This window comes from Pecten maximus, chromosome 15 (genome assembly GCF_902652985.1).
Source record: "Pecten maximus chromosome 15, xPecMax1.1, whole genome shotgun sequence".
Taxonomy (NCBI): Eukaryota; Metazoa; Mollusca; class Bivalvia; order Pectinida; family Pectinidae; genus Pecten; species Pecten maximus.
This window is the reverse complement of record NC_047029.1, coordinates 5,234,995-5,298,374: the sequence shown is the minus strand read 5'-3', so window position 1 is coordinate 5,298,374 and position 63,380 is coordinate 5,234,995. Positions and strand designations below refer to the sequence as shown.

Sequence of the window (63,380 nt, the reverse complement as noted above, 5' to 3'; positions counted from 1 at the left end):
GGCTGATATCTCGTAGAAGACAGTTTTAGATTATTCAAGAACTAAAACGAAACATCATTCAGGGTACATTTAAATGCTATACGTCATTCAGAGAACAATAAGTGTCAATATTGCTTTCTCTCTCTTGATCTGCGTACATTACCAATTCTTGGCTTAAGTGACACTAACAAAGTGGTCAAAATCAGACAGAGATCGAACAGGAATCATATATGGAACGAACCGGTAGGATGGAGAAAGATGGAGGATGATTCTGTGTAGCTCAGTAGAATGATTCCTCTTGATTCTCCGCAGATGCTGTCGGACGAGGCTATAAATACAAATGTGTCACACCGGTCACTCAAGAAATGACTATCTAACCAACCGATACGTGTGATTGTAAAACCCAACTTATCAAAATCAAATGTGCAATCGTTTTCCCCAATTACAAATACAAATTAAGGAAGAACAAACGGTATACTCTTACACGCGTGCCTTTGCTTACACTCCATTTCTATTTTGACATACCCAGGTCGGCTTTCTATCACCATGATATCTACGCTTATGTTTGTTTTAATAATCCGTGACGATATCTAATCACAGTATTATGTATATGTACCAATACTAGTGTAATGACATCGAGAGCAATTAAAGAACATTTATATGATGACAAAGAAAGAATCTACACAATAAACTCTCTTAAGAATAACAAGGACAATTGTGTGAGGTCCTGGTTGGTTTCTACGCTACCTAAGGCATTAGAGGAAAAAAGTATATTTGCCTCTGTATCTCACCTAAACCGAACTTAGTGTCTGTCTTACAGTGGGTGGTGTGTGTCTGTGCGTGTGCGTAGTGGGGGAGGTGGGGCTAGACCCTGTGAACTCAACTTAGTGTCTTACAGGGGTGTGTGTGAGGGGGAAGGGGTGCCCTAGACCCTGTGTACCCAACTTACTTATTTGGGTGGTGGTGTGTGTGTGGTGAGGGGAGAGAGTGAGGGTGAAGTACCCTCTGTATCTAACTGGAGGATGGTGGTGGAAGTGTGTTAATTAACTAGTACTGTATACAACAGGATGATTTATGGAGAGGTCTTAACTAAAATGACAAGAAGACTCTCAAACCTTGTTCTCCTTTATTGCATCAGAAATACTTTAACACTAGACTTGTCCAATGTGGAGTGATAGCCACGCCTTATCACACGTATTCATATACTTTCCCTCATTTACCTCATGCTTTTAGTGCATCATTTAAATAAACAGCCTATATGAATTCAAAGTTAATAAAGGGGTTTTAAGATGAGATTAACATATCGATTATCAATAGGTATACAACTTGATAAGGTACTGACCTATCCTACTTCATTGCCCGCTTATTGATTATAAATGTACTTCTAATGTGAATCTTAGTCTTTATCAATTCTATTCAACAAACCTAACAGTCCGGACACACATGGTACGACAAGATGTTTTTTGTGGATTTCATTATAATTGATTTACCGAGATATATAATATATTTACCTGTTCTGAATGTCACTATTATACATGTAGGATTTAATCGAATGACGTCAGATACAAATCCTGAATTCCTGTAGATAATGTAAAAGCGATATAGACGTAACATCTCACGAATATTCTATACTCATATCTATATCATGAAAAATAGTTACTTAATAGTTACTCTAAGCCGATTATTTTCTGGACGCTAGTTCTGTCTATTTCAATAATACCTTTTACCTGTACCCAATGACATGCTATCGGCATGCTTTTGCATGTGATATGGTAATACGTGCATTCTCCATCAGAAATAATAGCACTGTTGTTCTTTAAATATTTAAACGCGACAGTTGTATTGTACAGCACTTGCTTCTACGTCTGTTCAGGGGCGAATGCGCAATTAAAGGCAGATTTTTGGTATCAATTACACGTCTATAGTAAACCTATGTTGGCCCTGCGCCATTTTCGTATCGCTTTCTTTCCTGTGTGGGATATAAAGGGACAAAATGTCCAGCTGTCCTAGTGCAATATATCAGTATAGCTGCATAACAGCTGCTTTATCATGCTTCCCTGCGTATTCCTTCTTCAATAGATTACATCCGTATTTATTTAACTTGGTATCTGAAGATGATATATTCATTTTGCCAAACTATTAGATAAGCAGTAACCTCTCCTCTATTCTTCCAAACATTTTCTTTCTCTTCGGGTTTCTTTTGGTCCTTCAGTTAACTCAAAGTGCCAATAGGAGGATGTTTATGTTCCAAGAACACTTTAAAACCTTGAATAAATAGGCAAAAGTGGAAGTAGACTTAATAAAGTGGAGGTGATATGGTACCCGTAAATACATGTATGAGCATATCATACATGTATGTTTGAATAAATAAAACCACAATATAGTTATTTTCTTATGTGTAACTCAAACATATAAGCTTCTAAATAAAAAATGTACAGGGTCCCCATTTTAGTTTAGTATTGTTTATCGTCCTCCTAACAAGTATGGCCGTTTAACGACGTCCTCCTTGTGTGATAGATACATGCGTTTTGACGCTAAGAAGGAGTAGCAACTCCATTTTTATAGACTCTGGTACATGTATGTCTCAGACTGGAGACGGAACCCAAGTCTTCCTCACAGTGGCAAACTCACAGCTTATTGCTAATCTAGGGCAGTGTTAATGGAGACCTTAGACAGAATCAAGTTTCTAGAATCAAGAGAAAACAATATCCCAAATTTAGTCGTATCTAGCGATCATGCAGTCGGAGACAGCAGGTACAAGTATTACGCGTTACCTGCAGAGCAGTTCATGCGAAGGGAGTATCTTATCTTATTATTAAGACATTTATTGCATTTACACCGTGATCTGGAACAGACATTGTGAGTCAATTATTGACAATAGCATAGTCATCGGTCCAACCGTAAACCCAGAGTATATTTTTTTCATTAACCGAGTATTGCGATACAACACATCTTTTGGCCGGGTTCAGAAGGCGATGCGATAAGGCCGTAATGTCTCAAAAAGTTGTAAAGTAGAAAAGAACGTATGTTTGGTGTTCTTGATAATGGGGGTAGTTATATATGTGTTTGAAGAGAGAACCCTTTCGAGAGACAGAACCGCTGTTAAAAAAACAACAAACAAAAACAAAAACAAAAAATATTAGCGTTTGCTGGGAGAAGACACTCCTCAATTAGTCTAAGGTCCAACCGATCTCTAGAATGGAACCGACCGATAAACTGTTTGAAAATAAAATTGATAAAAATTGAAATACGACGCAATTATTGTGTAGTAAGATCAATACGGATTTGTAAACATACATAGCATACATTATTGCAAGGTATATAAAATTGATTTTGCGTATATTTAATCAAAATATTATATATTTATCTTCATATGAGGTGATTTGTAAGATGTTTTGCCAATAAGATTGCAGATACCTCATGAAATGAAAATGTAATATCTCAGCAAAAACTAAACGGTCCCTGTTAATTTGTTACATTGTAGCACCGCGATGATTGAGAGGACAAACGTCTTGAAAATCAAAATCATGTAACGTAAAAACAGTTTACAGAATATGTAAAAATGACACATTAAAAACCTAAAACAAGAGCTAAAGGATGTGACTGATAAAATGTGTACTGTCTTGGAACAAACTAAATTTACGGTTTAGGCTGGAGATGAATAAGACATGTACTCCTAATTCTCCTTAGGAATGTTCCCTTCCCCCAGGCTTGGTGCCTTCGTGATCTTGTACTCAAAAGACTATTTGTAGTTCGGTGCCTGATCTCCCATCTGATGACGGCACAAATCTTCTTTGCGAAAACACCAAATGACTATCAAATTCTTGTTACCGAAAAAAAAAAATGAAAAAAAAAAAAACAGTTTTCACAAGAATGTTTTTCGTTCATAATTTCGCATCCTTTGTACCCAGCTAATGAGATCTACTCAGAATAAAAATAAAATGTACTACAATGTAGCTGCTGTTGCTTTTATGTGACCGTTATCGCCAAAGATATTCTATATTTACAAAATTGCTATTGATGTCCCTCCCTAACGTTGGGACGAAACATGTATTATGTTGTAGATGACGCTGATAAGATAATATCATTTCAATATCAGTACCACTAACCCTGCGAAATACCCCAACATTATAGATGCATTAATTGTATTCTGATTGGGTCTGTACAATCTGGCTTTTTGAACAACACGGAATTATGTTAATATAACATATTGTGGTGTGTTATATAGTTATACCATAACACTTTCACTGTGATAAAACTGCATCGAGGTGCCATTTAATCAGTAACATGGGTCTAAATTTCATTTTGTATCTACATCATTCACCAGACTTTGCTTTAATTAATATATTTTGTCGGGAAACATATTCAACTTTGAATTTTCAACCGAAGGATATATCAGACTGACAAATTTAGGATTTTTGTATCAAATGTTTAAAACATAAGAACCACTTAATTATTTTTAATCATCAAATGTCTTTTAAGATAATTGAGATGAATTTATTGTGTTGCTGAAATCTTCATTATTTTGAGGAAATAAAGAGAATACTAATTCTATTTGAATATTGATAAGATATAAGCAAAAACAAAAACAAAACAAAAACAAAAACAAAATATAAAAATTAATTAGGTATGGCTTATTATCAATGAACTGAATACAAAGACGTAAGAGATGCAGAATTATAAACAAAAATGTTTCGCCTAATTACACACACTATACACTCCCTGGATTGCCCATACATACATATCGTATCTACAAATATGTTGTAAGATTGGCCCAGACCAGGTTTATTCCTATTAAAATTCTGCTTCCGCTGCACTGAATCATTTACAAACCCTACCTATGGCTATTTGTGTTGATAGGGTAATCAGTAGATCTGCGCCATGAATCATTGGCTGTTCATTGGACACGTCTTTATCGATACCTTTTACGACACCATACTGTAAACTACGTGTATAAGTATGCTATATATATGTATAAAGGTATTTTGTTTGTTACACGAACCTCATCTGCTCAAAACAAGTCGTACACCACTCGCGCTACAGTACATAGGGAACGCTAAACTCGCTTTAGTTCTGGTTGTGTGTGAGGAATAGTACGGATATGTTTAACACCTAGGGAATCCGTTAAAGGTAAGTTAACAATTTGTATAAACCTCTGTTGTTGAAGGAAACATCACTTAACAAGGAACTTAGGTAACATAGGTTCGATGTCTGATCGTACATTTTTGTTTTATTACAAATCAATTTAGAATGTTATTGGTGTGACATCAATAGCATTGCCATAACTTTTCTGATTATATTTTATCCAATACGAATGTAGTATGTCCATAAATACTGATTAGATAGTGTTAAGCTTTTTTAAACATTGCCTTTAGAACACGTATAAGGGTACAGTTATATTACCTACATATACAATGTATTATGTATACACATGCACATGTACACTCTGTAAATACTGTCCAGTGCCTAGCACTGAATCGAGAGGCCACTACCTATAGAAGTGCAGGGTTTCAGACATATATCAAATTACTGTCTTTTGAACAATAATAATTTGAACGCTAGTTCACGGAAGCATGTAACTTTGTATTGAGTAACATAACGTATCTGAATTATATTATGCTAGACGACATTGACTACATCGTAAAATGCATAAATTTAAAAAGTATAAAGTTTGCGTTATGAAGTAGCATGTACTGCCATTTTGATTTCAGCCTTGGTATAGAACGTTTTATATTGAACTATAACTTAATTAACAATAGTCATTACCACTACAGGCTAATGTTCTATGTCAACAATAACAAAACAGATTAATCAATGGCAGACAGGGTAAAAAATAAGTATCGTCTGCCCAAATCGCGTGATCGAATGGACAATTTGATTATAAGGACCAACAAATTGCTGTATTTTTGCGTTGAACGATTTCCTTCGCAAAGGTGGGTAAGAATGTAATCAAATAAGTATTTATATAATGATCCGATTTTTTTTTATCTCAATGAATGTAGTGACTTTTGATTACATAATGACAAAATTAGATAATCTGACCACACGTTGACATTGTACAAGACTTAATTGCCGAGATATATGCAAATTTAATTCCGATCCAAGCAGCCTGGCAGCTTCCAGACGCCATAAATGTTTACAACACCATAATTAGAGCAAATGCGTGCTTCTCTAAGGAAGATGTAATTGATCAATTCAATATCAGTTTCTTTTCCGTACCACTTTAATTTATAAAAAGTAAATCGAATTTTCCCCTGCAAACAATTTTCTTTGTAAAAAATGAAAACATTTGATATGGGGAATACATATTTTTACATATCATTCAATCTTAAATCAAATTCACAAATGCACGACATTGCTTCCCAGATACATGCAAACGAGGTGTTTTATTGCTTTATATTTGTATTTGTAAAATAAAACAACACTTTAAATATATTTCCATTTGAATATTCCTGATGGCACTATTTATGCTTGCTTCTTTTTTTATATTTTTTTATTTTCAATTTTTGTTTTCTAAGGAAACGTCAACATTGCAAAATTATAATTTTCACAATTATTGATCTGAAATCCATTTACTTTCAAAAGCTCCAAAAATAAAATTCAGTATTATTAGGGAGGGATGCTTGAACCATCCAAGGCTAGTCTATATTTTCACATGTATATGCTTCCACTAATGGTGAAAGTAGTCGAGCACAATCGCAATGTGACATTAATCATAAGAAAATTGTTTTGATATGTATTTGTTTATTGATTTTGTTATACAAATGTATTTGAAGTAGTGAGTAGTGGCTTGTTTGCTGGCATTGATGACGTTAAAAAGAAAGTCTTTAACTGAATGGTTAATTAATCAGCTGGATAAAACTAGGGTTTTATTATACGTAGTTACCCCTAATTCGTAAAGTATAACCCCCTAATTCGTAAAGTGTAACCCGTAATTCGTAAAGTTTAATCTATAATTCGTAAAAGTGTAACACCTAATTCGTAAAGTTTAACCCCTAATTCGTAAAAGTGTAACCCCTAAAATGAAAATTTTAACCCCTAATTCGTAAAAGTTTAACCCCTAATTCGTAAATTTTAATCTCTTATTCGTAAAGTGTTAATAATCAGTGCTGTCTGTTGCACTAGAACTAGAAATAGTATAAACACCAAGTTCTAGCTACATGTAGACCTAATAAATGAATATTTGCTCATTCTTTATGAACACGGGGCTAAGAAAAAACCATTTTATACACAGCTACATATAGATATGTATTACTGGTAAGTTTGTAGTAATGATACTAATGTGTTTACGTCCATCAGTGGATGTGATATATAGAGGATATCTAACAGTGTCTTCAGTAATACCAAATATATTTCACGAGTGGGGCTAATATTTTGATATTTTTCACTCGTGCTGCGCACTCGTGAAAAATATCAAAATATTAGCCACACGTGTGAAATATATTTGGTTTTACTGAAGACACTGTTAGATATTCTGTTTATTACATTTTTTATCAACGAAAACCCTACCCCGTATGCTAACTAGGACTACAGCGATAATTTGTAAACAAAAAAAGTAGTTTCCCCTGTCCAGGTGCTGACATATATGTCGGGCTTTCTGATTGGTCAATTATTTTGGTATTTTCTAATCATTAATTTGATTGGTCAAATCAGCAAAAGTGATATTTTTCACTAGTGAAAAATATGATATTCTTCACTAGTGAAAAATATCACTTTTATAGAATGAATAATTTTTGATATTTCACTGGTAAAAATGTAATAAACCGAGGTACGTATCCCACAACCACCATCACCACTACACAACACAAAGGGATATTGTGTGTGATGACACTGTCCTTATTGTGATTGACTGTATTGTGTTGTTGGAAAGTAAACTATTGATATACCAAACGAAATGAGTTTTATATGGCTCGGTCTCTCGCTAGACATGTTTGGTCGGTCCCAGTGATCTAGTTCAATATTTACACATTATCGTATTGGCCTCACCTTACGTAAAGGATATGTTCATAAATCTGTTTTCAGTTTTGAAAAGTAGACTTTTATTTAGTTAATGACGTCCTGCTCTTCACCACAAAAGTGGGTTTTATATCATCATTGACGGGCCATACCATTTAATTTTGTTCATTACACGGTTTATAATGAATATATATTACTTTATTTTGATGTTAGTGCTTCCTCTGTGTATAATATATGGGTGAAGATTTTTAACTGTACCATTAAACTTCATAGACTGTATCAGTTACCGGAAAATTAAAAAAAAAAACATGATTGAAAGAACACGAATGATCAGCTTATAGTTTCCTTTATATCAAATCAGACGTCATCGTGTGGGGTATTGTAAATAATACACATAGCGATATACATATCATATTGTAAGAAAAAAGTAGGATGTAAGCCCGAAATTTCAAAATTGATTGTGTTTCAGTGATGGGGTAAATTACTAGTTTGTATACACTTGTCGGTATGATACGAGACGATAATGGAGTTTAATATTTTATTGCAATTTATCCTGTGAAATATAGAAATTTATCAAACTAATGAAACTGCTCATAGATGCAGTGAAAATATAAGATTTTGCAGATACTAAAACATAGCCATGATACTAAACCATAGCCATGATACTAAACCATAGCCATGATACTAAACCATAATCCAGATACGAAACCATAGTCCAGATACTAAACCATAGCCATGATACTAAACCATAGCCATGATACTAAACTATAGCCATGCTACTAAACTATAGCCATGATACTAAACTATAGCCATGATACTAAACTATAGCCATGATACTAAACCATAGCCATGATACTAAACTATAGCCATGATACTAAACTATAGCCATGATACTAAACTATAGCCATGATACTAAACCATAGCCATGATACTAAACCATAGCCATGATACTAAACCATAGCCATGATACTAAACCATAGCCCAGATACTAAACCATATCCCATATACTTAACCATAACCCAGATACTAAACCATAGCCCATATACTTAACCATAATCCAGATACGAAACCATAGTCGAGATACAAAACCATAGCCCAGATACTAAAACCATATTCCAGATACTAAACCATAGCCCAGATACTAAAACCATAGTCCAGATACTAAACCATAACACAGATACTAAACCATAGTCCAGATACTAAACCATAACACAGATACTAAACCATAGAAATGATTCTAAAACATAGCCCAGATACTAAACCATAGCCAAGATACGAAACCGTAGCCCAGATACTAAACCATAGCCTAGATACTGAACCATAGCCCAGATACTAAACCATAACCCAGATACGAAACCATAGCCCAGATACTAAACTAGAGGCCAAATACTAAACCATAGAAATGATACTAAAACATAGCCCAGATACTAAACCATAGCCAAGATAAGAAACCATAGCCTAGATACTAAACCATAGCCCAGATACTAAACCATAGAAATGATACTAAAACATAGCCCAGATACTAAACCATAGGCCAAATACTAAACAATAGAAATGATACTAAAACATAGCCCAGATACTAAACCATAGCCAAGATAAGAAACCGTAGCCCAGATACTAAACCATAGCCTAGATACTAAACCATAGCCCAGATACTAAACCATAGAAATGATACTAAAACATAGCCCAGATACTAAAACCATAGCCCAGATACTAAACCATAGGCCATATACTAAACCATAGCCCAGATACTAAAACCATAGTCCAGATACTAAACCATAGCCCAGATACTAAACCATAGCCCAGATACTAAACCATAACCCAGATACGAAACTATAGCCCAGATACTAAACCATAACACAGATACTAAACCATAGCCCAGATACTAAACCATAACACAGATACTAAACCATAGTCCAGATACTAAACCATAGTCCAGATACGAAACCATAGGCCAGATACGAAACCATAGTCCCAGATACGAAACTATAGCCCAGATACTAAACCATAGCCCTGATTATAACCCAAAGTCCTGATTATAAACCAAAGACCAATGAATTATAGACTGTTAGTGAAATAATACAATGTAACTCAAAACTCCCACAATAGAAATAGACTGTCGGTTAAATATTGGATCCATTGCTATTTCACAAGATTTAAAATGTTTGTTTCTGTTCAACCGTGCAAATGACATGCAGTTACAAGTTAAGTATATGATAGATTGAATTTGTCATATAAATTCAAGTCTCTCGTTAAAAAACAATATCCCGTGTATATTTCCTTTGATTACACAGTGTGGGGTACACTGAGATCTCTCCAATGGCCTGTTACACCCCGACTTGAAACTTAATATTTCCCGTGGTGTTCAGTTACACCAACAATATTAAATCATTTAAATAAGAATGATACAGAAATAATAATCACGTCAGGATCTGACTCGCGCTAACACAGCTGTTTGGTTACACCAATTCCGTCACTTCGTAAAAAGAAATTATAAATCAAAGTTTTATGACAACAATTTATTTGTATCACCACCTAAAACTTACAATGCACATACGTTTACCCGAGAACTGGATCCAGCAATGATGTTTATATACCAGACCGTCAGCTGAATTAAGGTATTATACTACTCTCTAAAGGTAACAACAGGAACCAGTCACACAAACAAAGAGATGACGTCAGCAATTGTAGAAAACATCCGTCGTTGATGTAATCGATATCTAATATATTTTTAAGATAATAAACAATAGGTTCAAAGTCGCAATACTACATGTATGTATATATATATACATTTAATCGTAGGTAAAGGTGTTTTTGTAAGGCGTTTATTGTATATCCCGGGTCCTTATCGGTTAATGATGTTGTTTTTTTCCACCCGTCTTTAGCTTTAGAATGTACATGTACATGTATGCTGCTATCAAAACTGTTTAATGCACATTGTCACATTATTTGTTTAACTTACGTATTATTTTGCTATACGGCAACACACACACATACATATTTATCAATAGTTCTGTGTAATGTAAAACTGACGACTGGTTCGCCCGTTGTCAGTATAATGTGACCGGGTGGGGTTTCCTGCTGGATGTCTTCGGCAGTATGCTTCAGTGAAGTAGCACTATAAATCGGCAAAAGTTCCGGCCTTAACACGAACATACTGCAGCCTCCCAAAACACACATTCGCACTCACCACACGCATGCATGTCGCACACACGGGAGGCCGTCCTTAAATGACCTTAGCTGTTAATAGGACGTTAAACAAAGTAAACCAAACCAAACCGTAACTCTCTATCAAATCTACTGCCCGCTTCCTAGTAAACACTTGCATTCTCACTGGAGGATACAAGTAATCATTATTGAAAGATTTTTTTTGGAAGAGACACTCAGATATCGTGACCTAAATGAACACCATTTAATTGCTTTTAATGTTCAAACGACGCTTTTCTATAAAAAAAAACCTGTGAATTACTTTGATATTTATTCAATTTATGTTGAAACATGCTATATTAGCCTGGAATATTGGGTTTTTTATCACACAAATTGCCACCCGAAATTGTCATTGCTGGTCGCAGTTTTCGCCATTTTTTTGGGAACAAAAACATTTGCTACGTACCACGCGCTAATTAATAACAATACGCATTGACGAATTAATTATCAACTGAAGGGATCATTTACACAAACATAACGATATTGTCTATTTATCTACTGAATTTGTGTAAGTGTTGCTTATTCTATGTCAAAACATTGTATGTGGTCGTTCGTAATTTATTTGTGCCTTGATAAATGGGCATATTGCCTCGAAAATTCGATTATTAATTTGTCTGTACAGTCGTTATTGCTACATGACCAACTTTTTATTTGCTAGTAATACACATCTACAAACATTTGTAATTGTAAAAAGATTAAACTGGGTGTAGGTGTGTGTGTGGGGGGGGGGGGGGGGGGGGGGGGGGGGTGCGAACGGACGGAACACAAATCTGCAAACTAAAACTAAATAGCCCTATGGATGAAAGGATGATTATAGAATGATGCTCTCCACATATCTGTCTCGATAGAACGTAGGAATGGTCTTTTCAACAGATATTTCGATCGAACGTCAGCATTTTACCTTTGCATCTGGAAAGTATGAAGTCAATTTGTTATCATGACGTCATTACAAAACGAAATTACATGTCATATGTTTTAACTATTATCATCAATATTAAGCTAAATCAGACCCCATTAATACTTCATTTCCGTTAATACTCCGATAGTATTTTTATTAAATATGTGTGAACAATAATATCTTATAATTCAATACTTGATATATTCTTAACCACCTATTCTCAAAAGAATTTCTTTACTGTTTACAAATTCATTTGAAACGCTTTCAAATATTCAAAAGTAAGATCTATTCAACTGGGTATACACAAATATATCTAATAGATCACTTAAAATTCATATTATCAATAATCATTTTACAAACGTGTTATATAAACAACACTTTGTGTGAAACCTTTTGGCATAGGTATTTACATCTATATAACAAACCAAACAAGTGTCAGGACTTGGATTGGCTAATTAAAACGGAGAAGTGGTTCTCTAAGATTGAAGTGGAACCCTATCAAGCGGAAAGCTTTGCACAGTGTCACGTACTACTAACACACACTGTAGAGGGAAGCATGAAACGCCATCATGCAAACACTCATCTCTGATCTTAATACACTATGTGTCTACGTTATATTTCCATCTTCATTTAATATTACATTCTTGTTGAGATCTTACTTATATAGGAAAGTGAAGGTTTCCACTCCATATTGGTCTTGTATATGTACTGCACAGGTAGGAAGGTCTGATGATTCATATGTATATATAGAGCTTACGAAAATAGTATTCTTTCATATCAGCGACGCAGTTGATAGGACATAAGTCTTATCTAATGTTATTTTATGCCTAGCCCAGTAATTCAGATTCGAATTATTGATAGTCTGTCTGTAACAATAATGTACATTGCTCTTCATAATAATGAAAGGGTGGTATATTAATTCTAGATTACATAGGATCTACAGACTATAATGTACATGTGTATTACCTTAATATCAGGTAGGTACAAATTTATATAGCAAGGCTTGAAACATATTTCTTCTTATCCTTAGAATAGTGTATTTATTTTTCGCATTTAATAATATGATTTCAATATATGTCACTCAAACATTAAACCTATGTCAAAGGGGAAATGGAAGTTACATTATAGTGTTATTAATACCAAATATGTTTCAAGAGTTTGGGCTAATATTTTGATATTTTCACGAGTGTGCAGCCAAGTGAAAAATATCAAAATATTAGCCGCAGGAGTGAAATATTTTTGGTATTAATGAAGACACGGTTAGATATTCTGTTTATTTCATTTTTATAGCAAAATATTTCGGGTCTGTTTTTAACTTTCACCATTGTTGTTTGTAAGCAGTGGTCGGATTGGTCAAATCAGAAAAAAAATTGTTTTTCTTTTTTTTTCACAAGTGAAAAATATCACTTTTATAGAACTAATATGTTTCGATATATCACTGGTAAAAACAGTAAAGTCTGTTACCTCGTGTAATTTGTATTCGTTTGGCAACGTAAATATTTTGCATTTCAAATCAAATCATGTTTTTTTTGTTATTAAGTACTTTCCAATCTTCATTTTAAATTTCTTTTAAACAGATGTTTTTTTTTATCTAATTGGTGTACGGATCATATTTGTTTTTTTGTTGTGCTAACGTTCTGACACTATCTACTGTCTGTTCTCAAAGCTTGTTCACAGAGGAACATGTTTCCGCTGTTTCTTCGGGTGTTTTGCTTTTTGTGGAAATATAAGATGTATCTTTAGAAAATTTAAGATATTTAGGTCTGTGCTTTGTGTATAATTCAATCTCATAAAACCTAGATGTACAATGTATATTATCGGATACTGTGAAATAGGTAAGTACCAGGGAGTGTACCTTAGTTTATGCTAATGCTGGTGTTGTTTACGTCAGTATCTCAAGTAACACTCCGTGAAACTAGCAAATTTAATCGGTTTCATTTGCCCATGAATATGATTAACATCTTTCTACGCACACGAAAAGAAATTATAGTGCGCAGGCCGCCCGCCCGCTTCTGCATGATCTGTAGGTAACCCATACTGTGCAGCACATTCACCGGGCCAATGTGGGGAAAACATGTCATAGCTTTAATTTGCAGGACCAGTTCTGATTCAGAAATAACATATAGTACATGTGATATCATCAGGGTTTTGAAGGAAGTGAATGGAACTGTTCTCCTAGATCTACAAAACCTAGACATCATGGAGGCCCCTGTGACTTAGGTCTACATAAAGATAATAAAAATATCAATGAAATGTTAAAAAAAAAACAAAAAAAACACACGGGTAAACTTGTCTAATTCCCGCTCAAGAATGATGTCTGATTTTGTATATATCTAGGATTAGCTCGTGAAACTACAACATAACATTCTGATCATAGTCTGTTCCTTAAAATGGTGTCTTAAACATATCACTCCATCCGCAAAATGGCGTTTGTAGTATATTCCTCAACTCCTATGAATGATGGTATCTTTAAAATATTGCCGAATTCCGAAGAATAGTGACTTTAAAAATATTCCTCATTCCGTATAATGATATATATATATATACAGTGTATTTAAAATATTCCCAAATTTCGTAGAATGGTATCTTTCAGATATTCCTCATTCCGTAGAATGGCATATTTAGAATATTCCCCAATTTCGTAGAATGGTATCTTTCAGATATTCCTCATTCCATAGAATGGCATATTTAGAATATTACCCATTTTCGTAGAATTGTATATTTTAAATATTCCCCAATTTCGTAGAATGGTATCTTTCAGATATTCCTCATTCCATAGAATGGCATATTTAGAATATTCCCCAATTTCGTAGAATGGTATATTTTAAATATTCCCCAATTTCGTAAAATGGTATCTTTCAGATATTCCTCATTCCATAGAATGGCATATTTAGAATATTACCCAATTTCGTAGAATGGTATATTTTAAATATTCCCCAATTTCGTAGAATGGTATCTTTTAAATATTCCCCAATTACGTAGAATGGTATCTTTTAAATCTTCCCCAATTTCGTAGAATGGTATCTTTTAAATCTTTCCTCCTTGGTCATATCCCTTATTTTAACACTCGTAAATATTATCGAAATATTAGCCCCACTCTATTTGGTATTACTGAAGACATAATTAGATATTTTGTTCATTACATTTTTATAGCGAAATATACCCGGTGAGCTTTCATTTGTTTTTTATTCATTGTCGTTTGTTACCACTGTTTTGATTTGTAAAGGTTTTTTCCACCAGTAAAAAATATCACTATTTCAGAATGAATAATTCTCGATATTTGACTGGTAAAAATGTAAAATATTCGAGTTTATACGTAAGTTATATTAAGCATTGCTGTCATTTTTTTTTAGTTTCATTGGGGTATGGAAAAAATTGTTTGCAAACTGTATGAATCCGCGTAGCATATTCTTACATTTTTGATAACAAAATTGTTTCATACCCCTATGGAACTAAATAATGATTGCCATCAATGCTTTAAATTAATTTTTGAAATTGATTTTCAAGATTAAAACATGTTTTATGCTCAATTTAACTGATCTTACAAGGGATTCTTTTTTCATAAATCAATACGCAACGCCAATAGCCGCTTTTCGCGCCATTTTCCGCCATTTTCTCAGACATATGAACAAAAAACTCAACCAATAAGAAAGCGGCATTCAGCTTAAAAACAATAGAAAATTAATCATTTATTTATGGTACTTCAAGCAAAAGCTTTGCTTAAAATATGTATGTTCGATTGAATGAATGTTAACGAATATCAATATACAAGTCGAGTCTCTATCGGTTTAGTTATGTATACTTTTGACAAGATATATGCATCGTTACCAATTTCCTTCTCCATTCTTTCTCTTAACGGTATTATGTGTTACGTGTGTAATCAGTAAGGGGTAGTTAATTGTTCTATACTATGTTTGATTTTCTATACCCCTCATTATAGAATGTTTGCTTATTAAAGCCACTACGTAAACAATAATATTTAAAATTAGGACCCTGCATGGAAATACGAGTGTCCTTAAGTAACCACGGTGTCCGTCTTTGCCGGGTTTATCGCCGGGTAAACAGACACGGTCATTTTGAGGCGTAGTAGTTGGTGACTAGGGATCTACGTTGCCGGCGCAATAACCGACTGCGCTACCGCAGACACCCGTATTTGAGAAATATAATAAAGAGTTAATTTATTAAAGTGTCACACATTTCAAATACATAAAGGATATCAATAGCAAACATGTTTTTGATATGAAGTTTAGGTTAAGTGAGAACTGAGGAAATATTAGATTTTAGTAATCATAAAAAATATGGTTCAATCTACATGTATATTGCATGGGATACGACTAAGTATTCCATACTGTTAGCTGTATACTTAAATACATAAAAGGCAACCTGTTCATGTTTAGGTGTAATATTTGTAACACAAATTTCTCTTCAGTACTACATGTACATAATCCTAAGAACAGACATATATGTCCCCTGATCTATAGAGAACCACACACGTGTATATATGCACACTTAGTATTCAAAAAGACAGGAAAACCTATACATAATCTCAAGACTCACACGTTCTCTGACACCATGTAGATAACCAAACAGCTATATACCTATTTATAATATATAAACTGAGTAGACCAGTGTCAAACAGGTCCGTAATTGACTACTTCCAAGACTCATGTTATATCATAAATGTGTGTGTGCGTATTCACATCGTGTATAAATGCTCACCTAGTACTCAAAATGACTCGTGTCTAGATTGGAAGGTTTTTTAAAGACGCAGTTCTCAACTTAATACAGCATTTAAACACTATTTTGTAATCGTGCATACCAACCACTCGAAAAACGAATGCCCTAATGGTCTTCTTTTCCTTCATATAAACTACAAATTCCGAATTTCGCCCTATTTTGACCGATTAATCAACACAACCGAATTATCCAGCAACATACCTAATTATAGAATGCAAGCATTAATTTTAAAGGAAAAAATATAACTTTATAAAATTTGCCTAAAATCTATTATGCAATGCCAATGCTAATATTATCTAGAATATGTAAATGTAGTGAAAAGTACATGTTTTCCACGTCCAGTAATAATTAATAACTGAAGTTCTATTATGGATCATCTCTAAAAAAAAATGACGTGCAGCCCATTGAAGGACTATAGGTCTCTGTCACCTTGTCGTCAAGAGAAAATGATGAAGTGCATCTGTAAGTGCAGTTCTTGTCCATGCCATAACTTCTATGCCTTTGAAGATATCTTGTCTTATATTTGTATAACCTGATATTCAATGCACTACAGTATGGTGAAAGTTCAAAGGTCAAGGTACCCATTTTTCGAATAATTTCTTATCCGGCAATAATATTTAAACCGTTAAAGATATTATATTCTAATGAAAGCTGATGTATACCGTCAACTGAATAGGTGCAATTCGACCTTGACCTTGAGGTGATTTTATCTTACAAAAGAAATGTCCTACGTCTAACGTGTGATCAATGCGTAACTGGCATAATTGTATGAATGAATTCTTTCATTCGAACCTTGACTTTCAACGGTGTATGATGCGAGTACGTTAAATCGTATTTAACATTCAACTTTGATCTCAAGTGTCATCTACATAGGAGAATCATGTTGAATTTCAAACACGAATAAATATCTAAATATCCCGAGATGTTTGTTTCGACATGTAGTTTCTTAAAATCATCAATCATTTTCTGTAGATGCTAACAGTGTTTCATATAAAGTTTCGTTGTGGAAAGATGAGGCATGGAATAATTCGAAGTCACAGAAATAACCTATCTGAAAAATAGCTGTTGTGCTCATTATTGTTTATAGCACAGGGTAGGAGCATTTGTTTGACCGGATTTGACTTGATGTACGTATAAACACTTATTTTGTTTTGACATTGAAATGCAATGTGAATGATATTACACAAATGTTGCAAAAAGGGATACATTTCAATCAATAAAAATACTCTTTTATCATACTTTTAAGACATCTGATCAAAGTAAGAAGGACATTTTTAAAATAAATTGTTAAACTTGTCAGTATTGGATCTTTTTTGAAATATGCATCTTTTTCCTCAAACTTAACGGTTGAACTTTTCCCTCAAAAAGCAGTCTTTTAGCATGTCTAGAGTTCTTTCTAACGTCTAATGAGAGCATCTTTGATGTTTGAAATACAGTCAAACCTGTCTATAAAGGCCATCCAAGGGAAGCAACAAAAGTGCCCTTTATAGACAGGTGCCCTTTATATAGAGGTTCCATTCATACTGTGAAATTTGATCACCAGTAGCCCTTTATAAAGTATAACAAGCTATAAAATAAGGTTCACATTTTATTACAGTATTAAATAAATACATATATACAGCACCATTTTATACTATTGCTCAACATAAAAATTACATTTAATTAAAAAACAGTAACAATTCTGTAAAACATTTACCAAGCTTAAGATAATGCTAATGTAAAATGTTACATAAAACACTACTCATTGATCACAGTTAATTCCACAGCACTATTTGTTTACCCAATCAATGTATCAATATTGCACCAATTCTAATCAATAAATACACTACATACTGCATCATATTATAAAACATAAAAATTACATCCGTCGAAGAGTGAGTTCATCCAAGCCTTCCGGTTGTTGCGATGTACCTCATTATATGCCACAATTGTGTTGTATTATTGGCAACCACCATTTGCATTTCAAGGTCAAAATAAAATCGGTGTTTATACATATTATAAAGTCAAATCTGGTTAAACTAATGCTTCTATTGTGTGCTTTAGACATCTTTGAGCAAAACGACATGGCCATTTTGTGCAATATATGCGATACAAATGATCTAATTATGTCACCTTGAAATATGCATTTTGGCATGTGTTGTTGAAATAAACAAACAGTGCGACAATATTACGTATTAACAACAAGTCCTACGGTTTTCAACGATGTATACTAAAGCTGATCAAAATTACTTATGTTAAATTGCACCATTGTACGATTTTATAGTCTTGTAAACTTTTACTGTTTTGACTGGATTTGCTATTTAGATGCTCCTTAAACAGGTAGTTATGTAGCAATGGAACATATTTTTAATGATAAACATTTCTTTTATACCATTGCTCGATATTATTTACTTACATTTGCTTCAGTAAGAGATATGTCCGAACTTCTTCTATATATGCCTAGTGGTTCCGTTATCACCCCCAGCAATACCAGTTACTTCTCATTTGAGACAATCGCGTAATTCGGATATGACCTATATTTGTATGGCGAGTGTCGTCGGTGAAATTACGTAGAAGATTTTCCAACAACCATCATATTTTCAAAAAATGCTGCATGTCAAGTGATTAACTGTAACGTCTGTTTCTGTAGTTCATATACATATATGTATCTACATGTCTGATGGTGTCATTGTTACAAGACCTGAAGTGTTGACTTTGCCTAGATTTGCATGGTGGGTTTTATCCAATAATACGAAGATGCGCATAATCTTTTCTCTTCAATAACCAAGTTGTCTAGGACCTGTAGTATGCTGGGCTGAATGACTACGAAGTTCGCTCAAATGAACGACCTTGACTTACATTCATGGTCACAAGAATCCAATGTGTTAAACTATTTGAATGAGTTCTCAATAACCAAAAGGCCAAAGTTCCTGACATGTGGAATGCTGGGCTAAAAGGTTACCAGGTTTGTTCAAATTTTGGACCTTTACCTTGATTCAAAGTCACAGGGGTGAAAAGGGCTAAAAGCTTTGAATGAAATATCAAAAACAAAAAGGCCCAGAGAACCATGGCGCCTATAGAATGCTGTGCTGAAGGACTATGAATGTAGGCTAAAATCGTTAAACGAGTTTCCAATAACCAAGAGGTCAAGGAACCTGACGGTAGGCCTGTAGAATGTTGGGGTTAAGGGCTACCAGATACGTTCAAATTAATGACCTTGACCTACATCTTAGGCCAAATATGCTAACATATTTAAACGAATTCTCAATAATCAGAAATATATTTGGATAAATAGCTGCCAATCTAGGGCAATGTATCGAAAAAAATGTATATTTCTCAAGGTCATTGAAATAAAAGATGTTTGACCTTAAACTCACTTCTCGGATTAATGCTAAATGAGCGACACAGACCTATTGGGCCTCTCGAAATAGCTTGCGTTAAATCGTGTAATACTATGTCGTTTACGTTCTTCCTTGATAGGAATAGCCTGCAGCCCAATTTCCTTGAAATAATTTGTTTTTATAAAATATTTTGAAATAAAACGTTTGTTTGTTTGTGACACCCTGTTATATGTTTGTGACACTCTGTTGGATGTTTGTGACACTCTGTAAGATGTTTGTGATATTCTGTAAGATGTTTGTGACACTCTGTAAGAAGTTTGTGACACTCTGTAAGTTATTTGTGACACTCTGTAAGATGTTTGTGATATTCTGTAAGATGTTTGTGACACTCTGTAAGATGTTTGTGACACTCTGTAAGATGTTTGTGACACTCTGTAAGATGTTTGTGACACTCTGTAAGATATTTGTGACACTCTGTTAGATGTTTGTGAAACCCTGTTAGATGTCTGTGACACTCTGTTAGATGTTTGTGACACTCTGTTGGATGTTTGTGATATTCTGTTAGATATTTGTGACACTCTGTAAGATGTTTATGACTCTCTGTAAGATATTTGTGACACTCTTTTAGATGTTTATGACACTCTGTAAGATATTTGTGACACTCTGTAAGATATTTGTGACACTCTGTAAGATGTTTGTAACACTCTGTAAGATGTTTGTAACACTCTGTTAGATGTTTGTGATATTTTGTTAGATATTTGTGACACTCTGTAAGATGTTTATGACTCTCTGTAAGATATTTGTGACACTCTTTTAGATGTTTATGACTCTCTGTAAGATATTTGTGACACTCTGTAAGATATTTGTGACACTCTGTAAGATGTTTGTAACACTCTGTTAGATGTTTGTGATATTTTGTTAGATATTTGTGACACTCTGTAAGATGTTTGTGACACTCTGTTAGATATTTTTGACACTCTGTAAGATGTTTATGACTCCCTGTAAGATATTTGTGACACTCAGTTAGATGTTTATGACTCTCTGTATGATATCTGTGACACTCTGTAAGATGTTTGTGACACTCTATAAGATGTTTATGACACTGTGTATGATATTTGTGATATTCTGTTATATGTTTGAGACACTCTGTAAGATATTTGTGACACTCTGTAAGATGTTTATGACTCTCTGTATGATATCTGTGACACTCTGTAAGATGTTTGTGACACTCTATAAGATGTTTATGACACTCTGTATGATATTTGTGATATTCTGTTATATGTTTGAGACACTCTGTAAGATGTTTGTGACACTCTGTTAGATGTTTGTGACATTCTGTTAGATGTTTGTGACACTCTGTTAGATGTTTATGACTCTCTGTAAGATATTTGTGACACTCTGTAAGATATTTGTGACACTCTGTAAGATGTTTGTGACACTCTGTAAGATATCTGTGACACTCTGTAAGATGTTTGTGACACTCTGTAAGATGTTTGTGACACTCTGTAAGATATTTGTGACACTCTGTAAGATATTTGTGACACTCTGTAAGATGTTTGTGACACTCTGTTAGATGTTTGTGACACCCTGTTAGATGTTTGTGACACTATGTAAGATGTCTGTGACACTCTGTAAGATGTTTGTGATATTCTGTAATATGTTTGAGACACTCTGTAAGATATTTGTGACACTCTGTAAGATGTTTGTGACACTCTGTAAGATATTTGTGATATTCTGTAATATGTTTGAGACACTCTGTAAGATATTTGTGACACTCTGTAAGATGTTTGTGACACTCTGTTAGATGTTTGTGACATTCTGTTAGATGTTTGTGACACTCTGTAAGATGTTTATGACTCTCTGTAAGATATTTGTGACACTCTTTTAGATGTTTATGACTCTCTGTAAGATATTTGTGACACTCTGTAAGATATTTGTGACACTCTGTAAGATGTTTGTAACACTCTGTTAGATGTTTGTGATATTTTGTTAGATATTTGTGACACTCTGTAAGATGTTTGTGACACTCTGTTAGATATTTTCGACACTCTGTAAGATGTTTATGACTCCCTGTAAGATATTTGTGACACTCAGTTAGATGTTTATGACTCTCTGTATGATATCTGTGACACTCTGTAAGATGTTTGTGACACTCTATAAGATGTTTATGACACTGTGTATGATATTTGTGATATTCTGTTATATGTTTGAGACACTCTGTAAGATATTTGTGACACTCTGTAAGATGTTTATGACTCTCTGTATGATATCTGTGACACTCTGTAAGATGTTTGTGACACTCTATAAGATGTTTATGACACTCTGTATGATATTTGTGATATTCTGTTATATGTTTGAGACACTCTGTAAGATGTTTGTGACACTCTGTTAGATGTTTGTGACATTCTGTTAGATGTTTGTGACACTCTGTTAGATGTTTATGACTCTCTGTAAGATATTTGTGACACTCTGTAAGATATTTGTGACACTCTGTAAGATGTTTGTGACACTCTGTAAGATATCTGTGACACTCTGTAAGATGTTTGTGACACTCTGTAAGATGTTTGTGACACTCTGTAAGATATTTGTGACACTCTGTAAGATATTTGTGACACTCTGTAAGATGTTTGTGACACTCTGTTAGATGTTTGTGACACCCTGTTAGATGTTTGTGACACTATGTAAGATGTTTGTGACACTCTGTAAGATGTTTGTGATATTCTGTAATATGTTTGAGACACTCTGTAAGATATTTGTGACACTCTGTAAGATGTTTGTGACACTCTGTAAGATATTTGTGATATTCTGTAATATGTTTGAGACACTCTGTAAGATATTTGTGACACTCTGTAAGATGTTTGTGACACTCTGTAAGATGTTTGTGACACTCTGTTAGATGTTTGTGACATTCTGTTAGATGTTTGTGACACTCTGTAAGATGTTTATGACTCTCTGTAAGATATTTGTGACACTCTGTAAGATATTTGTGACACTCTGTAAAATGTTTGTAACACTCTGTAAGATGTTTGTAACACTCTGTGAGATGTTTGTGACACTCTTTTAGATGTTTGTGACACTCTGTAAGATGTTTGTGACACACTGTAAGAAATTTGTGATATTCTGTAATATGTTTGTGACACTCTGTAAGATGTTTGTGACACTCTGTAAGATATTTGTGACACTCTGTAAGATATTTGTGACACTCTGTAAGATGTTTGTAACACTCTGTAAGATGTTTGTGACACTCTGTAAGATGTTTATGACTCTCTGTATGATATCTGTGACACTCTGTTAGATGTTTGTGACATTCTGTTAGATGTTTGTGACACTCTTATTTGAATCATTTCAGTACTAACAAGAGGATTCCATTACTGTCACCATCATGGGATACACGGAACGGCTGATAGCCTGTTTCATCATTCTCGCGTGTGCTTCTAAAGGTATGTCCTTTTGTCAGTTAAATATTTCAAATCTCTCCACTAAGTAGATACTAAATCGTGTTGATGGCAAATAGTATAAATAGCACGGGATTTAAAATGTTCTCCCTTATTTGAATCACATGTCTGCAGTAGTTCCCTATATCAACATTAATATTTGTTTTATTTACACGTCATTATTCACATGCAATTCTAACTCAGGATCAATAAACCGAGGATAAGATACATGTATATGGATCTGCAGAGAGACCATATGGTCCGAGGAGTAAGCTTCTTCAGCCTTATTGACGCCACCCACAACAAAAATACAGGTCAAATTCGGGTTAAGTCACAATTTTAAAATTAGAAATTGGTTGGAGATCTGAAAAAAAAAAATGACTGTCAAAGCTTAACAGCAAAGTATACAATTTACTACTACGTTTATCAGCGGCTACCATAAGAGGAGACCGTGTTCCCCAGGCCCTACACATTCCATACGTCTTTTATACTTGAATTCATACATCTGCATGAGTTAAACATACATTCGTTTTGGCATACATAACTAATCGACCACGCATGTGCAGCTTATGGGCATAAATAAAAGAAAACCAAAAGGAAAAGCTTACTTTATTGTATCTATGTATTCAGATTCTTGATATTCATTTAAAGGCCGTGTTCGCAACCATTGGACAAACACCCGTTATATTACACTTAGGTTTTAGCATGCTTTCCATTTAATTCCGCTGGAGTCCTCCCCTTTTGGAATTACAGTGCAGTAATATTTGGTTTTCTTTGATTTGATTAATGCTTTTAATGAATTGTTGAGTTTTATATAACTGTTAGCAATACATCGTGTTGTTTGAATTTTCATTTTTGTTTAATGTATATACAATTTTCATTACGTTTAGTTCGAGCACAGTGTTCCGGGTCACCCACGGATATCACTATATCAACCTATGAAATAGGTTCATTTACGTATCCAAGCAGCGGGTTGTACACACAGTAAGTAGAGGGCGTCTCAGAAAGTTTCTTAATAAATCTCTGTGCTTATAAATGCTTCATTCTTACCTTAATAGCCATAGAAATCTGTTGTATAAATCATACTAACGACACATTTATTAACCCATCTCATTACTGTAAAAGAGTATGTAAGCGAAGGGTTCTTTTTTGTTAAAATTTATATAGTAAAACATCTCAAAACCAGAAGTATGAAGTGTATTGTCATGATATGACACTTAGGTATGTTTAAAATTCCCTACAGATTATCTATAATTATTGTTATACTCATTTTTGTTTTTTTTACCAGTGAAATATCGAAAAATATTCAATCTAAAACAGTGCTATTTTTCACTAGCGAAAAACATATTTTTTATTGAATTGACCAATCGGATCACTGCTTACAAGCGATAAAAGGGAATGTTAAGATTTGCATATAACTCTCCATCATGTAACTAAGAGAACAACAAGATGGCGGATCTTCTAACGCTTCTCGGTAAATTTGTCTTACGTTTTACACTTAGCTCGCGACTTCCTATTGATCGATATGGCCGAAAGTACATTTAATGCATCGAAGATTCCTTGTCTGGAAACAGATTATTCACAGAATATGTGGTTGTTTCAAATATTCAAACACCCATCGTCGCTCGCCAAGGCTTCTGATTACGTTACACTCCACGAACCCTTCGCAGATATAGTCGTGTTCAAATCGTGCCTTAGGAGTCCCAGGGCATCCCGTCAAATCGCGTTTTACATTCAGGCTTGGTTTCGTCGTAAACAAAAATTGGGGCGCCAAGTACAGAGATACTTTGTCGACTATGTCATGGCATTTTATCTAAATACAGATACGTACAATATTTGGGGAATCAGTCGGAGTGCCACATCAGTTGATAAAAGTTATTGAACACATATCTCATCAAAATGACACAAGCCACCATGTGTGTGTTGTAAACATCACCGATGAGGTACATCGGTAGCACTCGTTTTGATTGGTCGAACATTTCATGCATAAAGGATGGTAATTTCGAATCTCCTCTAGAGGGCCAGAACTGACGACTATATCTGCCAAGGGTTCGTTGAGTGTAACGTAACCAGAAGCCTTGACTAGGGAATATGTCAAAAACCATCCTCGTTTACTCGTAACATTGACGGTGTTTTTTTCATGACGTTTTTCATCCAACCATTTTAATTCCTAGGCAAGACTGCAATTTGAATCAGCTCAGAGTTTGAAAATTCGCATACTTAACAAGAAATAATCATAACAAACTCATCGGTCTCAAAACTGATTGGTACAACTAGCACTGGGGACCAAGGGGATCCTACTCATCAAGTCAAAGAGATATTCTTTTAGTACTTAAAATTGAACTGGATCAACTAGGGACTTTAAGGGGAACCTACACATGATAACAAACTTTAAATATCAAAATCCAAGATAGCCACTTGTCAGGCATTTTGTTTGCCAGATTAAACACGAATGGACGTCGCCTACTTGCTTTTACTTCGGTCCCAGGTCTCTCCGAATCGTGAAAAATCCATTCCTTTCTCTTGTCTATTGGGAATTTATGGGATGAAAGTCTTGTGGTCATGTCTTGCACTATAGATGCACATCGGCACACTTGTACACGGAGCTCTCTGTACTTGAGTGTGTGTTTTGCGGTGCTCGACAACTTACTTGCATTCCTAGCCTCGTTTTGCATATTGTGGGTCTCATAGCCGCGAAAAAAGGGCTTTGAAACACTTCACTAGGCACGGGTTTTCATAGCAAAAACAAAAAGAAAGGCCACGTAATGCTTTCCGTCATTGAACCTGCCCTTGGTGTTGATATTAAAACTTATATGAAACTACATCTTACAAAACGTTCAAGGGGAGTTACTTTGGTTGAAGGGTAGTTTACCATAGGAGTGCTGCTTCCGGTTTCTGGACCATACTATTATATTTTGTATGACGTATGGAAAGGGAGGTAACTCTGTCTGAGGATGTCATTTCCAAGTATAAAGAGAGTTTCGCTCTATTTCAATGTGGATTATTGCTACAAATTTACGTTTTGGAGATTATAATATGTAATTTGGTTTGAACTCGAGGCCGATAGGTTTAAAGAGTTTAAACAAATGTTCAACAAATAATCAAGACGGCTGCTTGCTGTGGGGAATTGGCACTCCCATTTGAAACAACTGACCAATCAGATGATCACAACTCCCTAGGAAGGGGGGAAAACTCCCACTTACATCATGACAAATAAATTATCAAAGGGGGATATAACTCCTACGTAATACTTACATGTATAGGTGTTTCCAATGCGTAAATTAAGCTAAATGCTCAGCTGCACCTTATAATTCATCGTTTGTAATATCGCTTAATATTCTGCCTTTAACCCCTTAACTCCCAGGATTTTTTAATGGAACTGAAAAAAATCCGACATTTTGGTTCATCATGATTTTTCACCCTTTTGCGTCAACATTCTTGGTAAACAACCCAGATATATTTAGAAACTTGAGAATATAACCTTTTCAAATTTAATAACAAAAGTGGTGTTTTTGCATTATTGACGTTACCATGGTAACCAAAACTTATGATTTTATGAACAAAGTTACTTATTTCATATGTTTATACATTTTAAGCCACTGAGAGTGAATTTAGTGCTAGTTTATCAAATTAATAATATATCAGACTCTTCAGGAAGGAGGATGAACACAAATAAAAGTAGTATTTTCTTTTTATTTGCAGTTGTTGTCATAGTTACTGACTGAAATTAAAAGCAGTGATTATTGTTAAAAAGTTTTTATTTCCGTTTTATCTGCCTAGACTTCATTGTAAGAAATTTGATTTTGTATTACAGGTATAATGGTTTAGTCAGCAGTCTATCTATATAGTGAATCTTGTAAAGAGGACCTATCAAGGTTTTATGGCAAAACTTCTATTTTTTTTTATTTAAAACGTTACCATGGCAACCAGAAGTGAAAATACGTAAAAATGCGATATTTTACTTGGAAAAACATGCGCATGTGCTCCCATCTGAATAAAAATGTAAAATGTAAAACAGTTTGCAGCTTAGAGTGCTGTATATGATTATAAATGTTAATTATAAATCATATTCATAAGTAGGTTGTTGTTTTCATGGTTTTAACATTAATAATCAATCTTTCGAAAGTTATATTCAGTTATATTTATTCCTTTCCTATTTTATGGTTTTAGTCAACAGCTTACATGTGCCTCCAAATCATGATATTGAAGCTGTTTTTATCAATGTGAATTTTACCATTATGTACATTGCAGAAAATGTAAAATTGCAATTCCTCTCTTCAACATGTAGAATCTATGTACATTCTGTATCCATTTTTGGTTACCATGGCTACCAATTTAGCAGGTGACCATTTTGATGTTTCAGGTCTTCTTCACTTGTTGTATTTGTTCTAGTTTCTCAACACTTATCATAATTAGCCACTTGTTCACAGAGATAGGACGATTAACAAAAAGGTCATAATAACTAGCATCTGGTACTACTATTATACTAAAAACAGATTTACTGATAAAAATTAAAATTATTGAAGGCATGCAAATCAAATGGTTATAACCATCTTTGCTCATCATTCTGTGTGTGTATGTCTTCCTGGTTGAGAAATCCTAGACTTAATTCATAGACAATAGACATGAAGAAATATAGACAAGTGAAGAAAGTCCAAGTTCCCCAAAGGAACATAGGTATTGATGAAAATTTCAGTTTGAATAATCCAGTTTGGCAGACAAACAAGTTGATTGATATAAACACTTGAACTTTGCTGGTTACATGTTTATTATGGATTATAAAGAATTCTGAACTATATTTATTACATGGCCAGGCAAGCCATATTTGGTATAAATGATATATTGATGTACCATGTTTTTGAAAATAATAATTTACTTAAGATCAAAATTACATGATTCAACTTGGAAGCAGTTGAAAAACAACACCAACACAAATATTAAGTTATGTAATTTTAATCAATGACACAGAACAGTGGGAGATGGTAGCTAAGGGAAAATATCCCTAAATCTGCTGTCTCTGGTGGCAGGGGATGGCATTTATCCTCTAGTATTGGTCACACCACAAATATCCACATAAATAAAGTCCTAAAGCTGATGTACCTGAAATTTGAAATGGGAGAAAATCAATATTATAAGCATCCAGATACATGTATATACACTAATAAAATATCTTATTTGCAAGGCATTACAGATTTATTCTAAAGAACATGGTTATGTATAATGCTCACTTCAAAATTTCAAATGAAACAGTCAATAATGAAGTATAGGAAATGAGCTCACATACATATAGAAAAGCAGAAAATAATGATCAATTTAAACAAAACCAAATATCCTCAGAAGCTATAAGATAATAAACATTTTAATTGTAGTGAATTTGTAATTAGATAAATCTATTAGCTTACCTTTGATGTCATATATTAGGCAGAATCATCCATAAGCCAATGTTCAAATTAAATGTTGTACACCAAGCTTGCTAGTAAAATTGAGACAGCTCCAGACCTTACAAGTAAGGGGAATACCTGAAACACAAAATACACTTTATTCAAATGTTGTTGATTGCTTGTTTCACATGGTCCTGTTTAAAAAATACAACAAAAAAAAAAGAAAAAAACTTTAGATATCATTAATGTGGAATATTTTAAAAAGCCTTGAAATGAACTTTTAGAAAGTTAAACAAACATGCCCATCCCACCAACCAAGTCTGCATTTCAAATACTCATAACATTGTTCTGAAAATCCAAATAAGCACACCAATGAGTTTCTTCTTGCCCTACTGCCAGACATTAGACATTTTGATGGTAAGATCATTATGTCTCATAAAGGACATCTCTCTATCTAAGTGTCTTATGTTTGGTGCTTAGGTCAGAGGAAACTCGGGTTACTCTCAAAAAAGAGAAATACACGTTATAACCCTGCTTCAGTGTCCCACTCCTCACTAATAATAACTGTGAAAGCTAGTAATTACTTATTGTTTCTGTCTTGTGTGCATCCTTAGAGGATTACTCATAATGAAGCATAAAATGATAATTACTAGCTAACCAGCATTATATCTGCCAACACAAGTATCTGCCTATCTTTGATTTATTCAAATTATTTGCTTTCAACAATTAATGTTCCCAGCCTTTACTGGCATAGAATACTTACTGAAACATGTACAACTACACATATCTCTACACGCATCAGTCTATTTCACATACAAAAGTCTGACACAACATATAATGCTTGAATTCGGACAAAAGCTGGGGTGTGTCACATGTTGATCCTCATCCATTTGTAGTAAGCACAGTAACAATAAAAACACTTTATATATATGGGGGTAGGGATATGAGCCCTAACATGAATATATATATAAGAATCCAACCTATATCAGCACACCATGATCCAAACATTGTAGAATTCACAACCAGCTAAACTCAAGAACAGCTATTTGATATTTTCAGTAATCCTCTATCACCTCTTTTATCAACCATACCATGTGACTTTTTTCTGAATTTATATACCACTGTTGCAAAACTGAAATTCTATGAATAGGTCTCACTTTTTCATCTCCCATGTATTTTTCATAATGTGAAATGCAATAAACGCAAATTCATCCAATTTTAGTTGATACATGCATGTACAGAAATTTGGCAAAAACATCAAGAACGTTTTACTATTTGTACATACAAACATATTTAATATACTGATGTAAAAATTAGAAATTAAATTCATAGAGATAAATATTGACAATTCTGATACAAAATACTGTATATCTGCCAACACAAGTATCTGCCTATCTTTGATTTATTCAAATTATTTGCTTTCAACAATTAATGTTCCCAGCCTTTACTGGCATAGAATACTTACTGAAACATGTACAACTACACATATCTCTACACGCATCAGTCTATTTCACATACAAAAGTCTGACACAACATATAATGCTTGAATTCGGACAAAAGCTGGGGTGTGTCACATGTTGATCCTCATCCATTTGTAGTAAGCACAGTAACAATAAAAACACTTTATATATATGGGGGTAGGGATATGAGCCCTAACATGAATATATATATAAGAATCCAACCTATATCAGCACACCATGATCCAAACATTGTAGAATTCACAACCAGCTAAACTCAAGAACAGCTATTTGATATTTTCAGTAATCCTCTATCACCTCTTTTATCAACCATACCATGTGACTTTTTTCTGAATTTATATACCACTGTTGCAAAACTGAAATTCTATGAATAGGTCTCACTTTTTCATCTCCCATGTATTTTTCATAATGTGAAATGCAATAAACGCAAATTCATCCAATTTTAGTTGATACATGCATGTACAGAAATTTGGCAAAAACATCAAGAACGTTTTACTATTTGTACATACAAACATATTTAATATACTGATGTAAAAATTAGAAATTAAATTCATAGAGATAAATATTGACAATTCTGATACAAAATACTGTATATCTGCCAACACAAGTATCTGCCTATCTTTGATTTATTCAAATTATTTGCTTTCAACAATTAATGTTCCCAGCCTTTACTGGCATAGAATACTTACTGAAACATGTACAACTACACATATCTCTACACGCATCAGTCTATTTCACATACAAAAGTCTGACACAACATATAATGCTTGAATTCGGACAAAAGCTGGGGTGTGTCACATGTTGATCCTCATCCATTTGTAGTAAGCACAGTAACAATAAAAACACTTTATATATATGGGGGTAGGGATATGAGCCCTAACATGAATATATATATAAGAATCCAACCTATATCAGCACACCATGATCCAAACATTGTAGAATTCACAACCAGCTAAACTCAAGAACAGCTATTTGATATTTTCAGTAATCCTCTATCACCTCTTTTATCAACCATACCATGTGACTTTTTTCTGAATTTATATACCACTGTTGCAAAACTGAAATTCTATGAATAGGTCTCACTTTTTCATCTCCCATGTATTTTTCATAATGTGAAATGCAATAAACGCAAATTCATCCAATTTTAGTTGATACATGCATGTATAGAAATTTGGCAAAAACATCAAGAACGTTTTACTATTTGTACATACAAACATATTTAATATACTGATGTAAAAATTAGAAATTAAATTCATAGAGATAAATATTGACAATTCTGATACAAAATACTGTATATCTGCCAACACAAGTATCTGCCTATCTTTGATTTATTCAAATTATTTGCTTTCAACAATTAATGTTCCCAGCCTTTACTGGCATAGAATACTTACTGAAACATGTACAACTACACATATCTCTACACGCATCAGTCTATTTCACATACAAAAGTCTGACACAACATATAATGCTTGAATTCAGACAAAAGCTGGGGTGTGTCACATGTTGATCCTCATCCATTTGTAGTAAGCACAGTAACAATAAAAACACTTTATATATATGGGGGTAGGGATATGAGCCCTAACATGAATATATATATAAGAATCCAACCTATATCAGCACACCATGATCCAAACATTGTAGAATTCACAACCAGCTAAACTCAAGAACAGCTATTTGATATTTTCAGTAATCCTCTATCACCTCTTTTATCAACCATACCATGTGACTTTTTTCTGAATTTATATACCACTGTTGCAAAACTGAAATTCTATGAATAGGTCTCACTTTTTCATCTCCCATGTATTTTTCATAATGTGAAATGCAATAAACGCAAATTCATCCAATTTTAGTTGATACATGCATGTACAGAAATTTGGCAAAAACATCAAGAACGTTTTACTATTTGTACATACAAACATATTTAATATACTGATGTAAAAATTAGAAATTAAATTCATAGAGATAAATATTGATAATTCTGATACAAAATACTGTATTGATGAAATTTATTGTAACCCCCCCCCCCCCCCAACACACCCACAAAACAAAACAAATAAATGAAACAAGAACTAAATCGATGTTTTTAATGTGAATATTGTTTTAACTGGTCATATTTCATTTGGAGCCAATATACAAATGTAGGCCTATCTTGTAACACAATAAATGAAATTAAAGCAATATTACATGCAGATACTCATGTAAACATATGACATGAATATATATTTGTAAAAAAAATACATATAAGATATTGCTTGTACTTTTTGTATTCTCGTGTCTATAGAACTTCACTTTATGTACCTTATCTACGTTATGTTCATCTGTAGGCCTATCTGAACATGATTGTTTGTCTGTTTGTGTCCATATACAGGGTACGTCCGCAGCTCTTCATAATGCCCAGTGTCACCTCACAGTTTGTTAGTTGAGTTGACAGTGCATGGTCACTGCATATTGTTTTGGTGACGACTTGTATCGGTAATATGTTCGGTCCGCGAAAACAATCGGCACCAGGCACATGTCTATCCCACCATTTAGAAACCGAAAGTGATCATCTAGAAAATACCCGATTACTATAAATAGATTTTTCTGTCGTCGGCTTTATTTTTATTTATTCATTTTTTTTTTAATTATTTGTATTCAAAATATGTGCTATCACAAAAGTGCCACAAAAGTTATGTTTCCTGATGAAACCAAGACCATATAGATCTATTGCGTTATGAAAACAGCAGAAACTAAAAGTTGTCGATCGTATTCGCGCAGGTGCTTGCGTTATCGACTCGCTCTTGCACGACGTCAAGTTACTGCGGTGTTTCGTTAAAATAATACGGATTTATGGAAACTTTTAATCATTTATTTGGTACGTTATGACTGATAGAATTGTGTATTTTGGTCAGTGTTTTCTTGGCTTCAATCGTATATGTAATGATTACTATTTTTTATGCAAAAAATCATTAAAATTTGTCGATGTGTGCTGCGTACGGTATAGAACCATACATCACATGTACTTTATTGACAAAAAACATCACTTTTTGCAGGATTCCTGTAAAATAGTGGAATATACATAATATTGAGAGTATTGACTGCCACTATTTTGAATTACAGGCATTATTTCTCGCTATATTTTAAGTAATGTGAGATACAAAATTGACTCCGCGCTTGGACGATTACGCCGGCTGAAACACGACGTCAACAATTCAAAATAGTCGAAAAAAAAGTTAGCTTGTTTTTTTCAACTCATAAAATGTATCAGAAAAGTTTGTCAAATGAAATTTTACAAAGAACAAATGTTGTTGGATATTTTCTCCTGTTTTACTAGGTATATTCAGTATCTCAATAGGTAAACAAATAAGGGAGATACGACCATTTCCCTAACACCGACGTGCTATTGGCGTAGTTTGGCGTAGTTGGGAGTTAAGGGGTTAACCTGCATCCTTCCTCATATTTTAAATAAAGTAGTACACTATTATTTGTTTTCTTCATATATTTATTCCATGTGATTGAATGTGATTTTTCTGATTTATTTATATTATTTTATCTATTCATTATTTATTTATCTATTAATTTTTTTATTTTATTTTCTGTGGAGGGGGATGGTTCCAGGTTTTTCGTTTTGTTTTGTTTTTAGATTTTTCTCGGTTTTTGGGTTGAACTCTCTAGTTATGTTAAAGCTTAACATGTCGTAGTAATATGTATTATGACGATTTGATCAATGCTGAACCATATCTAAATCTCGTTGTGTATGTGGCCTAAGTATTAAAATGCCTTGTATTGTTGCCAACAGAAACCTGAACTGTGCCTGGTTACGGAACCCATCCGGTTCAAGCAGTGAAGACTTTCTTATGTATGTGTCGATTACCCAGTTGACAGCTAACGACATACTCACCATTTATAATGGTATGTTATTAAATTTGCTCTTTAGTCAACATAATCTAGTTTAAACAACATTTTATTTGAATAGTAGTTTAAGGAAGGATTTGGATACATGCTTTAAGCATTTATTAATATAATACCCTTAAAAGGTCACGAAAAATTATACACTTTTTTTCATGATGGTTACTAATCAAAAGCCGAAGATTTGTTGATAATAATAACAGTCTAGAATAACGTTGTATACACATATATGTTGGCAATATAAAGTGATTTTATACTTATATCGACTGTTTACTGTCTGTAGAAATACATATAATGCATACTTCGTGATTTAACCTGACACTTGGAACTGTGTAACCAACTGATATTTTGTCCTCTTGTCTTTGGTTGATACTGTGAACACACAGATTTCTATTTAACGCTAGGGCAATCCCCAAACATTTATCAATTTCGGTGTTCAATATTCATAGTTTGACTTTACAAATATACAAATTTCCTCTGCCTTTCTTTTACCTCGTGCCCCCTTTTCGGTGTCCAGCAGAGGCAGTCTGTGGATCTGTTTTCTGATAGAGATCCACCAACACACTACAATTGTCCGCCTGATGTCGTCGTCCGCCCGATGATGTATTTTGTACGAAACGGGCGATATTCACATTCTGGTCGTCAAAATTTGCTTGGATGAATGAAAAAAAAAACAAATGTGCAAAAATATGCTACAGGTCCAAAACGTAAAACGCCTGGGGAAAATACTAGTGTCGAGCGTAATATCCGGTTCGGACAGGCAGTTTGGGTTCCCGCAGATAGCAAATGTCCGGGACAGAACCTTTATTGTAAAATCAGTATGGGTGGCTGAACGAAACCATTATGGACTGCTGTTCGACTCTGATTAAACATAAATGAAAGGACTTGAGTCTACAACTCTCTCCACTACACTCGGATTCACATGATGAACCGTTCATTTGAATGCTAAATAGTGTTTGTATCTCTGTCCTATGTGAAAGATCACTTATTTTAGAGGTTGTTTGAATAAATATTGTAAATAAGTTATGCTTTCTTGTGAAATGTTATTGGTACGCAATTGTTTGGGTTGTGCTGGGCGACCACGTGCATTTGTTTACATACAGACCTTGGTCACCGATGGGATATTAAATTATTAAAGTGGTGAAAGAAAGATAATCATTCCGTACGTAGGAGGTGTGACAAAGATATCTCAACCTTCAGGGATTTTCTATATCCCAAACAAGAATTCGGCACGAATTTACTTGCGATTGCAAAGTCGTCAAGTTCCGAGCCATGTCATTTGGATTTGCGACAGCACCTCTGGTTTTCATGTTGCATGTGGTCATGGAATCGATGCACACTTGTGGAATAGATGGTCATGTTTGTGTCGAAGTCTCCCTCATCCTTACGTCCGTTTTGTCCTGAAACCTTTGTTCAATGTGGGTTTTTCCCCTCCAGAGAGAAGTCAGAGTTGCCCCCTTCTAAGGATTTTTTGTTCCTGGATAACAGTTTCAATACGGCTCATGACCATGCCCTTACACCTTTGCAGAAGTGTTTGAAGGCCAAAGACCTCTGTACTTCATAGGCCGCTGTCATGTCAAGGAGCGTTGGTTCCTCAATTGTCTGGGTTCTTTCAACTCGCTCGTTAATGTGGTTCCTCTGACGCATCAAAACTCACCAGGTGTTTCTTCTGGCCAATTGGGTTCCCTTTTCAAGGAAACGGGACAAAATAATTCTCTTAAATCAGTGGGTCAAGAAGTTTGCCTTGAGATGGATCATTCGTGGCAATGTTTTACACCGTATCCCTTTCACCAGCCATCTCCCGCTTTGACTCTTTTAACGAATGCTTCAAGGCATGTTTGGCAGCTTACCTCGATGTAGTCGAGATGACAGCAGTGGTTGTTTTATGTTGTTTTCATTAGAGGGGCGTTGCAGTCCAAGGTGAATTGTGTAGATACCGACAACTCACCAATTGTTCTGAATATGGAGTAGGGGGATCCCGTCATGTTTGCTCCGGATAACTGTTCAGGAATTGCAGCTGATTATCAAACATCTCACAGGCAGACTGAATGTCCTTACGGTTACTGTCTTCAGACGATTTTCAGGTGTGAAACAGACCTCTAGGAGTGAATCTGGTTGCTACATTCCAGAACAATGAGTTTCCTACCTTCATTTCTCCGGTGCCAAATCCAAGGGCTTAAGCAGTGGATGCGCTCTCTTCCTCTCTCTGCCATAGTTCTTATACCTTCATGCATGAGGTTATATCATGAGGTATCGTCCGGGCAGGCTTTTCTGAGGACAGTTCACATTGTGATATCCATCCGGTCTGCCTCTTCTGTTTACTAATACGGATTGGAGATTTTTTGTGATTAGTGTGTCGAGCAGGGGTTGATGTAAAGCAAATACCTGGGTGATTGGTGATTATTATTTTTATTTTTTTTTGGGGGAGGGGGGGGGGGGGGGTCCTTGACCCATACTTTCATTGTCCATCAAGCAGGAAAAGCAGGATATCACATCTCAGTCTTTTTTATATGGTTTTGTCAGGTCATCAGATAAGATGAGGTTAGGTCCCTGGATATATCTAGTTCTCGACGGCTCTTTCTTTCAGAAGGCCGTGTCATCTGCCTTTTCGCGGGGTCAGACCACCTTTACGAACTTTACCTCAGTCTCTGACTAATCCTCCACAATGATATGTGTAATACTTTTTATTTGATGCAGGAGAGTTTTTCATTAGAGTATTTTCTCTTTGTTGAGTAGAGGGTTCCTCCTTTGATTCTAGCGGTTCCTTGTTTCCCTTTGACCTGCTTTCTTTGGGTTTTTTGTTGAGACTGTTTGTTGGTTGTGCCTTCCTAAATCTTAGAATATCCGCTGCGGTAAGACAGAATAGAGAAGTACACTAAAGTTATGGTTGTCAAAGTTTCGTCGTTTTGGCTCTCGAGAATTTCGCATAATACGAAACGCCGTACGTGCGCATTGCACGTGTGTATTGAGAAAGGTTGGCGGGATTATTTGAAAAGATACAAAGATGAGAGTAACATAGAACATGCATACTTAATTATGGCTAATATTTCATAATGAAAATTGCTTTTACGAAAAATATCTCAAGTTACTTGTAGCTGTGTATAGGTTTCAGAGCTATTTTTGGCGTTCAATGACAATTTTAGCCTTTGTCTTTTCAAACTAAACCAAGCTGTTAATTTTTGATTCACAGATTTACTGGATTTGAATTATAGCTTTAAGGAAATTTGAACAATACAGAAGAAATTCATTCAAAGTGAAAGTTGTTTTCAAACTCCACATTAATGAGTTTGTGTTAGTTTACGTGAATAGGAAAAGTCCGATATACCAAACGATATTACTATGATATCGGATTAAATTATAAAACTAAATTTCAAAACACCTGATTGATCATATTTGTTAACAAAAATGTGATGCTGACGTCATTAGTGATTTTTGTAACAACAATTTAGATTACTGTAATCATAGCAGACAATATACTTAATGTATTCTTAATGTATGGTATGCTTCCCATTATTTTTTTTTCTTTGGTATATTCTGTATTGTTGCAGTATGACACTTCAAATTAATCATTGTCATGTATCCTAGAAAATGTGGGCAACTGAATTTGACACTTTATAAGCAGACAATTTGATATAAAAAGGAAATAATAGCAGTATTTAGTTGGCTATAATTAGGTGCATTATCAACTAAAACACATTGGTACTAACTGAGCACATCTGAATACAAGAATGAAAATAAATAATACAGAAATAAAAATAAAGCATCCGAAAAAAACAAAATATCTGAAGTAAAAATCTAAATAAAGAGTTACAATTATTTAAAACATTATGTATAATTACAGTAAGTTTATGTTTATTACCTAAGATTAAACAAACAAGTAAAAAAAATACACATAGCTGTATCAAATGTCATATAAGTTTATACATGTTCGTAAGTTCCAACAGAATATTTTTGAAAATAAATTTACTGGTTGGTACAGGCATTCAGGAAAAAGACTATAATCCCTATGAAAACAAACTGCCCTCTATAGCAATTTAAAATGGTAGAGATACATCCGATAGCCTTACGAAGGTTTTTAACGGGTTGACAGTAAGATATAATAACAGTACAGTATATATCTCGGTTGGGTGTCGCTCACTTCCGTGTCATTTTCTACATTCACTTGGCCTGTAATTTCTTATTAACAGTCGATCGGCTATGAAACAATACAAAGTAAATCAAAATCATTCTTGTTGTTTTGTTTCAAATATTTAAAGGTACAGACAACACGGGGTCCAATTTGTACACATCTCCTAATTCGGGCACATCAAGTCTAAGCTTTACCCTTATCGCCACTTCCGGAAACGCCTACATCACTTTTGTATCTGATGGTACGGGGGATGCCAATCAGCATGGTTTTACCATCCAGTACATGACCGCATCGTCCAATTCCGCGGCAGGTAACGTTTCTCTTGTAATAGATATCAATGTAACATAATACCATTAGCAGTGTATTAAATTGTTTAATTTCAGTTGTGGGGTCGCACAACGTTACGCGATCAGCAATGTGCACACTATGGAATAAATGCGCAAACGACGCGCGATTAAAGAGAAGCCTGTGTGTTAGCTCTCGTTGTTGATATAGATTAAGGTATAGATATATAGATAAAGTATAGGTATATGTGTAGATAAGGTATATAGGCAGAAAGGTCTAGCGGCAAAGTCTATCTTTTTTTGTTATGTTTTATACATTCACCTTCGCAAGGACATCTTTTTCTAAGATATATATACTTAATTTCTGTAATATTCTGTAAGAAGCTATATCGAACATCCCCTTGAATATATACGCTTTAAATACTAACATAATGAACATAAAGAATTATATAATTCATGCAATGTCATATTTTGTTGATAAATAAGATAATTATGATAAACATCGACTTCGTTGACTCCGGACCAAGGATCATTCCCTAACCAGACGTAGGCTGTTTGCATACCGAGATTGATGTGATAATTGATCGTAATCTATGAATGAATTTACGTAGAGTGTGTTAACCAGTTTTTACCTGTGGTATAAAAAAATGTCATTAATTGTACTGCATAAGTCTTAAAATCCCATCGCATATATTTGTTCTCCGAAACTTGGGAAACACCTCTGCGACTACAGTATGTACAATATACACTAGACCTATCGACCTTGAATATGTACGTTATGAAAACGTAGGTTCATACAAATATGTAATGGAATTCAGGTATATGCAGATAGTTTAGGCTTCGTATTTCATACTTAAATAAAATAAACAATTAAATTTTCGATTGTAATCCGTAAAACAAAGTCCTTGATACGACTGATTCCGTATTTTTGTCGTTTTGCAATATTGTTCGTGCACCATGTATGCACGATGTATGCACGATGAATGCACGATGTTTTGGTGCGTTGTGCGATCCCAAAAGAATAAATATTAAATTATACATTGATGAAAGGTGATGCTCACTGCTTCCGGCAACAAGTGCCAAAATAAAATTCATGCAATGATTCATCTGACATGAACTTAATTAATAATTTATGTCAAAAGGTTGCAGTTCGCCCGCGAGTTTAACAGCTACGGACACGACACAGTACCTAACGAGCGGCAATTTCCCATCAAAGTACTCCTCGTAAGTGTTTCTTACCTTCTTAGTACCCATCGTAAGTATTCTCTACCTTCCAAATACCCGTCGTAAGTATTCCCTACAGTTCAAAGCCCGTCGTTCTTCATCTTCCAATAACAATAATAATAATGTCTTGCCTGTGCCATGATTAATAAACTGTTGAAGATATTTTGATGGTGCTTACAATGCACTGCCATAACAACACCGTGGCCTTGACCTCAAGGTCACGGAGTGCGAATTTTGCAATTTCGTATCTGGGCCATAACATTCCAAAACCCTTTGGAAGAAACCGTGAAGATATGTTGATAATACTTCGAGGATAATTTTTTTTCTGAGGCCGACGTACAGTGCACCGCTATAGAGTCACTGTAACCACCCTGACCCTACGGCCAAAAGGTCAAACAAAAGCGAGTATTCAAATAATGTCTTGTCAGTGCCATAACTTGTGAATTATTGAAGATATGGTAATGAAACTGCGAGGATAATTGCATGGTCAAAAACTAACAAATGTCCATGGCACTGCATTTACGTAACTGTGACCTTGGCCTCAAGGTCAAACCAATACATTTTTTTCAGCAATTTCGCGTCTAGTCCCAATTTTTTCTACGGTTTTTAAGAAATGTTGATGGAACTAGTAGCATAGTTGCATAACCTAAACAAATAAGTAAATGTACAATGCATTGCCTTTCGGTCAAAGTGACTCAAGATGAAGTGCCTTTTTTATCACTTTCTTGTCAGGGCATAAAATCATAAACCGTTGAAGAAATGGTTATAGGTGTTGGAGGATAATTGCATCATCTGAAACAAACCAATATGCATTGCACCGCAGTTCTGTTACTGTGACCTTGACATCAAAGTCAATCAAGTATATATTTTCTTTAATTCTATGCTATAGAAAATATTTTGATAGATTTTGTTCCATAATTTCAAGCTCTAAATGCTCAAGATGTTGCAGGTCACAGCGACTTTGATCTTGTGCCATTTTTGTCTGTAAATCTTGTTTAAACCAATATTGACATCTTAATGAAATGACTGTTTACCTTAATCACCCAGTGACTCACATAGTGTGCATTGTGACCTTGACATCGGGGTCAAAGACCAAGTTAGTGTAATTTTTGTCCCTGTCATAACTTCTTACCTATTAACGATAACTCTATAAAACTTGCAGTATACTTACATTACCTGAAGTCATTGAGTAATGCAATAGCATACGTTCACGTTGATCTTAATATTTTCTGATAATTTTTTTCCGGCAATAACATTTGAACCGTAGGAGATATTGTAAGACATCCTACTGACGAAGTGCTGTTCGACCGTGATGCATAGTAAGGTTTATGGTATTGTTCACAAAACCGATCCCAAGTTAAACATGTAATTCAATTACCCGTTATCAGTATCCATGTCCTCCACGTTTCCACAATCCGTATCTTTGCCTTCTAGCCCCGATAGAAAAAAAAACGAAAGAAACGATATTAAAGAAAGCAAAGTACAAATATGGAGGCGACAACAGGTCTATTATAATAGTATAAATGTACAATAAATAAAAACAAAAACCTATAATTTGCAGGTAAGGAATACACATCTTTTGACTTGCTATAGCATGTAGCGCATACAACAGGTCCCCAGTTTCATATGATAGACCATGTCAGGGAAACCGTCTAGCAATCAGAATAACAATACGTTGCCTTGTTTGTTATGTTGGAAAAAATAGCAATAAGTAATGAAAACAATGAACTATCAAACGCTCCATTACGTGGATCAGTATGCTTTAAAAATAAAATTCAGTTTTTCTAGGAACTGGTCAGAATACATTTCGTACATATGTGTCTGTGATACAGTCTAGAACCACGTAAATACTCAAATGTATCCAGGATGTCGATTTTTCTTTCTTTTTTAAAAGGAAGCCATATTGACAATATGTTGATATGTTTCAGAGACAGCGACTGCACCTGGTCGATCAGCACACAGGATAGCTGTGGGAGTATCGTATTAGACTTCATCTATATCGACATAGAGTCTGATTCCACCTGTGACTACGATAAATTAACAGTCACATACGGTATGTTATTCATGTGTTAATATCAAGTGTTACATGTAATCGTTCATTGATTTAAACAAATATCAAAACAAATAATTGGATTAGAGAAAACTTCTCTACAGTTCATTATCATTCATATATAATGCACATATTTCTGATATTTCAAATGTATTTTGGTCTCATATTAATGTGACGTTTCAGAAAACAATATGCTAGGTTTAGCTCAAGAGGGTACGTATACAACTGTCTGTTAAGAAAGCAGGTCAGTATATTGATCAAATTGGAAAAAATGCAATCACTCTTCTTAAAAGTGGAACAAACTACTTGTAACTCAATCCACCAATAACTTGCATCAGCTCAAAATCGTGGCACTGAATTGGCTTAAATTAGGTTCGCGGTACGTATCATATATTTCGTGAAGACAATGGGTGCTACCTTTGAAACCTTACATAGGTAATTGATATACTTAGTTTTAGTCAAGCATTCAATAAACATTCGTTTTGGCGCCTGAAGGATAGCAACACCAACACAGCTACCGTTGTTTGTGTTCCTACTGGAACGAGACAGATACATGGAGCATGCCGTTGTGACATTTAAATGAAATGTTAAGGATCTAATCTTGATTGTAACAAACGCTTCCATTGGGATAAAGATTTACATTATCAGACAATAGTTTAAAAAGATACGTCGCCGTTTGTACCGTCGCTTTTAATTGGTTGAGAAAAGAATCTTTCAATAAAAATGGAGTTTCACAATGATAGTGTACAGTAAATAATGATCAGGATTAGCTTGGAGACATTTTTGTATGTCGTGGAGCCGTGAAAGTTCACTAAATAAACCGCAATCAGAAAAAACCGAATGAGGTCTCTTCATCAACAGCTTCTCAGTATATTTAGAGTACACTCTTTAAGTATAAGCTAATACTTTATTAATAACGACCCCAGTAATTTGTCACTTTTATGCAAACACTCTCTTTTCATGAACCCAATGTGATGTTAAAACGTGAAACCAAAATAAAGAAACAACCTATCGTTTTATTTTTCACTTTTTTATTTTTATTTATTTAATTTTTTAATGTCATAAGGATGTTTTATTCTATTTGAATAATGGCATTGTTCAGAATATACACGTGTTCGTCTTAAATCCGATATTGAACATTATGACTTAAGGTGCATGATGAGGTTGTCTTCATTCTTGAATTTACCTATCTCTAAATTGGTATTGTGATAATATCTTTAGTGTCTTTCCTTAACATCAGACGTATAGTGATGTCAATAATAATGAATAAAGAGAGAAATTATCTCATTTCACATCCCGTTTCAGATCTATTATTCTTTTATGAAAAGGGGACTCGTTTAAAGCCATATATTTGCATATAAACTGCCTCTTTTTGGCCAGGATTTAAGCGCGAGATATCTTACTGTAGGAGGCAACCAGAGTACCCAGCGATAATCAACGTGGTCAGGCACGTGACCTAAATACGTTTTCATGTCCGATCTTGTAATCGAACCCCGACAACCTAGTTGAAAAGCGACTGTATTACCGCTGTGCTACACACCCGACCACTGTGTTTATCAAGGTTTTTTTTTATTGACAATTTGCTTTAATTAGATACAAAAATTATATCTGATTGCTTTACAATTATAATTCACAGACGGAAGTTCACAGCCAAATCTTTGCCCTACGAATGATTGGAATTCCGCATCCGACCACAGCACGACGGGTACATCAGCCAGCATAAATTTGGTGTCAGACAATGGCCAAGAACATCATGGATTCGTGATGTCTTATACCAGAACAGGTATTGCTGCTCTCTTTAAAAATTCACAATGGTGCATGTGCCTACTACAATAGATGATGTGAAACAAATGACAGCAAGTAGTGATACTGGTTCAGTACCTAAACACATACTTCATATTTTATGTTAAAACTACATAATGATCCAAAAATATGAAATCGAATATATTGTTGGCTTCCCGAGCCTGGAATTGTACTGTTTGAATACATGTTTGCGTAAATTTAGTTCCCTCTTCCGTTCGGATCACTGATAAATCCGAGAAGGCCGAAACAGCACAACTGTTCAATACAGTTTAATATCCGTCGGTATTTCTGCAGCTATTTCTAAATCTATATTGAAAGGTGGTTGTTTGTATTTTGTTGTAACTCTCTAAGATACACAATTCCTTTACCGGAATATATATCTCAGAATTATATACAGTATTCATAAGTCGATATTGTGTCAAATAACAACACGATATTGAAGACATATTTACGCGGATACCCCTGACAAAATGCCTGAATTTCAGGCCTTGATTAAATCGATTTAAAAGTAGTTAACCATTTTTGTTGCAAATGCACTCCAGTGAAACTACAAAATTTACATTTGTTTTAGGCTGTGCAACTTCTACAAGCAATGGGGCGACTGCTAGCACTGGGGCGACTTCTGAAGAGGGCGCGGATCCTGGATTGATTGCAGTCGCTACGGTAGTACCCGTGGCAGGTGTGGGTGCTTTCGGAACACTTTTTGCGTTAAAGTTAAAGAGCATGATCGGCTCAAAGGCATCTGTTAAACCAAGTACAACACAAAATGGAGGTGATATTAAAAAAGGAGACGGTCAAACAGCAACATTAACAGAGGCAGAAAACGGAACTGCTCCAGACTAGGTAGAATTGACCAGACCTCGTCAGTCTTTGTACAATTGTATTACGTTATATTATATTTTAGGGATCAGATGGTCAGTATAAGCCCTGATCATTGTAGTTTATCTGTCGTTGTACGACGTATATTTGAAATTGTCAAATTTTGACTTATCCAAATCCATCTGGAAGGTTAAATCTAAATGTAACTGATATGGAGTTGATTGTAAACAGTGATATATCTCTTACATATGGTAGGTACAACGTGCCGGCGAAGTCGGTGATTTTCAGACAGTTGATACAGTCGTCTGTTTTAGCCTTAATGCTCCATCCTATTGAGTCAGTACTATAATTGACTTTTAACCAAAATATACAGGAAGTGTTTCTAAAATATTACTGACCAAACAGTGTCGCTTTTTCGATTTGTTCGAAACACCGTATTTACCGACATAATTGACCATGATTTCATGAAACATTTTAACTGCACAGAAAAAAACACCTAACGGAGATGTGAAAACGAAATTGATCAAAGAAATATCGGAATAAGATTATAGGTTCAAACAAAAAATCTGTTGATAGATCAATATGACCCACATAATTATCTATCTCCTTTTAAAACGCTTTTTAAAATAAAGGAAACAGTTAAGCAATGAAACACTGAAAATCAAGCAAAATGACACGCTTCATTATAGTATTACCAAGAGTAGATCAAACTAAAAATGCTAATACAAAATATAGAAACATACGTATTTGTTACTCATTGACGTCGTCGAATGTACATCTCTAGATGATAATCATCACAGCAATCAATAACAATATACCAAAAAGGTTTTGGAGAACAGGACTGACATTGTTCTAATGATTAGTAGTCCAGTCCAAAATCGACCTCACCGTTCCTACAAATGGCACGCTTTTATCTTTCTTAATTTTTTAATGAACGAGTTCTTTACCAGGAGAGGCGAATGATGTTATAAGTACGTGATTGTGAACTATACACGATCCCGATGACTTCGAGTTAACGAGGTTTTTGGTATCTCTAAAGAGAAGTGTTCTAAAAATCTCTCATTGACACGATATTTACACGTACATGGATGTTTCCGTGAATTCTTTTATACATCTTGTAACATTTACAATTAGGATGTATATTTTAGCAGCAATAAGGTTTAAAGGAATTCGGCAAGTATTCACAGTCCAAGTTGCTTCACGTTTTTTTAATATATTAATATATATTGTTCAACAATATATACAATATACCTTTTCCGTTTCTGTCCTATTTTATTTTTTATTTTAGGAAGTATGCTGCTGTTACGTATCAATCCTCTCTAGCCAATAGTTCAGTTCGTATTGCCGTATTTACTTATACGAAATTAACTCTTGGCTCGCGAAAATTAATTGTGTTTAAGTTTGTGGTTTGGTGTCATTTTTTGTACTGTTGTTATATTTGATTTTGTATACATGGTTAACATTGTATTAGACTTAATGCGTATTCATTCGGTTTATTATCCCCATGTTTTCCTATAAATAAAAGTTCTTCAATGTATGTTCTTGTCAATATTTGCACCGAGTACCTATAACGTCGATCTAATTCTGATATCTATAGAAAATGATATTGTAGAATAGAATATAATACTTTACGAATACTGTTTCCAAGCACCAATGTGCATTATATTCAAGTCCATCTCCGAATATCAAATAATGATATCTCCGAATGTCAACTAGAATGTAAATGTAAACTTTATCTATTTACAACAATTGCGAAACAAGTTGAATCAACTTATATTAATCACGCGTGTTGGGCTGGATAGAAGCGCGCGACACGTCTTACTGTGGTTGGTCTAGGTGAAAGGCAAGCGTATTATCACTGTGCCAACCTACCACTTAAATTAGCGATAGGCGGCGTCATGTAGTCGGAAACCAGCAGAAAAACACTAACTATAGTCGATGAGACAAAACTAAGCAATGGGCGGAGTCATGCAGTCGACCAACCAGTAACTAAACTAGCTAAAAAGATATCTGAGTATGGAGAGTGGTTCATTGGTAAATTGACCATATGACTCAACCTATTATTAGGTTTCGTCTCAGCGACAATATAGTAAGTGTTCTGTCGACACGAAAAGACAGAAATAGTTCGACTAATGGAGGACTATTTCACCTCAGCAGATATGACCAGTAATGATTCCGACGAGTTGCTCTTCGTTGAAATGAAATAATCTTTTATGTTTGGGTCCATCTTTACACTGATTTATTTCTTCAAACTTTAGACACATTAAATCTGACTCTAAAGTTATCATACTTCGCAGTTTTGATATTTGTTCAAGAAACAGAAATGCATGTATTTAATTATATTTCCCATACCTCAATCTGTTGAGACGTTTAAAAACAGGAGCAATTATATTTAATCCAACGGGGATAGTCACAATCTCAGTCCGGTTTCGGGTCGTAATCCTCTATAGCCGTCCGTGTGATTTACCACATGGATTTTATAGAATCTCAAACATCAGTAGGTAATTATCATATTCTCATATAATTGCCCTGATATAATTTCATCTAAATATCCCTTGATTATGGAATCCTGTCATGACTCGCCTATAGCCCAATGTCAAAATATTAATTCATTCGGCTGTAAAATATTTGGAGGTGGTGATAATTGACAGATTATTATCTGGAGAAGTAACTGTCTGCAATGGCATAAAAAACAAAACACCAGAGACTTTAATTCATTTGTCTAAAAAAAGCACTTCATTCACAGCTCTCATAAAATGTCATTTTGATTTTACGTTCTTCTTGGTATGACGTTTTTTTTTAATTACATGAAAATTACATTTCTTGGTATGACGTTTTTTTAATTACATGAAAATTACATTACCCCTTACTTTTTGCGGCTACGAAGAATAAGTTTCCAGGTCAAGGTGATATAAAAATATCAACAGTAAATATAAATGAATTTGATGGTGTCTATGTCTACGTTTGAGCATATACACAATTTACAATTTTGGATATTCCTTTTTTCTGTAGTGGCAAATCAAATAATACATTTCCAGAAAATACGCATGCGATAACTATTTGAGTACCATAAAAATTAATATGTAATAATATTTTTGCTTGCTACTATAAAACAAATCACCCCGCGGCTGGCGTCGGCGTCAGTGTTGGTTTCAAAATATTACGTTTCGGTGAAAGTGGTGAAAGGCATCGGAAAACTTCTTCATAATTGTACTAAAGTACTGATATTTGGGTTGAGAGTTGTCGTAGAAGTTAAATATTATGTCCCGGAGTCAAAAATGCTTCATTTTCATAAGGCTAAATTCAGTGTTGTTTTTTTTTTACAATGCTAAGCCTTATTAATGCCTGTTCTACCTATTAATATTCATAAACATTTTCTGTTACATGTTCAATATACGTGTGTTGCAATATAGATTACGGTAAGTTGGTAAATAACTCTACTAATTCTAGTGAAAGGTATAACGATATACGATGTTAGGTGAACTCCGTCCGATGTTTTTACTCCATATTTTTTAAAGGACCCAAACCGAAATAGGCCATTTTGTGGCATTATGGGTATTTCTAGGTAAATGGCATGTACATACCACTCATACTAAGTCTTGTATATTGCAAGTATATATATATATATGTATATCTACCGCCATGCTTAAAATAGCCTGCCTGTCTCATTTTGTTGTGCTGTCTTCCTATTTTCATATGGTATAGGCGTCATGTTTTTGTACTCAAAATTGCTGTGATATGTTATAGATCGACCTGGAAAAACTTGAGCACCAAATACAAATATTCTTATACTCAGTCTTAATACAAAATGTTCTTTTTATTTTCAATCTGAATCGTGATCTTAATTGTATGCTTTAATCTAAAATGTGATATCATGTTTTATAACATTTTACCTGAATAAATATTATTATCGTTATCATGAATTAAACTATTGTATATTATATTTTATCTACATGTCTTCAATTCTTTAAGATGAAACTTAATATATTACGTTACCCGTGGGAACCAAATGAGCTCAAAGATCCAGTAAGACATACACATGAGTTTTATTCGAGAAACAAATAAAATGTGGGTTAAGTCAGACATGATTTGCCCTAAGACAAAGTCTCTGTAACGAAACAGAGCATGAGTTATCTTAGACTTGGTTTGCCCGAGGTCAATGTCTCTGTAACGAAACAGAGCATGAGTTATCTTAGACTTGGTTTGCCCGAGGTCAATGTCTCTGTAACGAAACAGAGCATGTGTTATCTTATACTTGGTTTGCCCGAGGTCAATGTCTCTGTAACGAAACAGAGCATGTGTTATCTTAGACTTGGTTTGCCCGAGGACAATGTCACTGTAACAACACTAAGCGTGGGTTAACTTAGACGTGGTATGTCGAAAAAAAACCACTACAGCAAAACTGAGCGTGGTTTAACTTAGACGTGGTATGTGTGAAGACAAAGTCACAGCAAAATAACTGAGCGAGGGCGAAGTTAGACGTGGTTTATTCGAAGACAAAGTCACTGCAAAAAAAAACACAGTATGTCTTATCTTAGACTTGGTTTGTCTTAGGCCGATGCCACTGCAACAAAGAGAGCGCGGATTATCTTACACGTTGTTTGTTCGAAGATAGTTGGTCAATGTAGCATAACAGAACATGTGCTATCTTAGAGTGGGTTTGTCCGAGGATAATGTCACTTAGACTTGGTTTGTCGAAGACATCGTCACTGCGATACAACCGAGCGTGGACTCGCTTAGACGTGATGTGTTCTAGGAAAATGTCACTACAACAAAACTAGGCATGTTTTATCTTAGACGAGATTTGTCCAAGGACAATGGCACTGGAACAAAACTGAGCGAAGGTTAACTTAGATTTGAGTTGTCCAACGAAAATGCCCTTGCAACAAAAGTGAGCGTGTGTTATCTTAGACTTTGTCAGAAGATAATTTCACTGCAACATAACTGAGCTTTTGTAATCTAAAACGTGGTTTATCTGAGGCTAATACCACTACATCAATACAGGCAAAACTTGTTCTTGCTCTTTTTCTTCCTCAATCAATTTTTGTATACTGATAGGGTATATTCCTGAAGTTGAATAAACCGACTGTGGAAAAAGAAATTATGACCAATTATGAACATGCGCTCCTGAGGAAACAAATCTCTTCATTTGGAATATCTTATTTTCCATCTTTGTACGCCAGTGCCATCTATTACCAAACCTTTGGGATGCTTCTGTGCTCTTCAATATAGGTTTACGTATATAGTTGGTAATTATACTCTATTCTACCATGTTTGCTATTTAACACCAGTTTTGATTGGTTTAAAACCATGTATTATTTTCCAATAACCCACGCTCGTGCCAATAATACACGGTAGTGAGTCACGGCTGTTACAATTTTATATATCTAATATTCACACATTTTATAAAAGGTTACTATAGCCGAGTGGGCTAATGGGTTAGTCTTTCAAGAAATTTGTATCACGATGCGAGTTCGAATCCTACGGAGGCCCCCCACCCCCCTTTTATTTTTTTTTTATCCTTTTTTTTTCAAAATCAATGCCATATGATAGATTCTCTTGATCGTAGTACTGTATTGCCTGTATTTTTCATCAACACATAATGCAATTCTCCAGAAATAAATTACAAGGTTTTCTCGGGGTTTCTTTGCTTTTTTTCTATTAGAAAAAGGTCGATCTCAGACCTAAACAGTACATGGTAGAATAGAAATAATCAACTTTGACTCGTGTATTGTTGCAGGATATACAACTCGGATTAGGATATTTTGCGGCCTTCGTTGTTAATTTAATTGCAAAATATCCTTGCCTCGTTGTATATCCTGCAACAATACACGAATCATCGTTAATTATTTCTTAAGTATATTATGGTAAACAAACGGAGGAGAAATTGTGACGGCGAATTCTGGTTAACATCTACGTTGTATGAGTCTAGTGGTAATCAATACGTAGACGTTTGGTATATCTATCTAAACAAACTGTTCTAATTTGTTTCTGCCATACCAGACTGATGATTGTGTTTGGAAGCTGATATGAAAAGGAACCATATACCCCGAAAATTAATTTAACTCCAGATTACTCAAAGAGGATTCGTGCCACTGCTGTTTTACCAAAACGCGCATGCACGGGTTTAATATGTCTTATTTCTATAACTTAAAAAGAAGTCAGAGCAATTGTATTTGACTAAGCTTGAACTCTTCACATCAATATGCAGTTTAATAAGATTACTTAGGACTTAATGAAAACTTATTCAAAACTATTATGACCTCTTAAGTAGTTCAATGTTACTAAATGGTACCTGTTCTAAGAAGACCTTTCTATAATATCTTTTTAATATCTTAATATCGGTAACAAATTTAAACTAACGAAGTACAAGACAACAGTTAGTCGGTCATGTTGTTTTTCAGATCAGTATTCAAAAAATGAAATGGGCATAAGTAAGGTCCAAATGGATTGAACCTTCATATGAAGCACGTGAAAATAATCCTTTCGGTATTGCAAGAAACAGTCAGCGATAAAAATTCAATGTGGTGAATGTCGACCATTTCATTTTCCTGATCAGAATCAAAATGGAATTAGCACGACAAGGGGCCAACGGGAAGATAGATACATCATAATTATATAGTTCGAGTCTCACAGAATTTCCCAGATTGGCGCCTGTAAACCATTTCATTCTCGATTCCTTTATAATTTCTTGTATGTTTGATAAAACTTCTTGTTGATACAAAATCTGAAAGATAAGTTTATCATAGTTATCTAATTGGCTCGTCTGTTTAAAATCTGTCTTTTGATCTTATTCTTTCCTCGTAGCAAGTTCTTAAAATACAATTGACTGAATTCCGCAGTTTCAACCATAAGGTAATAATGCGAAGCTTTCTGTATGTTGACAATAGTAATCTAATATACTAAATTATTACGGGTACTTTTTTCACACTATGTATATCTTTTCAATATCTAAGTCTCTGTGAAAACTTCATACTTCGGCACTGTAACTAAGTATGCTATTTACATATGTGCCTAGCATAGAGCATCGTATTAGTTTTTAATCACGATTTTCGTGAGCTTATTATAAATAACATAAAAAGGCTTCATTGCCTTATCAGTCACATGTTTTGGGTAACACAAAATTTACCATCATAATTGAAAAAAAAAAACATGCCTAAAATTAAATTGGTATAAAACTTAGTTCAGGTTCAATATAAAAACCACTTTTCATTATTTCTAATCTTCCCACCGTTTCTAGGTCCACTATTTTCCTCTTGTCAAAATCAAGTTAAGACTATATTTATTGTTATAAGTCTTAAGAGTATCTAATAATTGCTTCAAATCATCTGGTGTTTCTGCAAATAATACTGTATTACTCAGCATACATTAAAAGAAAGACAAAAACAATACTGATTAAATCTAATTCAATTGATGGGCAATATTCCCTAATGAAATAAATATCACAGTCATTCCCAAATAGGTACAAAATCGGGGGAGGCTCACGCCTTGGAGGAGTAATAACAGTTATGTTTCACACAAGATTTAACTGAATTATATAATTATCGAATGACTCGTTAAATAGTTTACACCATAATAGAGATTTTTCTATAACATCAAATGTGATCTTGTTATCGACAAAGCAGCAATATAACCTTCAAATGTGTTTTACGTTAATACTTTTCACCAACGGTAGAATGACCGTGTCTGAAGCCACATTGTGCATCTGTTATGATAGTATTTTCAGAACTCCACTTGACAAAACACTCATTCAGTATGGATGTAAACAACTTACCCATAAAACTTACAAGAATAATACCTCTGCAGATATTTTTATTTTCAGTATAAAAAGACAGAATTTAAAAGTTCAATAACAACTGAAGACGTTATGCCCGTATAATCAATAAAAGGTTCATTAAGTACATTATGCCCGCCACATAGTTTGTTTCCATTCAATTCTGATATAGCCAATGACAATTCTTGCTCGGTGTTATCTACATTTACACTGTACATCCAATTCATTAAATACACACGACATAATGTTTTCATCAATATTACTTATACCTTTCTCGCTCTCAATGCTACTTTGACCTGCGAGGTTCTTAAAATGGTGGAAGAAATCATCAATTGAAATTTTGCTACATAATTTTGATCAACGTTTGCCAAAGAATTAAAAAAAAAAGTTTTAGAATATGTTTTCTTATGTATCTTATCACATCACCCACTTGATATCCTTAAATTTTTACCTCAAACTTTTTTACAATACATCTTTTACTCTATAAGTGTTCCTCAATTACTCTAAATTGAAAATTAAAACCATGCAAAGCGTTTCTGTATTCTCTGTACTTCTGCTTACACTGAATATTGAACCAAGGTTTAGCATCTTTCAGTTTTTATATCTTCCTTTGACCTTTCACCTTTTACCAAGTTTCATGTATCATTAAAAACGTCACACAATAGTAAACATATATCACACAAAAAGGAACTATTCTTGTCAACACATCTTTCAATATATAATTCGTTAGTCAAAGGAGATCAATGTTTGTGTAAGATTCTGTGTTATTGCATTTATATTTTCATTCGTCCATCGTACATTTTCACATGCACATATCACCCTCTTCTTAATATGAAGATGCTCTTTAACCGGCTTAACGTCAGGGTCTTGCTCTATTCAAATATGAATGATCAGAAACGTTTTCAAACTTCCCAGTCTTAAAATCTACTGTATCAAAAAAGCTATGTTTCGCTACTGAAAGGTAATCACTAAGGCTATTGCCATTGGATCTACAAAAAATAACACTTCCCTAAGGATCGCCAGGATGTCGTTCTTTCATTTTTCTTAAACCAGTATCCTTACAAAATGACAATAATGTTCTACCGAAAGAGTAAACAGTTTTATCCATATTTCTACGTACAGTTACATCGTATATATAATCGATAGTTAACAGAATCATTAATATCAATAACTAAGTCATCATTTGTTACCAAATTAAGTCTACCACCAGTTATCGCAATAAGATCCCTAGCTATATAAATTTACTAGTCCAATCATCCCCTGTAAAGGTCTTACCGGTACTAGTCCAACCATCCCCTGTAAAGGTCTTACCGGTACTAGTCCAACCATCCCCTGTAAAGATCTTACCGGTACTAGTCCAACCATCCCCTGTAAAGATCTTACCGGTACTAGTCCAACCATCCCCTGTAAAGTTCTTACCGGTACTAGTCCAACCATCACCTGTAAAGGTCTTACCGGTACTAGTCCAAACCATCCCCTGTAAAGGTCTTACCGGTACTAGTCCAACCATCCCCAGTAACGGTATTACCGGTACTAGTCCAAACCATCCCCTGTAAAGTTCTTACCGGTACTAGTCCAACCATCCCCTGTAAAGGTCTTACCGTACTAGTCCAACCATCCTCTGTAAAGGTCTTGCCGGTACTAGTCCAATCATCCCTGTAAAGGTCTTACCGGTACTGGTCCAAACTATTCCCTGTAAAGGTCTTACCGGTACTAGTCCAACCATCCCCTGTAAAGGTCTTACCGGTACTGGTCCAAACCATCCCCTGTAAAGGTCTTACCGGTACTGGTCCAAACCATCCCCTGTAAAGGTCTTACCGGTACTAGTCCAACCATCCCCTGTAAAGGTCTTACCGGTACTAGTCCAAACCATCCCCTGTAAAAGTCTTACCGGTACTAGTCCAACCATCCCTGTAAAGGTATTACCGGTACTAGTCCAACCATCCCCTGTAAAGATCTTACCGGTACTAGTCCAACCATCCCCTGTAAAGGTCTTACCGGTACTAGTCCAAATCATCCCTGTAAAGGTCTTACCGGTACTAGTCCAACCATCCCCTGTAAAGGTCTTACCGGTACTAGTCCAAACCATCCCCTGTAAAAGTCTTACCGGTACTAGTCCAACCATCCCTGTAAAGGTATTACCGGTACTAGTCCAACCATCCCCTGTAAAGATCTTACCGGTACTAGTCCAACCATCCCCTGTAAAGATCTTATCGGAACTAGTCCAACAATCCCCTGTAAAGGTCTTATCGGTACGACTAGTCCAATCATCCCCTGTAAATGTTTTACCGGGACTACTCCAACCAACCCCTGTAAAGGTCTTACCGGTACTAGTCCAAACCATCCCCTGTAAAGTCTTACCGGTACTAGTCCAACCATCCCCTGAAAATGTCTTACCGGTACTAGTCCAACCATCCCCTGTAAAGGCCTTATCGGCACTACTAGTCCAATCATCCCCTGTAAAGGTCTTACCGGTACTAGTCCAAGCCATCCCCTGTAAAGGTCTTACCGGTACTAGTCCAACCATCCCCTGTAAAGGTCTTACCGGTACAAGTCTAACCATCCCCTGTATCGGTCTTACCGGTACTAGTCCAACCGTCCCCTGTAAAGGTCTTACCAGTACTAGTCCAACCATCCCCTGTAAAGGCCTTATCGGCACTACTAGTCCAAACCATCCCCTGTAAAGGTCTTACCGGTACTAGTCCAACCATCCCCTTTAAAGGTCTTACCGGTACAAGTCTAACCAACCCCTGTATCGGTCTTACCGGAACTAGTCCATACCATTCCATGTAAAGGTCTTACCGGTACTAGTCCAACCATCCCCTGTATCGGTCTTACCGGTACTAGTCCAACCGTCCCCTGTAAAGATCTTACCGGTACTAGTCCAACCATCCCAAGTAACGGTATTACCGGTACTAGTCCAAGCCATCCCCTGTAAAGGTCTAACCACTACTAGTCTTACCATCCCCTATAAAGGTCTTACCGGTACAAGTCTAACCAACCCCTGTAAAGGTATTACAGACCCGTGTACGTTCGCAGTTCCGATTTAAGCGTAGTGTTTCCGTAGCACTTCCGTAGCATTACCGTATCACTTCCGTACCATTTCCGTAGCATTATCGTAGCATTACCGTACCATTTCCGTAGCATTACCGTAGCATTACCGTACCATTTCCGTAGCATTTCCGTAGCGTTTGCGTCCACTTACCGTAGCATTACCGTAGCATTTGCGTTTACCTATTTTCACTCGCTGACCGTCTCATAACCGTTCGGTAGAAAATTTTGCGGAATGTATTTTTTATCGAAACGAAATTTAGTTAAATATACTTACCGAACGTCACTAAAGCATAGTAGCGACAGCAAATAATTTAATAAGGAGGTGAGAATTAAATATATATGGTTATACATCTTTCTGTATCTTTGTTTAGAAAAAATAACACTCTCACAAAAAACAAGTCAAGTCACATGGTCCATCGATCTTAGTGTGATAAAAAAATGGCGGATCCTAGTATAGTAGTCGACGCATTACGATGGAAACGAAGATGAAGATCGTGTCAAATAAACAATATTTCCTTTACTGTGCTATAGTCAAACCTTTAAAACAGTTCCATGTAATATGCACTGGTCAGGCTACATGTATAGGGTACAAATGGTCCAGACAGTATCACACAGGTAAACTAGGGTAGTTAGACTTAATTGTCAGCGATGATACAAACAACACAGCATGTTGTACACTAGTCAACTAAAGGTACGGTATTCTGTGGACCAAGTGATACTAGGTGTGAAAGGTAGAACAATAAGAGATAATTATGACCTACAGGTAAGGCTATAGACTGCTTCATAAAACTTGGCTTCCAACATTAATGAGAATGTCATCGTGATCTACGGAGTTATTCATTATTTATTTCAGTTTTAAACCCAAAGGTCTAATCACAAAATTGATAACAAATTGATAAAATCAGAGACCGTATAAATGTGATATATATTTCTCTCGGTAAAACTACGACAGGAAATTCAAATCTATATCTTCGGATCATATGTGATATATATGTATGTATCTGATAAAGTATAACAAGAGTAAATTAATTACAAAGTAAGAGCAAATACGGTATATAAAGTGCATACACATGTGAAATAGAACTGATGTCCTAAATAGAAATCATCCAGATAATCAAGTTAGTCTTGTTATGAACAGTAAAAAAGAGACTTAATTCTGAAAACAAATCTTCGTCCGACATAAATCTCTCAAGTGAGACGTTAAAAAACTGTCAGGAATATGACAAACGTAGTTTTAATTAATTAGGACTCTTTTAAGAACATTACAATTTCTTACAATAATCCAGAATTTACAGGGATAAAGCAGGGTTGAGCTACTCGACCTAGTCAAAAAAAGATGTGGAACTAAAAAGTTAAATTATCCTGTACAAGTTCGATCAAGCAGGCTATGTAAAGATTTGAATAAAAATATATGTATTAATGCCTACATACCAGACTAGGTAAATTGAATTGTGTACAAAACATGTAATATAGACTATGATCGTTTAATTTTGATTTAAAACACGTAAAAGATGTAAAAGAGAGGGTGAATCATTTGAATCGCGTAGTTTAAGGACTGATATTATACAGATATTTTTTGTATCATCACACTAACATCATCGTCAAAGTTGGAATAGCAAAAACTTTTCTTCGTGGCAACGTTGCTTTACTTCATTAAGAAACACATCCGCTGCTAGTTTGATAGAATTTTATAATTATTGGTATGCACAAAAAATATTTGCTTTGGTGTCTTTTCTAAAATTGTTATTTTGTAAAAAAAAAAAAAAAAAAAAAATAACACACACACCCTCACACATATACACAGATTTAAATAACAGTCATACAAGACACTTGTTAATACTTCTATTATAAAAAGCATACATTTGTAATTTAAACTCTTGAGATGGCGATGGTTTCATGATATATGTAAACTGAATAAATTTCGATTTTTACTGTGAATATCTAAGATTTGTTATAAGTAGCCTCTATAAATTCATTTGAATCATTATTGTATAAGTCATATTCAACTTGACATTTTCATATTTTCTTTCATGAAAGTAAGAACAGGCTACTGCTATAGTTTAAACTCACTCAGATGTAAAATTTGACATGTTGGCCAGGTAATACAGGTAAATTTCTGTATGTTGGCTAAGTGAGAATAAGCCATAATTGGACCCCGGGGGGTTAATTGGGGACAGGTCACCTGGCCAGGTATACCACGTGCCAGACATAAAAGAGCTAGACTGATCGGCATCTTAGAGGTAAAGTGTGATAGGATGCATGTCCTCAATGCTGTGGGGTTGCATATTGCGCCCAGTTGGCCATTGGCAACAGGCCTTTCATAGATGTTTGGCTTCAATGTAATGTACATGTACAAGATCTGTCGACAGAACATACAATGTATAATATCATATAGATGACTTGTACTGTAAAAAAAAAACTTTCAAGTTGAGAATAACAATGTAAAAGAAACTTTAGTAAATTAACATTCAATTAAAATTTAAAATATTAATATTTTGTCTGACAAAATATTTACATGAAGTATATATACACCTGATTCAGCCATTATTAGGCCTCTGACACAAACTGATGTATTGTAATAGAAGCATGTACATGATTAAAATGATCGCAAACAGCATCAAAATTAATTTCAAAAGTAGATTCTTCACTCTACACTGTTGAAGTCTTTATATATTGAATCAAAGTATTACCGGGTTATGTCCTTTGTGATAATAAGTTTTAAAAAAACTATTGTGCACTAATTATACGTTTACTTCAGTACCTTAAATCTCGTGCACTCCTCAAGGGTGCAAAGGTTAACTGATTGTCACTCAACTGTAGTTGTAGTCCATTAATAAATATTTTCAGAGTGTTATCCATTATCACGTAAACATACAGAGTCTGCTCCATTGCAGACGTGTGATATCAGAGACATATATATGTCTCTGGTGATATACACGTATCTGATTGCACATGTACATTGTATAGTCTTAAGTATATAATTATTGATGTTTTGTTTTTAGTTTTTATCCCTCCCCATGCAGCCAGAATTTCCTCTGATCCGACATCAGACTTTTAAACAAATCGTCAATGCTTACACACCATTAATATTACCAGTGATTGTTATATATAGACTTGCCAGGCATGTACATGTACTTGACTTAATTGTCCCCCTTACTTGTTGCCATGGGTACTAATCCCCCCTCCCCACCACCATCAACTTCACCTGATGGCCATGGATATACACTTGATTAGGAGTCACCGGGCTCAGGTGTGTACATAACCACACCTGGTCAGTTTCTCCTTTTACCAATTAGCCCTAGGCGGGTCTATTCATAGCCTGGTCAATCTGTGTTCAGAATTCTTGATCTGTTTACCTGTACCTAAATTAACACTTTGATACAAGTTTTACAATTCAATTAGTTTATTACTTAAACCTTAGGGTTTATCAGTACAAATGCGGTGAATAAATGCAGTAAAATATAGATAAATACATAAAAACAAAACGATAAAGTTCGAACACACAGAGACAACACATACGCGACCGCAGCGCTAGTGTAGAGAGTGATTTTATTTTAAAATTAAATACTATCGTCTTTTGTTGCCGAGAATAATAAATTATGACCTTAATATTTCCGGTTTCTAAAAGTTGTACAAATTATCGCAAACTGAGGTTTTCTATAGTAGTGCAGTTTGATAAAACGTTCTTCCACTTCCCGATACAACATTCACTCCATCAGACACCTTTCACTGTCGTTTCTACGAGTTCGCTTCGTCTAGGATCCGCTTTTTATCAGAACCAGATAATTTATTCAGAAACGGTCGATTATTTGTGAGCGTCAACCGTAGCATTACCGTAGCATTTCCGTAGCATTACCGTACCATTTCCGTAGCATTTCCGTAGCATTACCGTAGCATTTCCGTAGCATTTCCGTAGCATTTCCGTAGCATTTCCGTAGCGTTTGCGTTTAAGACGGAACAGCGAACGTACACGGGTCTGTACCGGTACTAGTCCAACAATCCCCTGTAAAGGTCTTACCGGTACTAGTCCAACCATCCCCTGTATCGGTCTTACCGGTACTAGTCCAACCGTCCCCTGTAAAGGTCTTACCGGTACTAGTCCAACCATCCCCTGTAAAGGTCTTACCGGTACTAGTCCATACCATCCCATGTAAAGTCTTACCAGTACTAGTCCATACCATCCCTTGTAAAGGTCTTACGGGTACTAGTCCAACAATCCCATGTAAAGGTCTTACCGGTACTAGTCCAAACCATCCCCTGTAAAGGTCTTACCGGTACTAGTCCAATCATCCCATATCAAGGTCTTACCGGTACTAGTCCAAACCATTCCCTGTAAAAGTCTTACCGGACTGGTCCAAACCATCCATGTAAAGGTCTTACCGGTACTAGTCCAACAATCCGCTGTAAAGGTCTTACCGGTACTGGTCCAAACCATCCCTGTAAAGGTCTTACCGGTACTAGTCCAAACTATCCCCTGTAACGTTATAACCGGTACTAGTCCAACCATCCCCTGTAACGTTATTACCGGTATAAGTCCAATCATCCCCTGTAAAGGTCTTACCGGTACTAGTCCAACAATCCCATGTAAAGGTCTTACCGGTACTAGTCCAAACTATCCCCTGTAACGTTATTACCGGTATAAGTCCAATCATCCCCTGTAAAGGTCTTACCGGTACTAGTCCAACAATCCCATGTAAAGGTCTTACGGGTACTAGTCCAATCATCCCATGTAAAGGTCTTACCGGTACTAGTCCAACCATCCCCTGTAAAGGTATTACCGGTACTAGTCCAACCATCCCCTGTAAAGGTCTTACCGGTACTAGTCCAACAATCCCATGTAAAGGTCTTACCGGTACTAGTCTAACAATCCCATGTAAAGGTCTTACCGGTACTAGTCCAATCATCCCATGTAAAGGTCTTACCGGCTCTAGTCCAAACCATCGCCTGTAAAAGTCTTACCGGCACTAGTCTAACTATCCCCTGTAAAGGTCTTACCGGTACTAGTCCAAACCATCCCTTGTAAAGGTCTTACCGGTACTAGTCCAATCATCCCCTGTAAAAGTCTTACCGGTACTAGTCCAACCATCCCCTGCAAAGGTCTTACCGGTACTAGTCCAACAATCCCCTGTAAAGGTCTTACCGGAACTAGTCCAACCATCCCCTGTAAAGGTCTTACCAGACCTAGTCCAAACCATCCCCTGTATCGGTCTTACCGGTACTAGTCCAACCATCCCCTGTAAAGGTCTTACCGGTACTAGTCCAACCATCCCCTGTATCGGTCTTACCGGTACTAGTCCAACCGTCCCCTGTAAAGGTCTTACCGGTACTAGTCCAACCATCCCCTGTAAAGGTCTTACCGGTACTAGTCCATACCATCCCATGTAAAGTCTTACCAGTACTAGTCCATACCATCCCTTGTAAAGGTCCTACGGGTACTAGTCCAACAATCCCCTGTAAAGGTCTTACCGGAACTAGTCCAACCATCCCCTGTAAAGGTCTTACCAGTACTAGTCCAAACCATCCCCTGTAAAGGTCTTACCGGTACTAGTCCAACCATCCCCTGTAAAGGTCTTACCGGTACTAGTCCAACAATCCCCTGTAAAGATCTTACCGGTACTAGTCCAAACCATCCCCTGTAAAGGTCTTACCAGTACTAGTCCAAACCATCCCCTGTAAAGGTCTTACCGGTACTAGTCCAACAATCCCATGTAAAGGTCTTACGGGTACTAGTCCAATCATCCCATGTAAAGGTCTTACCGGTACTAGTCCAACCATCCCCTGTAAAGGTCTTACCGGTACTAGTCTAACCATCCCCTGTAAAGGTCTTACCGGTACTAGTCCAACAATCCCATGTAAAGGTCTTACCGGTACTAGTCTAACAATCCCATGTAAAGGTCTTACCGGTACTAGTCCAATCATCCCATGTAAAGTCTTACCGGCTCTAGTCCAAACCATCGCCTGTAAAAGTCTTACCGGCACTAGTCTAACTATCCCCTGTAAAGGTCTTACCGGTACTAGTCCAACCATTCCCTGTAAAGTCTTACCGGTACTAGTCCACCCATCCCCTGTAAAGGTCTTACCGGTACTAGTCCAAACCATCCCCTGTAAAGGTCTTACCGGTACTAGTCCAAACCATCCCCTGTAAAGGTCTTACCGGTACTAGTCCAAACCATCCCCTGTAAAGGTCTTACCGGTACTAGTCCAAGCCATCCCCTGTAAAGGTCTTACCGGTACTAGTCCAACCATCCCCTGTAAAGGTCTTACCGGTACTAGTCCAACCATCCCCTGTAAAGGTCTTACCGGTACTAGTCCAACCATCCCCTGTAAAGGTCTTACCGGTACTAGTCCAAATCATCCCCTGTAAAGGTCTTACCGGTACTAGTCCAACCATCCCATCTAAAGGTCTTACCGGTACTAGTCCAACCATCCCCTGTAAAGGTCTTATCGTTACTACTTGTCCAACCAATCCCTGTAAAGGTCTTATCGTTACTACTTGTCCAACCAATCCCTGTAAAGGTCTTACCGTACTAGTTCAACCATCCCCTGTAAAGATCTTACCGTACTAGTTCAACCATCCCCTGTAAAGGTCTTACCGTACTAGTTCAACCATCCCCTGTAAAGATCTTACCGTACTAGTCCAACCATCCCCTGTAAAGGTCTTACCGGTACTAGTCTATACCATCCTCTGTAAAGGTCTTACCGGTACTAGTCCAAACCTTCGCCTGTAAAAGTCTTACCGGTACTAGTCCAAACCATCCCATCTAAAGGTCTTACCGGTACTAATCCAACCATCCCATCTAAAGGTCTTACCGGTACTAGTCCAACCTTCCCCTGTGAATGTATTGACGGTACTAGTCCAACCATCCCTGTAAAGGTCTTATCGTACTAGTTCAACCATCCCCTGTAAAGATCTTACCGTACTAGTCCAACCATCCCCTGTAAAGGTCTTACCGGTACTAGTCTATACCATCCTCTGTAAAGGTCTTACCGGTACTAGTCCAACCATCCCTTGTAAAGGTCTTACCGGTACTAGTCCAAACCTTCGCCTGTAGAAGTCTTACCGGTACTAGTCCAACCATCCCCTGTAAAGGTCTTACCGGTACTAGTCCAACCATCCCCTGTAAAGGTCTTACCGGTACTAGTCCAACCATCCCCTGTAAAGGTCTTACCGGTACTAGTCCAACCATCCCTTGTAAATGTCTTACCGGTATCTGTGTCGATACCTTTTACAACACTATACTGTAAACTACGTGTATAAGTGTGCTATTTATACATATAAAGGCATTTTGTTTCATTCTCCACAAAACAAGTCGTACACCACTCGCGCTACAGTACATAGGGAACGCTAAACTCGCTTTAATCCTGGTGGTGTGTAAGGAGTAGTACGGATATATTTGACACCTAGGGAATCCGTTAAAGGTAAGTTAACTATTTGTATAAACCACTGTTGCTGAATGAAATATCAATTAACACGGAATTAAACACAGGTTCGATGTAGATATTGATTAGACAGGGTAAGTTACTTAAAATATTGTCTATATGCACGTATAAGGGTGAAGTTAATTACCTAGATATATTATGTATACACATGCACACATGTACACTGTTTAAATACCGCCTTGGACAGAATCGAGAGGCCACTACAGAAATAAGTGCAGAGTTTCAGATAGATGTATACACGTATATAAAATTACTCTTGAACAATAGTAAAATATCAATGCTAGTTCACGTAATTAAACTATACCATGCTGGACGACATTGACTGTATAGTAAATTGAACAATCTTAGAAAGTATCCAGCTTGCGTTATGAGGTACATAACTTAATCATTCTGGTGCCAGTGTATGCCACACCCAACCCACACGCCCACACACTCACACAACACCCCTCAAACACACACACGAAGTCTTAGGTTTATATTTTTCATGTTAATTAAACGATGTATTGACCGAAATCAAAAGGCTAT

General features: G+C 35.4%; 1 protein-coding gene and 2 long non-coding RNA genes across 3 annotated transcripts in view; 2 read left to right on the top strand and 1 right to left on the bottom strand.

Annotated features, from left to right (window-relative positions):
* The first annotated feature begins 4,962 nt into the window (after positions 1–4,962).
* Positions 4,963–48,515, top strand: LOC117344221 (embryonic protein UVS.2-like). The gene is made up of 9 exons (XM_033906892.1): positions 4,963–5,109; positions 23,447–23,537; positions 24,422–24,515; positions 34,169–34,281; positions 38,535–38,717; positions 39,834–39,915; positions 41,844–41,968; positions 43,602–43,748; positions 44,340–48,515. The coding sequence occupies exons 2-9, from the start codon at positions 23,480–23,482 to the stop codon at positions 44,609–44,611; spliced, it is 1,074 nt and encodes a 357-aa protein (XP_033762783.1). The 5' UTR covers positions 4,963–5,109; positions 23,447–23,479; the 3' UTR covers positions 44,612–48,515.
* LOC117344223 lies at positions 28,469–32,956 on the bottom strand. Its single transcript, XR_004536129.1, has 3 exons — positions 32,689–32,956; positions 28,934–29,050; positions 28,469–28,631 (listed from the first exon to the last, which is right to left on the bottom strand). It is a non-coding gene; the product is annotated as an uncharacterized LOC117344223 (long non-coding RNA).
* A 14,175-nt stretch (positions 48,516–62,690) lies between the features above and the next one.
* LOC117344224 overlaps positions 62,691–63,380 on the top strand; it is a 5,038-nt gene continuing 4,348 nt past the window's right edge. The window contains exon 1 of the long non-coding RNA XR_004536130.1: positions 62,691–62,834. This is a non-coding gene — a long non-coding RNA (uncharacterized LOC117344224). The remainder of the gene's footprint in view (positions 62,835–63,380) is intronic.

Coding starts and splice junctions, on each gene's coding strand:
- LOC117344221 (XM_033906892.1), top strand. CDS start 23,480: ATGGGATACACGGAACGGCTGATAGCCTGTTTCATCATTCTCGCGTGT. Junction 23,538..24,421: donor TCTCGCGTGTGCTTCTAAAG/GTATGTCCTTTT, acceptor CATTACGTTTAG/TTCGAGCACAGTGTTCCGGG. Junction 24,516..34,168: donor AGCAGCGGGTTGTACACACA/GTAAGTAGAGGG, acceptor TGTTGCCAACAG/AAACCTGAACTGTGCCTGGT.